This window comes from Crassostrea angulata, chromosome 7 (assembly GCF_025612915.1).
Source record: "Crassostrea angulata isolate pt1a10 chromosome 7, ASM2561291v2, whole genome shotgun sequence".
In the NCBI taxonomy this organism is placed as follows: domain Eukaryota; kingdom Metazoa; phylum Mollusca; class Bivalvia; order Ostreida; family Ostreidae; genus Magallana; species Magallana angulata.
The window spans coordinates 30,478,046-30,543,451 of NC_069117.1; the positions used below are offsets into that span (position 1 = coordinate 30,478,046).

Sequence of the window (65,406 nt, forward strand, 5' to 3'; positions counted from 1 at the left end):
AGTGCATTTTGGAAACTTCATGACATATTGCATTCTCAAGTTCTACATCAAATGAGGGGTCTTGCTTTATTTGGGCCAGCCCTTTGTAATGCTCGTTCTAGGCGTGCCTGATGATATCAGAATCACGAACAATTTTACCATCAACACGAAGTTCATTTGATGTCCACGTTTTTTTATTGCACCTTTTTTAAAGAGCGATAACATAGCCCTAAGACCAGTTCAGCTGTTTCTTTGAGACGAATGAATTCTTCTAGTTCGAATTGTCTTTGTGCTCGTTTCAGAGCATTTGCGAACTCACGTTTGGCCCGCTTATAATCTCTGATTGACGCATACAGTTGTGGCTTCTTCTTTTCACCAGTTTAGTCGTTCGTAAAGACTGCACGGGGTGATATCGCAATTTGAAAGAGAACAAAAACTGTGATTTCTATTGTATTTCGTTTTACAATAATTTATCGTATCTTTCAATTTTTTTCCCCTATTTTCCCAATATTTTGCGAATTTATAAATAATTGCCTAAATATTGTAGAACTTCTCATGATATATCTGTTAGCCACTGTAATGGTTAAGTTTAAGTAAGTTTTGTTTTGCTTAAAACTAGCATATTTGTCTTGTCTTGTTGAGAGGCGATGAGTTAACTGCATACAACACCAAAAAAAAATAATTTTACACTACACTTTTTATAAATATACTAGCATTTTGTTGAAGAAACATGTAATTTTTAAACAATCATTATTCTTAAGGTGGTATGGGACACCTGTCGATATATTATGGATAAAAGTACATTATAATCGAAATACTTTCATCGGTTTAGACTTTTAACATTTCACAAAATTTGACCAAAAATTGAGTTTAAAATTTTTTTGGAAAGACAAAAATTATAAACGTTCCAGTGGAATTTGACTTCATCACTTACATATCAGTAAGAAACGCTCTATATCTCATTGTGCTTCGGTGTAACTTATTTCGAAAAGAAAGAAATATTTAAAATGATGATTGATTTTGTTATTCACTTCGTTAGGAACTACGTCACAAGATGAAGGTGTCCCATACCCTCTTAAATCATTGTTTTTCTTGTATTTAAAATAATCAAAATAATTTTATTTAAAAATCAGATTTAATATTTCTATCAAATAATTAGTTTCTTTTTGCAACTTGACAACAAAATGAATTCAAACAAGATCAATTCAAAACAGGAAATGATGTAAACGCAGTGGTTATGACGGTGTATACGATGGTGGTTATGACTGTGTATATGGTGGTGGTTACGGCGGTGGTTATGGCGATGGATACGGCGATGGTTATGAAGATGGATACGGCGGTGGTTATGGCGATAGATACGGCGATGGTTATGACGGTAGATACGGCGGTGGTAATGACTGTGTATATGGTGGTGGTTATGGCGATGGATGCGGCGATGGTTATGACGGTAGATACGGCGGTGGTAATGACTGTGTATGTAGTGGTGGTTACGGCGGTAGATACAGCGGTGGTTATGACGGTGGATACGGCGGTGGTTATGACAGTGTATATGGTGGTGGTTACGGCTGTATATATGGCGGTGGTTATGGCGATGGATACAGCGGTGGTTATGGCGGTAGATACAGTTGTGGTTACGGCGTTGGATACGGCGGTTTGTATGATGGCTTTGATTGAAGATTTATAAATTCATAATATTGGAACGATCGTTTTAAGTTTACAGGACAATTATATTTAGTTCCAGTAAAAGTGAAAATTTTCATAGGTCATTTCCATTACCATTATATGATTTTGCACAAAATATCTGTCACATTAAAATTCATCATTGTATATATTTAGTTTCGTATTTTAACTTAACCACATATCCCGTGGTGAGCCCCTTAGTGTTTTAGTCTTACGTTTGTAAATACCCATATTGAACCTCAGTTCACCGGGCCTTAAACCCGCCAGTCCGTGCAGTATCAGTTTGGACGCGGCAGTCCAGAGGGAAGGACGCACTTATACTTCTCTCGTGCATACCATCCAGTCACTATGCATTTTGTTAATTTAAATAGCTGTGTGCTAACTCTGAAGTTAACCTGGTACTGGCTTTTTCTGAGGTCCCTTGTTCCATCTTTTGTGTAAACAACTTTCATCGATGGTGGCCGAGTATTGGTGACGTCTTGTGTAGACCAAGTGGCCAGTAGAGAACATTGTCCCTTGGAGGACCTCACCAATCCATTCTTGTCAAGACCAAGTGGCAATAGACAACAGTGGAGGACCTTACCAGTTCCCATACTAGGACAATTACTTTCAATGTGTATCAATTCAAACTATATTAAATATGTAAAAACAATGTAAAAATATTGTCTTAGTCTTTGTCTTACAGTAAATATAAATTTTAGTTAATTCCGCTCGAAAATCTGTGACAATATCCACCTATTGCATTCATGGTTATTGCACTAAAAAATCAAGATCAAATTTTCTACATATGCTCTTTTGTGAACATGGTTGGCAAGTCCATGGTGAGTGTTTATCTTCCTGTGCAGTGTATAGTAGGTGTTTACATTACGTATTAGTATTATACCTTTATTTTATGTAAAACTTCGAAGAAATGACCTATTTGATCCAGACAGTGTATACCGTAAAGTAGTTTCTGAATGTTTGCATGCAATAAAATCTTATCAAAACTTTCACCGGCACTATTCGATTTCCTCCAGGTTTTATCTCAATATATTTCTGGTAAAACCCAGTCGTAATGTAAAATTGAAAGACTGTAAATTTGAACTTTAATTGTTTACTAAAACAGTCTCTGCAGCTTAATGATCACATGTATGCATGTCACAAAGAATTTAATAAACAATACATAAATAGTGTGCCTGATAAAATCAGATTTTGAACAAGCCAAAGCTTTTAAGACAACGTATCTATTTTAAAAAATCACTTTTTTTGTTTTGTATTGTATGTTAATGTCATTGATTTGCATAAATTTTAAAAAGAAGTTTTAAAATTTACTCATATTCACGCAAGGGCGTGTTTGCTACAGACATTAACTGTTCAATGATGATGCATCTATTTTTAATATTCTTTATGACTTATGACCCCCCCGCGCTAACATTTGTCTCAACGACCTATATTAATATAAGTTTTACAACTTATTTATCAATCGTTGTAAAATAAATGAGTTCAGCAAATTGAGTAAATACAATTGAGTGTCAAATTATAAACATTTCTTGACCTGGCACATACAAGTATAGAACAATGCCTTTTTTAATCAGCTACAGACTGTATTTTAACATTTAAAACCATAAAAAGAAGATAGAGAAAGGAATTTTTATCATCACGTTCACTTAACGTCATCTTAAATGAAAAATGACAATAACAAACTGTCAATATGATATAATGGTTTTGATCGTAGAACGCAAATTAAAGCGAAATAATTATTTACATTGACTTTACTTTTGAATGAACCCTTGCTGCATTTCATTTTAATGGTTTTTATCGCTGTGTTGTTTTTTTAAGGAGGGGGGGGGGGTTGGAAAAGAAAATTTTTAATCATAATGCATGTGAGGAACAAAGTTTATTTGCATTGAATGAAAAAATTCTGACACCAAGTAAAATTCATTTACATTATAAAACATTTTGCCTTTACAATATGAATGAACATTTTTGATTCATGTTGTCGATAAACGGTTAGCAACACTTTCTCGACAACATGAATCTAAAATTAATGAATTAATAATTTTTACAATATTTAAAAAATTAAAAATATCATAAAAGTATTTTGTTAATCAGAAAGTTTTTGCAATATTCATAGCAACAAACGGACAGCTATTTAATTTGTAGAAATTTTTATTTACACAAATAGTGATCTTAAGATCTTATCATACTTTTTAAATAAAACAGTACAATTATCGTTGAATACTAAATTCCCAACTACAAAAGGGGATTTTTAATTGTAGTTATCATTTTTCAATATGCCTCATAAAATTTTATGATATTGAATATGATTTCAATCATGATTAGAAAAGTTTATTGTGTGACCAATTAAGTAAGCTTTAATCAAATCCACAATTTTGTTAATAGTAAGAAAAATGAGAGAGAGAGAGAGAGAGAGAGACACACACACACACAGAGACAGAGACAGATAGAAGCAGAGAGAACAGAGAACAAGAGGCCCATGGGGCCACATCGCTCACCTGAGAAACAATGGGTGTTCAACAGATATTGTGCCATACAGTCCCTCGGTAGAATAACAAAAAATAAATATTGTAAAGTATTCGAATTTTACACTTATTTTTGCATACACGTAATCTTTGACATTGTATCTTCATGAAATACTATTTTTACCCAGAATAAGGAAATCCTACGCAAGATATAAAACTAAACATTTGGTAGGGATACACTGTTAACTTCCATTTACCTATTAATATTTTCGTTCTGCCTCCCCCCCCCCAACCCCCACTTTGTAAAACGATCAAAATATATGAGAGCATATAGGTATATTTTTTTTCCTCAACTACTTACTAGTTATTTTATTTTTGTAACAAAATATAATAGTTATTGTATTTTAATTAAAAAGTTCTACATGTATAGATGTGAAGAAGAAATTTGTAGTCAATGCGCTCCTTAAATTAAAAACATTCAAAAATATAATTTTTCTTCTCCATTATAATTAAATGACTGTTATTTACCTCGTGTAAACTCGTGTGACTTTTATAACTTTACTCACACTTGATTGATGAATATACTGGAATGAAAAATGTTGTCACGTGTCATGTAAAAGAGCTATAAAAATAGATTTTACAGTATTGAAAGGCACATCACTCTACTTTACTATGGCCCACCCATTATTTTCATCTTTATTCAAAAATAATAAATGGCTACAAACCAGGATAATTTTCCGCTGTAATATTTTCTTAGGAATAGCGATGATTCCTTTTTCCCCTCAACAGAAATGTGTCAGAACAATGGAAACTGTTTTAAAGATGTCGTTTTTATTAACTCATGTCTGAAAAACTATCAAAATTGATGTAGATTTCACACTTATTTATTGTATAAAGAGGGGGCCCCAGAGAGTAGGTATATACAGAATATCATTCTTTAATATTTTTGTACAAGTATTTACCATACTCTAATTCATATAGAATTTTAATGATCAACCAAAATTTCAGCGTCAATCGTAGAATTATAAGCAAGATACAGAGCTCACAGTTCTGCAAGGTTTAAGTCATATCGTTCACATGAGTTTATTACATTCAGCTTAAGATTTTTAACTTGGTATTTCAGCATTTAAAATGGAAAAAAAAGAATTGCCAAAGATTTTCAATTCTTTTATTCACTCAAGACCAGTTCAGTGGTATTTGAGGATCAAAATCAGTATATACAAATGTACACAAACACAGTCAAGGATCACATGTACAGTAGGAGTGATAATGTCGAAAAAAGGTTAAGTTTACAATACAAAAGGTTGTTAAAGTTGGTTTCTGGAAGAACAGACTTTGACAATTTTCTCAATAAATATTGACAAGTTTTTTAGTTTTTTAATCTTTAGTTTTTAAGATATGTGTACAAACATAGAATTGTGAGCAAATCTCTGTATCTTGCTTATGATTTGAAGCTTAACACTCAAATATGGTTAGTAAATAGAAATTGTAAACAATTTAACACAAGAAACATGCACTATAACAAATAAAAAACACAATTTATTTTTTCGAAATACAGGCGATAGTTCCCAGGTTATAAAGCATAAATAATGAAAACGAAACGAAAATCAGAACAAGCTAACACCACCGTCATATGTGAAAACTGTCAACGCTTTGAAATATTCAGTCTCAATTTACTTCACAAAATTGGCACCAATGTATTTTGCATGTTTCAAAGATTCCCTTCGTACGCGAACTGTTGCACAACAAACAAATTCATCATTGTCAGATCGACCCGTTTATCGTATAATGTCATGGCTGGTTTAAACAAGACGAGTTTTGGTAAAATGGGTAAGCATATCCGGTCGTGGAAAAATAAAAGCCGGGGCAGATCGGCAATCGTCAATTCCAAATACGCATTATTTTGCAGCAATATTTACAGCGAATACAAATATACTGGTCCGTCAAATATCCTGAAATTTGAACGAGATTGGCAGATTAATAACTGCAAATCTTTTGTTTTGCCCAGGCCCAGTCTTGCCTACCCATTTACCAAGACTCACGGATGCCGAACCCGAAGCTATAAACTGATTGAAACACGCCTTTCCGTTATTATTTTTTTTGTAATAACTCAGATTTGAAACAGAATTAGCCCATATTTTCAATTTATATTTTCCTTTCCATAAGGATTATTTATGCTAACTTACATTGAATTGGACTCAGTAGTTCTTGAGAAGAAGATTTTTAAAAATGCACCCCCCTTTTTCTACAGTTTCGAAGTTTTCTCCGCTTTGAATAAAGATCGGTGTTTTATTTCTGCAATTTATATTCACCTTCCCATAAGGATGCTTTGTGCAAAATTTGGTTGAAATTGGCGAAGCAGTTTTAGAGAAGAGGTTCAAAATGTGAAAATGTTTACAGACGGACAGGCGGACGACGGACAAAATGTGATCAGAATAGCTCACTTGAGCTTTCAGCTCAGGTGAGCTAAAAAGTTATCAGTCAAATATATATTTGTTTATTTTTTGAAATTCATGCACTTTGAAACCTTGAATTACAGCATATCTTTCAACAATATATTTTACCATTAAAGAAGAAAACCAATCAGTGTTGACACTTACTGAACATCAGACAAGAAAATAAGTATTGTTTCATAGATAAAGCAATGAAATTATTAATTTTCTTATGACATTTTAATGGAAGCTCACCACATATCAAATATTTAACACATTAAATACAATCCTTTCAGAAGTCTTTCTGTGAATATGAAGACTAAGTTCACTTCACACAGCATGAATTTTATAACAAGAAAAAAATCAGCATCAATCTTTAAATATTTAAAATTATTATCTATAATTAGCAAATAAAAGTGGTTGATTACCATTTCTACAGGGTGTCGTTTAGAATTAAAGGTAGACCATCCAGTCTTAAGATAAAACCAGTAGTGACGTACACTAGACTTCTTTACTTGTTTGCTTCTTTCCACAAATATTTCGATTACTGATACATAATGCAACGTGAAGTTTGATTGCATTAATTAATTCTTTTTAGAAATATTACACAATATGATTCTTATGGTGTTTTCTCTATATCGAAGTTTTTGTCGGAAGAAAATGGAGAAACCAGTAGGTGTGTTTCTCATTCCTTTACTTGTGTTTTTGTGAGTTTGTGTCCTCCCAATTTGCAGCAGTCCAGTACGTCACCTTCAGTGCCATAATCTTTGTTTTTAGAGTATTTTGTGTTATGGTGATAGATAAAGAAACCACAAAAAGATAAGGATTTTTGGAATAAATAGAAGTTGCTCGTGTTTGTTAACTATAAGAGGATTTCTTATTTAAAAACTAACTAGCATACAGTGGAGGAACCTTATTATCCTTGCATTTACCGGGAAGAAAATCAGTTTCAGCAACGGCGAAATTAAAGACCCGTCTCCCTCATGATAATGCTTTATCACATACACCCGAAATTGCAAAGTAATTTTTTGGAGATGAAGAAGATAACCGTTAAGCCACACCCACCATATTCTTCTTTTCCTTTTTTCAATATCATAAACATTCTCATCTGGTCGTCGTTAGAGGTCCCGAAAAGCCCTTGGTTTCCTTGGACATCAGTCTCCGAGATCAACCTAATTTAGCGAACCCATTACGGAAATCGATTCAGAGATTAAAACTATGTATTTCAGCCGCGGATAATACTTTGAAGGAATATAATGTCCATTTCACTATTTGAGTCGAATGCTTTTAAGATATTGTACAGTACACATTACATATCGAACAACCCTCGTTGTGTTGATGATCATGTTGATGATCATATCGTTATTCTGTGTGACATTCAATTTCTCTGTGTATTCTGAGATGCATTGAGTCATATATATACAACGATTTGAATCTAATACTGAATTGAGATATTACAACTATTATACTAGAAAAGATTATCCAATATCATTGAACTTAGTTTCGTCTAATTAATGAATGCATGTCCAGCGGATTGTCATTTCAAACTAGATAAATCAATAGGATATACAAGTATTTGAACTTCTATTGCACCTATTAATTATAATTTTAATCAAGGATATAACGATGTATCTATAGATAAAGGCTAACCTCAGGGTAAAGGCTGTGACAAGTACACTAGAGGATGCGATAATCCGGTATCACTACAAATTTCTTTCATTTACTATACAGCTCGCTAATATGTATATAGCATAACAATATAATTGTAATGATAATAAAGATAGCTATGGGAAAGTTTATTTTTAAAAACTGCATTAATGATAAAAATTCTTTAAATCAAAGATTTATTAATGATAATTGTAACATGAAGAGTGACATTATTATGTAAATACAGATGTTATTTTGTTATCTAGAATCAATCAGCTTTGTGCAGTGAATATGACACTTTAATTTCATTAATTAAGCCTTTGTAAAAAATTATGATTTTTCTATCGTAAGATATCTGAATATTAGAAACAATATGAAGTTTCATTTTATAACGGAATGTCATGCTTGAATGGGGAAAGAAAACAATTTATTTTTAGAAATCTCATACCGAAAATAATCAGTTAATTAGGCCTTACTTTTCATTGAGTGTGCAATTAATGATCCAAATGATTGGGAAAATATTGACATGATAAAACTCAGACTTAAGTGACAAAAAAATTGCTGAGTTAAACTACAAATTGTTTTACATGCTTCTCTGCAGCAATGCGTTGCATTTCTGAGCAAGTGGGGGAAAGGGTTTATGAACACTGTACTCAGAGCAATACAATTGAAGATGTAAAACATTTATCAATTGGGTGTATTAAAGATGTAAATACATGTATTTAGAAAATAATCAACTGATCATATTTTTATCAACTGATAATAAGTAAAGACAATTCGTTAATCTTAAATTTAAGATTTTCCAACGAAGAGAGGGGGTGCGCAATACCTAAGACCTTTGATTTCTAATGTCAATTTGTTAATTTCTCTTCAAGTCTAAAAAAATAACTTTAAAAAAGGTTTAATCTTTGAACTTACCCAATTCTATAAAAGCATATACATCTGTACATAACACGTGTTCTATGTGTAGAATTGAACCTATGTAAAGAGAATAAAACAGATGAGTTAAAAATCTACAGAAAGAATCTACCCAAAAACAGATGTGTTTAGAACAAAACCGGATTTTATTAATGCTGCTGATGCAATTAATCAATGAAAGAGTTCTTTGAAACTATTTTATATTAATGAAGGGAAAATCGTATACATTTAGTTTTGATGTGTTATTATCAAACCTCCGTCATTATGTGAGAATGGTTTCTGGTAGGATTGTTCACAGGTTATAGTAGTGTTGAGACTATGAGCTTTATTTCTCCCTTTGTTGCAATTTAAAAATAATTCATGTAGTTCGTATGTGGTATCGAATAAGTTCACAATATATTATTGTAAATGTATGCATAAGCTCTTATTTTTATTCAGCTAAGTTAAACAATATCCAAACAATATAATTGTTGCCTTTTAGCACCAAGACTGTGAAAGAAATGAAACTCTGTGTGTTTGTATAAAGTATTTTCTACCCAGCAAGCACAAAGCGTTAGTTAAACATGAACTATTAGTTTAAGTAATACGTTGATAAACCAAAATTCAATTTTCATTCAACGTTGACTTGTCATCGTTGATAATATAATATTTATTAAAATTGACTTGAAATAACAAATTAAAAATCGATAAGACGTCGAATATTTGATAAGCAGAGAACCTGCTTGCATGTACATCTACATTTTTTCAGAGCCACAAAAATACTTTTGTTTGTATGTGTTTTTTGTTTTTTGTGGTTAATTTTTTGTTTTGTTTTGCACGTTGCAAGCAGTGACAATGCATCTAATATTCTAATATATAAGATTATGCATAACAGAAAATTCATATTTTTAAAATTATGAAATATACTTTTCTACAGATACAAATTGCATTAGATAAATGATTTCTTAAGAGAAGCTGAAGAACAATTGTAGAAAACTACACAAAATATGGCTTTTAAATGTTACCTCAGAGCCAACCTAAGCGAGACTTAAATGAAACTAAAACAAATGAAGCACACTACTTTTGCAAAAGCTTTTTGAAAACAATTATTGAGCTTAAAAACACCAAATAAATAATCCTTTTAAAAATAGGGTACCTTTAGATAAAAAACAAAGATATCGCACATAGCCGATTGTTTGATTGCATACAAAAAAAAAAGATGTTAATGATCCTGATTTTAATATGCGCAATACAGTATACATTATCTATGTACAGCCTCACATGCAGACCATTAAATGTAGAAATATTCAAATCTGTAGATATATGTACAAAAAAATGTGTGGATAAAATACTAATATTATGGAGAAAAATAAATATCAGAATAATATACTAATAACTAAATTTCACTTCAACTCAGCTTATGTCTAATTTATTAAACGTTTGTCTAGAGGATTGTCAATACAAAGTGTTCAGATCAATAGGATATATGCAAGGATTTAGGACTGAGACACCTCTATAGAGAGATGTATATGAAATAAATGACCCCTCGTGTGCAGGATTGGATCAGAAGGTGTAATGAATCCGGTATAACAACAAAGTGCTCACACTGGATCCGTTGTGTGATCTTTACTGCTCATTTCACATTAGAAAATCAAGAGAAGAGTATTCTATCCTATAATGATGTTCCTAGTTCGTATCGTTTTTCTTTTACATGTAGTAGTATTTCAAGTGTCAGGTAAGTATACGTTCTACATTGTATTTATAGATAAATTATACAAGAGTACATACTTCAAAACTTTTAATTTGTTTGTTTTTTAAATTTAATTTAATTCAGTTGCACTGCTTGATTAGTATATTTGTTCTATCTTAATATATTTTACCCATTAAACCTCGATGCAAAACAAAAATATCTAGATAAAATACTAACGAAAAACCAAAAGTGTTACTTCTTGAGCATATAAAACAAATACGGCTAAATCAAATGTAGTTTTTGTCTTCTGCGTATATATGTATATGGTTGAACATTTAGGTTTCATATTTTTTTGTGTTCATATTTAAATTGATAAATAGATGAAAAATAGATAATGACCAACGAGAACAATGATTAAAATAAAACCAAGTCCTTCATCGAGAACCAATTTGTACGCAATTGGAGCGAATATAATCCAAGTTAAAATAAATCGGGTGAGATTAATATGGGGCGAGCAAAAGATCGAACGAAGATTCGAAATGCAGACGGTATTAAAACTAATTCAGTTGTTTACGTTGTTACCGGAATATTTCATCAAAGTTAATTTAAACATTATATAAAGGAAATTCCTTGTTTTACGTGAGTTCTTAGTTCTGCAGTTCTACTGTTTTGTATGAAATCGCAAGAATTTAAAATTGCAATTACCAATTTTTTGTTATAGTAATTTTGTATAATTTGAAAATTTTAAACTATGAAAATAAAATCGATACTTAAAAGAAAAATTCTCTCCTTCAGAATTTAAAACCTTGGAATTGAGCAGTGAATGAAAATGCAGTTAAGGAAATAAAACAAGAGACATAGGCCATTGTTTTTACTAATGCACTAATGAAAATGGATTTTTATTTTCTTGCAGTTTCTTACAACATTTCGATTACTGGCATTGAAGATCTAGGAGAAGGCGACAATGCGACCATTACCTGCACTTTATCTGGCTTGTTGTATGAACCGAGTCTTACACGGTTTGTTCTTTTTTCAACGACTGGCGGTAACGAGGCCGCAAAGGCACTTATCTCCAATACGACCCTGTATACAAAGGCGACGATTTATAATAACGTTTCCAAGACTTATGTTTCCAGCATTGTATCTCCACCCATTCCCATTGTCCGACATATCAATGGCAATGGTTTATTATGTACGAGCATTGTGAATACCACAACAATCAACAAAATTGAAGTATTAAATGTTAATTGTAAGTATTAACTGAACTCAGAACATATATAATTTATGTATTATATAATATTTCAGAAGTATAATTAAATTTTTTATTGATGCTACTACATGAAGCATAAGTAATCGTAATAATCGAATTTATTATTAAATACACTTGGTTACACAAAATAGCCCCAGCAATTTTTATAAGTATAAAATCTGAGGAATAAATAAATTTCACAACAATTACAACGTTTTTTTTCACGTTAATTTCCCCAACATGATCCTTTTTTTAAGATTTCAGTAACTAATGCAGTTATATACGATAAAATGTATATCTTTCCTTTTATTACTTTTTAAAGTGAAATGATCCGTCGTTTATTCTGTTTTCCATAATAATATTCCACTCTCTGTATAATCGTTACATACTTATTATTGCTTATCTCAAAACAAACCGTTTTAATTTGCTTTATAAAAGCACGCACCAAACTGGGTAACTAGATAACATATATATATATATATATATATATATATATATATATATATCTATATTTATTGTGTTATAGATGCACCAAATATTGGAAACTTGAACCTTTGGGGCACGAATTTAGCGCTATCTGAAGGAAGAACAGGAACGTGGACCTGCTCCGTCACTCATTCCAACCCTGCTTCGACCCTTATTTGGCGAAATGACACTGAAACCTTTATGCCATCCTCACCTGCTGTTGTTACAAAAGCATCAGTAAAGTCATTATTGCTCTTTTATACTCATATAGAAAATATATGATTTGATCAAGTTTTACAACTCCTGTTTGGCAAAACCCGTCTTATGTTTTGCAACAATTCATGTATGTCCAAAGATAAATTATTGGTTTGAGAGCTATAATCAGTTTTAATGTGTGTCATCCTTTATTTAATTTTCAAATAAAACATTTTGTGAAAAAAATCCTTCTTGGGGAGATAATTATATATTGTCTTTACGATTAAGAGAAAATCCTATGGCACTTCCTTGAAATCAAGAGGGGATGATAAGTTTCAAAGGATTTTACTAATTCGTGTTTTGATTCATATTTTAAAACAGTATAAGTTTCAACCCTATATGGTAGCTCATATAAAGTTTATTTGAAATAACTTTAATTTCTTATGTTTTAACACTATCCAAAGGGGGAAATAAGTGACAAGACTTTTAATCAAATGAATTCACACCAATGCTTAAAACAGTGCGAATTGGGATAATTAAAATAAAAAAATGAGAAAACCCAAGATTTTGAAACGTTTGATTTGCATGAATCTTCAGTGTTTCCCTGTGTCAGGAACGATCGTTTAAAATCTACATTATATCGTTGACTCTGAAGCATGACTTATATGAAATAAATTTAGCTTTTGTATTTTTTTTTTTACAGAATTCTTATGAAACACGACAAGAGTGGTCCTTCACATACCATCGAGATCTGTCATTTACTAACTTCACTTGCATCGCCGTCGGCTACAGAAACCAGACCGTGTCAAAGACTATGCAGTTTGGAGATATATATTGTAAGTGTCCCATCATAGAGTCGGAACATTATTCAAATTTTTGCGCTTTGATTTCATAATTTGTTAACATTTTGTTTTGTGTGTGTTTCCTGCATATGATTTTTTTTCGTTACCTTTTGTTTAAAACTTTTTTTGAAAAAAAAAAATTGAAGCTTTTGCTATGGAATAAATAATTCTTTTAGGGGTTCTGCTTTGCTGAACAGTCCGTCCGTCCGACTGTCCTTTCGTCCGCATGATATCTCTTGTCCTATGCATATCTTTTTTCCTCTTCTTTACTTGGTCCAACCTGGTTCATACTTCACCAACAGGGTGCCCTTGTAAAAAAATATGCAGTTATTTTGAATGGACCTTGAACCATGTTTCTTTGTCTGGGGGTATAGTGTGAATTATATGAAACATTCTTGTCCGGGTCATATCTTCTCTACATTGGCCCATTCTGGCTCATACTTACAGACTGTCTATGGTCAAAAGGGTGTGCAGTGACCTTGAATGATATTTATAGGTTAAGGTTATAACAGACAACGCTATAATTCTGTTTGGAGTATATTTACTTCCGCCTAACCTTTTTCAGCTAACACGTCACATAAACTGAGCTTTTGAGTGGATTGTATGCAGTGACCTTAAACCAAGTTTCATATAAAGAACATAGAACAATTAATCATATGAAAAATCCTTTTTCTAGGAAGTCCTCTCTCCCCTCGGTCCAACCTGGCTCATACTTAACCGACAGGAATCCTTTAGTCAAAGTCAAATATAAAGAACATAGCACAATTAATTACATAAAAAATCCTTTTTCTTAGCAATCCTATCTCCCCCGGTCCAACCTGGCTCATACTTCACCGACAGGAATCCTTTAGTCAAAAAATTTACAGTGATCTTTGATGGCTTGTAGGTCAAGTGTCAAAGTCGCATCGTACCACACCAAAATCCTTTTTTTAGAGTTTATATGTACTCTCTGTTTCGCCTAATTTGACTAATACTTCATAAACAGAGCTTTTAAGTTAATTGTGTGCAATTACTTTAAATCAAGTCAATGTTATTGGCCTAACAAATCCCTTCATAATTTTTTTAGATAATAGATTATTTCCCATTTGCTCAATTTTGCTTAGATTGGACAAAAATGCCTGTATGTAAGAAGAAATGAGATGGAATAAAAATTTGAAAAGGTCTATGCCAGCTGTAAAATTTCTGAGTTATAGGTCAAGTTCAAAGCAAGATTCTCTGAAATGCTTTTCATCCTATTGTTCATTGTTTGAGCGGAGTCATTCGAAATGGGCACGATCTCAACAATTTCTACTTCTTACCATTTAAATCTATCTTATATCTGTTATTTCTGTGCTGTAGGCATTTAAGTTTGCATCAGCAATTAGATAAGCAATATACACCTTTTTTAAACTAGATGTCCCAGAGTTGGTAATACGAGGAAAAACAGTTCTAGAGGAAGGGGAAACTCTAAACTTGACATGCCAGGTGGTGGCAGCTAATCCAATGGCAAACGCAACATGGACTGGGACAGGTATCTATTACTAGTATTCATTTCTCGTTGGGAAGTTATATTTTGAGCATTGGCTTAACTGTGTCAACTAGTCATATTGCAGTCTTTAAAGCGGGCTTAGACATAGAATAATACACTACTACGTTTATTCCAAGTGTGATAATGTTGCCACGATAATTAATCATTACCTCTAACAAAAAACATTAGAAAATATTTACTTTTTACGGACATGATCTTGTTAATGATTCCAAAGTGTCATTTGGTGTTTGAACCATTGTGACGTCATAATTTACTTGATAGATATTTTGCCGTGCTTTACTTTTCTTTTGTAGAAAAGAAACAGTTTCTGGACATTCTATATTAGCCCATAAGAAAAAAATCCCGAAATCTATATTCAATTTGACATCATTTAATAGACATAATGGACAAAAAAGATTTGTAACTTATTTCCTGCATATTTCATTGAAAATGACAGTTAAATATGATTGTTCCGTGTGTTTAACGAAGAGTTAATTTCCAGTACACCTTATGAAACAAAGCTATTATTATGAAGCATCATTTTACAAAAAAATATCTTGAATTTAATAAACCTGTAGGCACTTTTAATTTACTAGATCTTGACCGTTATTATGCTGCATGATTACAAACCGAGACTGTTGTACCCCTAAATCTAAGATGATTATTTAAATTGTGTAGCTAGCGGGGTTAAGGAGATATCAAACATTCAGAAAAAACAAGACGGAGAGGAACTAACTTGTGAAGCAACAAACAGTGCCGGATCATCAAGAAAAGCTGCACGAGTAACTGTGCATTGTATGTATTTAACTGTCCGTCTTCCTTTTTCCTTTTTTCTCACTCGATCTCTCTTTCTATATTATGATTATTTAGCAAAATGATCTTTAACAAACCTAAAGTTTGTTTTCATAAATTGAGAGTAAACATTTTAGTATAAAAACTAAACCTTAACAAAAAGGATGCACTCTTATCAACACATTATGACTAACATCTCTATATCAACAAAACTTTCGTTACTTCGATAATACCGTAAAACACACATATAACGAAGTGCCAGAGACGGGCGATTTTACTTCGTTATAAGTGTAATTCGTTATATCCATCGAGTTAAGTCACGGGGAATGAAAATCACTTCGTTGTAAGCGTCAATTCATTATAAGCGTGTTCGTTATAACCGTGTTCTACTGTACATGTATATACTTTGATATAGATGTAATTATCATTTTTTGACTCGAGAGATGATCTAATAAAAAGTTATCAACTTGTTTTTAAATACGAGTAAAGAACCTAAAATATGTTGTTAGTTATACAATACTAGTATTACAGATTTACATCCACAAATATATCACTTACCATACTTATTTCTTACGCAAAATTGATTGTTATTCATAGATCTGTAAAAACCGAAAGAATGAAATTATTTTATCAAAACCTTCATTGACAAAAAAAATAATAGACTGCAAGAAATAATCGAGTATATGTCAGACCTAAATTTCATTTTCAGAAGACGTAACGCGGATTATGCATTTTTTTTGTAATGACGTCACCTTCATATACCGCATGAATCACGAAAGGATACAATTTATTATTTAAATACCCTGCTTTTGTTTTTCAGACGGTCCATATTTCTCCCTCGCTTCAAACGTTTTGGGACGAGAAGGAACCAGTGTTTCAATTGTGGCGACTGTGTCTGCGAATCCAGCTCCTACAAGACTGAACTGGAAAAAGGCTGGAAACGATACCGTATTGTCTACTAGCAGAGTACTTCTCATTGAAAATGCTACAAAAGAAGATGCGGGGGACTATATATTGGAAGCAACAAGGGTCAGGCAACGAGAAAACAACATTACGGAAGACGTCACGAAGAATGTATCTGTACACCTAGAAATCAGACGTGAGTTTACCATAATAATGGGATTTCCTTATTTACTAGTATATCAATGTTCGTGCATTTGGAAAGAAAACACTGTTTTATTAGTTCATGTATTCGTTGCCAGTGATCCTATCAATGTTATACGGTATGTTGTTTGAAATTGCACTTGAGTGACAATTTGATTTTATTGGTCAACTCTTAAAAGAAATCAACAAAAATTGGAATTAAAAAATATGGGGAAAACATTATACATGATTAGAGAGTACCTTTACTTTTATCTATTGCGGCCGTTCACATTATTATATGACATGTTAAAATATAAAAACATGTATTATAAAAACAACAAAATTAATTATTAAATCCTGTCATGCACGTTAAAAGAAGAACACTTGTACAAATTTGATTAAAAATATCAACAAATTAGTTTAGTTATATTTCTTGGTAGTTGTATTGTTTACTCAGAAAATATTTTGGCTAATACAAAACTTTAAAAGATTTTGAGGCGCGTTTTGTTTCAGGGGCGCAGCATTAACTGATACCATTTTGTGAAGACATTGAAGTAAATCCTAAGCGGAATATGAAGTAAATAAGTTAACAATACCTATTAGCAATGCATTTTATGAATAACTAGTCTAACATCATTAAAACTATTTGGACGAATATGATGACAATAAGTGGAGAAAAAAACCCCTACCGATAGAAATGGACGTCAAATTGCTGAATGACACATTTCGATAGGATGGACGTTAGAAAACAAGGAATAAAGGGCAAGTTTTGAGTGAGAAGATAGTTTGTACTTAGGAAATATTTAGAAAAAATCAAAGTATTGAAGTACTGACGGGAGTTTATTCTGTCGATTATTATTTTATATTTTAGAATGAAAGCTATGTTATGTTTCATGGCAAGTAGTTTCTTATATGCATTAGAATTGCGCACATTTTTTATAATATGAATACTCGGACTTTTCCGATAAGAATTTCGAGGATCTAAGTGTTTGTTCAGTAATCGATATATTTCTGAGAAATTGTATGGATCAAAGCAATATTGAACTCTAGTTGACTCTTCAACCAGACCCTCGACTGTCTCCGATAATCTCCGACAAGCAAGAGAGATTCTCTGATTAATTATCGCCGAATTACGGGGCAGTCGGGCGTCTGGTTGAACAAGACTATATTGAACTCTGGCGTAGGAATACATACAGTACCGTCAACGCGGATCCCGTATTTGACCGCGCTCCCCCCGCGGTTATTTAATCCTTTCCGCGTTACACCATCGCGGTTAATTCATCGCGGTCCTCGCTGCAGCCATGTTTAAACCGCGGCGGTGTGGCCTACCGTTGTACAAGGTGATCGGAGATTTTTACCTGTATGCTATTAGACAATTAGACGGCCACCTAACACTGAGAGTCATTCTATACTAGCCATGTCTGATGTATCGTTTTCATTTCACACATTAAAATTATTACGTATTTTAAATGCACGTTTTCAAAACTCCTTATCGATTATTTTAGAGATATTTAATTAAAGAATCATCTGCACCCGTAATAATTTTCATGTAACTGTTGATATACCTATTATTTCAAAAATATTTAGTCATTTTTATAATGTAAGCTACATGACGGAGAGGGTTAGAACTATAAAACATTATTTTTCGATTTTTTAATGATTTTAAACATTTCCGACTACAAAAATGTTTTAATCCATATCAGTTTGTAGCTCGTTTTACGGCACTCTCTCGATGCTCAAGACAATTAATCTAGTCCGTGACAGGCACATGCTACACGGAGAACGTTTACCTACGGTCAACGGCATGATATGAAAATTTTACTCAACCCTTAAAATACTAAATTATATTGACATAATTTTATGTGAGTTCAATATGAAGCTACAACACAAATGTACATGTAGTATCAGCTGCGAATACCGTTTTTTGTAACCGCCCCTCCACCTCTTCAACGTTTTAATGACTGTGAAAGTACATGTTAATTGTACTTGACTTTAGTCCCAATTGTTTAACATAAAGGTGTGAAACCATCGCATTGACGGGAAATCACTCTACGCTTATATGCACAGAATACACTGGTACATTTACATATGAGACAGGTGGATAATCCATGTAACGAGTGACCATCAGGAATTTCATTTGTTTTTCAAACAATTTTACTAACAGTAATAACAAGAGAGAGAGAGAGAGAGAGAGAGAGAGAGAGAGAGAGAGAGAGAGAGGCTGTCGAGACTCAAGACAATTAACCTAGTCCTTGACAAGCACACGCTACGCGGTGTACGTATACCATACGATCAACGGCAAAATATGAAAATTTTACTTTACCCTTAAAATATAAAAAGATATTGATATCATTTGATGTGTGTTGAATATGAAGCTACTACACATATGTGGTATCTGTAGCGAATTATAACGTTTTTTGTACCCCCTTTCCAACGTTTAATGACTGTCAAAGTTAACTGTATTTGTCTCAATTGTTTTACACAAAGGTGTGAAACCATCGCACTGACAGGAAATCACTCTTCGCTTGAACGCACAGAATACACGGGTATGAGGCAGGTGGATATTCCTTGCAACAAGTGACATCCAGGAATTCTACCCGTATATCAAACAATTTATTTAACAGTGACAATAAATAATTGTTTCATTTTACTGCCTTCTTAAACTGTAAAAGGTGTTTAACATGTCTCTTCCCCCGAAAAGAGAGAGAGAGAGAATTAGTTTTCTTTTTAACAGTGTTTAAATAACGTTGTATACGAACTAAACTTCACAAACAGTGTCAAGCATTAAATTAAACACCATAAACAGTATACAATTATTTAATGCTTGAGCAGTCAATAGACCAGAATATTTTTCCCGAGGTGCAGGGAACAGCTCAGTATGATCTATTGCCCGAGGCCAACGGCCGAGGGCAATTGATCATACTGAGCTGTTCCCTGCACCAAGGGAACAAAATTCTGGTCTATTGACTGTTCTAGCATTAAATAATTGTTTTATTACCTAATTCCTTTTTTAGTTTTCGGGGTTTACAATTTGCATATTGCAGATGGTTTTCGTGCCATTATGCAATATACCCAGATTTTTTTTTCATCTTTTACATGCACAAAACCTGTTGCATGCATTACAACATCTCGGTTTGTACGACTACAAATATATCTATCTAAATTGTTCGTACCATTTAAAATCTTGCTATTTTCAAGGTATTTATAAATACATGTAATTTTCCTTGAAAGACAATTCTTCAGAATACAATACATCGAATTTATCAATCATTTTTAAGAACTAAGTAGGAGGGAATTGATGGATCAGGGTATCGCCCACCTCCTCGCACTACAAACTACACTCCATGCATCCCCCTCTTCGAAAATAAAGCTTGAAAAGCAAGCATATAGTGCACATAACTTTTAATTTCTGCGTACCTTTTAAATTCTGCCTCAAATTCAAGCGAAGATAAGCATAGGCATCGGAACCGAGAAGAGGAGGGGCTCAACCCCCCTTTTTTGCAAAGTTAGACCTAACCGTTGGGCACATAGCATCGGACCACCCACCCCCAACCCCCAACCCCCCACACACTCTTTCAATTTGATTCCGACGGCGATGATAAGCTTGCAGATAGCTAGGACATTGTTCTTGTAGACCGTCCATTATTAGTTAATCAGTTAAAGTCCGAGGACTTTAGATTTTCCTGCAATTATTCCTATGTAAAAATCAACTCCACTGAGCCCCCCTGTAACCCCTTAAGAATTTTGAAAAAGAACATAGATTCAATTAGCAATAAGTTATTGTTTCAAATAAATGGAATAATTATGACGTTATTATGATATTATAATGTTGTTCATATATATTCCACCGATGTCTCGCACTTGTAAAGCTTTATAGGTAAGCTCACTCAATCGTGAAATGGAATAAATTTTTATCACCATGACTTTAAAGTCCATCTGTATTTTCAATGGTTTCCTACTACATAGATGGACCAGCCGCTGCACGCATTTCTCCCAACATAACGATGTTAGAGCTTGACATTGGATCATCTGTTCCCCACATCGTATGTACCGCAGACTGTTTTCCAACTTGTGACTTCAAATGGACACAACACTATAGAAACACTCAGAGACATAGATCCGTAACTGCAAACCTGGACCTTGGCAAGGCTACTACAGAAGTCATTGGTGACCACACATGTGAAGCTTACAACTACATTGGAGGACAGAAATACTCAGCTACGGTCACATTTCAGCTGCGAGTAAAATGTAAGAATTATTGTAACAATTAGATGATACAAAATGAACTGTAATCGAACATTTACTGATGATTTTTCTCTTCATACGCACTTCGAAAAATATAATATTGTATGCAAACTTTGTCTTTTTAAATACCTCTTTTACGTGTATCAACTGGGTTTTTTTTATAATTTAATTCAAATTATTTTCATTCATATTATTATAATAATTTTTAAAAATTAAAAGGTTTAATTGTAAAATGATCATCTGTTTCTGTTGAAAAGGCATCATAAAGAGTAGTAAAATTAAATTTTGAAGCATATTTAGGTTATATGTACAAACATCATGATGATATCTAAAATGATATAACTATTTTAAAAATGTTGTTCAATTCTAAAGGCAATTCTCTTTTAGTATGCTATGTAACTTGATTTTTAATTTGTTTGGGTTTTTTGAAGATGCTCCAACAATACAGACAGTGTCCATCAATGGATTATCAAACACCCCATTCAATGAGAGTGGCGTCATTAGGATCACCGCCGTAGTAAGAGCTTTTCCCGCACCATCGGCGGTGACATGGGGCATCAAGAACGATCGATTTACCGACCCGTTTAAGCCATTAACTGGTAAGTGTTAAGCGTATATGTACATACATTAAGTATTTATTTGGTAGCCATTTAAGATATGCAAGGATTCATGATTTTTTTCCTGGTTTTATACATCAGTGTTTTTATCTTTCAAAGAACTTTTTTGTAAACAACAGATGTAGAATTTTTTGGAATTACAAATTTATTATATTTTTTCTTAATTTAACGTAATTGTTTATTTATTGATCATTAGCAGTAGCAATTGTATCTTAACATGATCTGCGTTGCCTAAAATCTTTGTTAATTGATAGATGATTCCAGATACTACGGTAACAGAACTAATGACTGCTCTTATGACTGTGAAAGCACGGAAGTTCTCATCCTTAATCCCCCGTCTTGCACCGACACAGGAAACAAATATTCGGTATATGCAGCGAACGAGAAAGGAAACTCAAGTGTAAAGACAACACTGAACAGAGTTACTATCACATGTGAGATTTAATATGCTTCTACTCTTATTGATAAGATACATGAACCTGTTACCTACACTCGCTCTGTGGATAAAATTAAAACGTTTTGGATCTTTAATTAAATAAAGGGGAATGTTGATGAAAACCGCGAATTTTAAACCATTAAGGGTTTAAACACTTTTCTAATAAATCATTGATAAAAAAAAATAAAGACATCCTTTTAATAAAAGTATTTTTAAGATGGAATTAAGGCACATTCATACCTAAAATTTGCAACTTAGAACAGTAATTGATCAATATTTGAAAAACAACGCCATGTAGCTTAACCTATAAATCCATACTTGTCATGTTTACAGAATGAAAGCACAATTCGACTACACTATAAACAATGCATATAAGCCAAAAATATTAATCTTTTAACTTGAAATTAAAAATTGCTTATTTTTTTTTTGTCTAAGTGGGGGATATTTAACGCCATGTACGCCCATAGCTGACCTTTTTCACACAAATTCTTGTCATACATCCGATAGGCCACGAATGTAGTTTGAACAGAATTTCCTCTTAATTTTAATAGATCTTGGATCACATAAATTACTTCCATAAACACTTTTAGACTTCCGTTTTGAACCTTGACCCATATCTCTCCTTTTCATTAGTATATATTAATATAGAGAATAATGTTGCACCGCACCTCCATAAAAATCCGAATTTCTTGAACAAATTAACGTCTGATAATTTACGTCATATTGTGTCTCCCCTTTGAAAGGGGAGACATATTGTTTTTGTCGACTTTCTTATTCTTCTTCATCCAAATTTGCCCAGGCCGTAAATTGAATACCCTTTGACATTAAGACCTCAAACTTGGAATATATGTAGATGGTATTGAGAAGGAGTGCATGCCAGCAAAATTTTTGACCTTGGCCTTTTTTGTTCTTCAAAGTCAAGATTTTCATTAAAAAAATTGTCCGGACCATAACACAAGACTCCTTTAACATACAGACTTTTAACCTTTATCATAGATAGATGGTATATAACCTAGTTGAACCTTATCAAAATTTTTGATATTGACCTAGAATTTTTATTTCAAGGTCATATTAGAAATAGTCATCATTGTTCAACTTCTGAATATATGTTTGACAGAAGGACTTCAAATTTTAAACAAAGAACAATAATAATATACTTAGGTGTACTATTGAATAATATTTGACCTTGACCTTGTTTTACTCAAACAATACCCACTAGTTTCCTTTCTCCTTGCAAGTCTAGAATATGTAATAGAACATATGAAGAGAAATCTTCGTCATGAAGAATGGGCGGAGCGAAGCGAAGAGTAGCCCATTCTTCATGATAAAGATTTCTCTTCATATGATTTTACTGTCTTAGAACAAAACCTAGTTCAATGAAATCAAAGATCTGAGGAAAATACACTGCAAATATTGCCGTGCCTTAATTGACATATCTGGAGCCCGGTGTTTTTATTTAAGTGAAAATTAAATAAACTTTTATATTTTTAACGTGGACTTCCAATCAAGTCATGTTATAATGAATATGATGAAAAGGATATTGGTTTTGATTAAATATTGATATCGTGTTAAGGTGTTAAATCTATACAGATGATTTAAAATATAACTTACATTTGTACAAGGTGAGTAAATACAAGTTTTCACTAAACTTTTTAACACTATTTCGTTATTTATCTATCCATTACGTAAGTCAACGCGTATGAATTTTCAAAACAATAATAATGATAATAATATTAATATCATTTTTTTGTAAAAATGGGTGGATGAGATAGATAGATAGATAGATAGATAGATAGATAGATAGATGGATAGATAAATGGAGTAACTGGCATCAATGATCTGTTACTTTTAGGTATTCCTCGTCGGGTGTATTACAGTTTCACACACTTTAAATGTGAAGGCGAGGAACTAAATATGACCGCTTCATTTGTCTCAGTTCCCGGACCCTTTATAACATGGTACAAACAGCCAGACAATAAAAATCACGTCTACTATGAAGATTTCCGAGGGAATTGGAATACCCTATATTACACATCGCGATATCACGTCCAGTTTGTTACTTCTCAAACGTTCGGGACATACATGGTTGTAGCCGAGAATAGCAGAGGGGTTTCAAACGGGAGGGTTCTTGTTCAAGTGAACAGGAAACCTAATTGCACAGGTAATGGTAAATCGATGTCACTACACTATATATATATATATATATATATATATATATATATATATATATATATATATATATATATATATATATATATATATATATATTTGCTTTGATCATTTTTGTTTGTGTAATAAAAAAAAGATTACTATTTTAATCTATATGAGATGTAAAAATAAGGTTGTAATATTATTAATACCACTAGATTAAACATTGAGTGTTTTAAAATAGTAAACTTTTCCTTCTTCTGGAAGCGTGAATATACTCATTTTTAGCTTCTGGAATGCTTTGTAGAAGGAAGTACTACAACAACAACAAGCAGTACCACAGACAGAAGTGATGCGTCTACCCTCATATACAATGGGGAAATTATGACTAGAATAATTCTGTATGTTGTCGCGTGCAAAGTTGTTATCAAGGTGAGCTTGAAATAAACATCATAATAATCTTTTCTTTGGCATGTCAAACGTTGCAATATTCGATCTTTTCCATTTGTTATATATATATATATATATATATATATATATATATATATATATATATATATATATATATATATATATTCATTTGTATTGCATAATTTTCCATTTGTATTATATAATTTTTTCCATTTGTATAATACAATTTTTTATCTGTATTGTATATTTTTCTATTTGTACTCTAAAATTTTCCTTTTGTCTTCAATAATTCTCAGTTCTTATTCTGTAATATTCTATTTGAATTGTATAATTTTCAATTCGTATTCTATTACCTCCATTTGTATTATTTTGATATTAATTTGTATCGTATGATATTCTTTAATTTTGATGTGTATTCTATAATTTCCATTTGTATGGTATAATTTTCGTATGTATTTTTATGATTTTCCATTTGCATTGTATAGATATTCATTTGTATTGTATAATTTTCAATTTGTATTGTATAATTTTATTTGTATTGTATAAATATTTATTTGTATTTTATGGTTTTCTATTTGTATTCTATAATTTTTCATTTGTATTGTATAACTTTCAATTTGTATTCTATTATTATACATCACGAGTAAAAAGTCATACAATACCAATTGAAAGTTATAGAATACAAATGAAAAGTTATAGAATACAAATGGAGATTGGTACAAAACAAATAAAAATTATACAATACAAATGAAATTCATACAAAACAACTGGGAAATTAAATGGGAAATCAAACAATACAAACAGAAAGTAATACAATACAAACAGAAAATAATACAATGCAAATGAAATTCATACAATGCAAATAGAAAAATATACAATACAAATGGAAAATCATACAATACAAATGGAAAATCAGAGAATACAAATGCAAAAATCATACAATATAAAAAGAACATTTTACAATACAAAAGAAAAATATACAATTCAAAAGGAAAAATATTCAATACAAATGGAAAATTATTAAATATAAATGAATATTTTTACAATACAGTTGGAAAATTATACAATACAAATAGTAAATTATAGAATACAAATAAAAAATCATACAATACAAATGAATATTTATACAATATTAATGGAAAATTTTATAATACAAATGAAAATTATAAAATACAAATAAAAAATTATACACTAAAAATGAATATTTATACAATACAAATAGAAAAGATCCAGTATTGCAATGTTTGACATGCTGTAATTTTCTAACATTTTTCAGCCTGTTGTCGAAAAAGATATATGGAGACTTTTTACTAAACTAGGTCAATATTAATATTTATACTAAAAAATCTTATGTATTGAAGATAGGCCTTAGCTTTCACGTCTAGATCATTTTTTCAACTTTAATAATGTGTACGAATATTGTACATTTACATCAATATGCAATTTGACAATGCATTACCTGTACCTGTATTTGTGATTAGAATTTATTGCTTATTTGGTACGGAAATATTATGATACTTAGTGGGAAAAGCTTGTAATCAGAAATTTAAAAACATCCCGATGCACTAAATGTTTTACAGTATAACCACATCTTCTGTTTTAAAAATACTAACACCTGCGTATAACTTAATTTATTCAATGTTTAGTAAATAGTAACGGATTCTTATTAAGCGAAATTGTATTAGGCCTTCGTTCTAATGTCGGTTTAAAACTAAATGTTCAACTCTATTATTTCAGGCAAAGTACTAAACAACACAGCACAATTAGAAAAGGATGAAGAATTTTTTTATGCATTTTGTAAAAAATATGGAACGGATTTTGTGAGCTTAACAATATTGCGTGTTTTGTTGTGATTTTTTAAGGTCTATAAGAACTGCATGCTGTAATAAGGATAAGAATGTTTGATATAAAATACATGCACGTATTTGCAATACAGTTCAACATTTTACAGAATAATATCAATGAAGAAAAAAATATGATACTAAATGGAAGAATGATTAAGGAAAAAACTAATATTTTTATGACATTTAATAATTATAATTGTTTTTTTGGTGTGGTAAAACATGCCTGTTTAAGGACGAATAAGATACTGAATAATTAAAAAAACAATTAATCTGATTTATTGATTATAAAAATAAATGAAATAAATCATCATAAATAGATAATAAATAATTTTATTTATTTACAAAAAATCATTGAAAACAATATATATTTAACATAACATAGATTTATGAAATATGTTAAATACTTTGAATATTTTGATTTAAAGCAATATGAGCTTTATTTTTAATAATTTTATGATAAGTCTGCATGTTACTTAAACTTTTATGGTGAATGAAATTTGAAAAATTCATCAATTTTTTTCAGAAGAAAGATTGCTCTGATAAGGAATAAACAGCAATTTGGTTTTTGTACAGGACGACAATAATTCAATTTTGCTCCAATTAAGGCTTCTTAACGGCTTTTCCCACCAAAATACAGCTTACAGAATTTTAAAACCATGATTTGTTTAGGTCATTTTAGAAGAAAAACACATTTTCGTATAAAGAAATTTCAACATGAAAATCGCAGCTCATTTTGCTTTAAAATGGAGTATATGTATCAAAACCTCCCAAAATGTCAATTTAGTACCTCAGTGATTTTTATTTTCTTTTATAGCTGTCCATCATTCTTTTGTCATAGTCTATATAAGGTCTATTAAAAAACAAACCGATTTCAATCAACAAAATTGTGGAGTGTGACCAACTTTAAATTAAAATTTCATTTTGTATTTCAAAAATTGAACGAGTATTGTAATGCTTAATAATAAATATGTGGTTTTTTCAAATTTTTAAATCGTATTTGTCGTATCCTACGTGAAAAATTCCAGTAACTGCATGGCAAGTGATTCATTCTATTTAAAGTTGTAAACCGTTGAAGTGAAGGGGGTGTGATGTCGTGTTTTTATCAAAACAATGATTTTATAACTTAATTGTTACTACAAATAATGATATATATATTTCACAAGTAAAAATACACAAACTAAAGATACTTTAACAAAGTTTGTTCCTCATTTGTGAGTAGTAGAATATTTTTTTTATATGTGAAAAAAAGCTTCACGGAATTAAAATTGGAAGCCTCTTCGGATTTCTCGAAATCCCGGATAGCTCGACATTTGTTGAAGTTAGTGATACCGATGTTTACGTGAATTAACATCATTCTCCATTCAATGAATTTTTGGAATACACATTGCATAGATATATATATATAGATATATATAGATATATATATATATATATATATATATATATATATATAGATATATATATATATATATATATATATATATATATATATATATATATATATATATATATATATATATATATGCATATTAACTATGATGTATGTATATCTAAACCCTTCACTTTGGGCAGGTATATTCTTTACATAAAGGATTTTTTAGATGATATTGGTACATATAAATGTTTTTTATGTTTATCCTGAATGAATCAAAGTGGGTTTATGAATACGGAACCTTAATCTCATTTATTTTAAAAACCTCTGGTAAAAAATATAACACTTCTAATGTAAAATATTTAGATATAAAAAACGATTTGAAATTTCAGTTTATAAAGTTTCATGGTTGAATAAGATGATTTCCCGTTTTACTAGGCCATAGATTTTTTAATATTGAATTTGCATCAAAAAATCCTTGCAATTTGGAAAACCTTTTTATTGCAGTTTGTCTTGTGACAATAAATGTGATTTATAAAATTATAAATATTGGACAAAACATTTTAAGATGTAAATTTGGTACAATTTTAAATATTGTAATAAGTTTGGAACTCAAATACTAAATAAAACACAACCAAAATGTAAGCATATGTCTTGATTATAACGATTTTGCATTGAGCGAATTTCTTTGACACCATAAAGATAATGTGCACTAAAACCTGGATATGAAAGATTAACAATTTAACAGTGGTAAGTTATGAGGATGTTTAAAGATTTTTTGCTGCATTTAAGAAGATTGTAAAATTTAAAAAAAAAGTTATGATCTAATTGTTTTGTGACAAAATTAATCAGTATTGGTGAATATTTTTGGATCTTCCGATATGCGCAGACAGAGAATGCTCTCATGCCAATACTAGTATTTGTGAAACGGCACAACTTATCTTTACCAAAGAGAACATTAGGTTTAAAGCATGTGAATTGTCTATGTTGAACAAATGCAGCATCCGTTAGGGAAATACTAGACTTTGACCCGTGCGTACGGGTTGACATTGCAGGCTTAAAGCATCGGGGGGAGGGGGGGCACTGTTTTGAACAACAAAGATTTTTCTTAAATTTAGATACAAAAAAATGAATTAACATGGAGTTGGCGCCCACTTTTATGGGACTATGTAAAATTTATTTAATAATATGGAAATAAACAGTGAAATTGAAGTTTAAGGTATACATAAACTTCCCCATTTTTGCCTTTTCTTTTTTTGTGCCTGCATTGCATATGATATCGGACATTTACGAAATAGATACATCGACACAGCGTATTGTTGACATTCACATAACAAAGCTTTAAGCCTAAAATGTACTACACTCTGCTTGGTTAGAATAATCTAACTATGTCGCGGGACAGGTTTCACCACAGTAAAAATGTCTCCCATATACCTGTAATATAGCAAAAAATTGCAGAATCGCTTGGAAACGGTTTCGGAGAAAATTAATGAAGTTGCTTAAAAAATTAAAGTCATTCATAACAAACCATTTCGAGGCTGTAAATACCTTTCATCTAAAAATTTAATTCATATTAATTAAAAGTTCAACACTTTTTCACCAACGTTTACTTGCTTCAGATTTACACACCAGGTTGACATTCAGAACTCTCGGGATTTTTCAAATTAAATGCACTGAATTAGAGTTATCAGCCCTATTTTCCTTGATGAACAGAATATACATGAATAGCAAATTTTCATTGAAAATTTACACATATTTGTATTATCGTTTCTGAGTTTATCCATGCAAATTTGATATTGTGAAAACATAAACTATAGAGCCTGAATGTGAGCGTGAATGTTATGCGCAAGATTGTAAAATCCAAAAAATCCTGATGATTTTCGGACTTTTTAAAGGAATTATCGTTGATTATTCATTAGCGAAGCTTCATTGAGAAGTAAAAAAAAACAAATTGGTAATCTTCAAGTACAAATTATATTTAAAATATATAACACGAAAGGCATCACTTTTCTGATTTACCGGTATTGAAGATAGATATGCACGAAACTATATATGAATTGATGCGAGACCCGGAGGAAAAGGATGATGATGGTCGTAAAAATAACTGTAATAGATTTACTTTTATACCTAATTACTGTGCTATAGTTTGAATTATTTTGATTTCTTTCCCGACATAAATGACATTTATACTTCAAATTTGTAGACGTCTTCTGAAACACAAGTTACCAGTAGCCATTTAAACGTTTAAAGCATCAACCTGATATAACAAACTGCATGTTTAAATATAAACCGAAGAAGGATGAATTGATCACTGCGATCCAATGAAAATACTAGATTCCTGCATTCAGGTGTCGTTGGCTCGTAGATGTAGAAATAATCAAAGATGTAGATTTCTCCAACACAATTCAATGCTTCATTAATTAAATTCCAGTTTAGGTAGCTAAATAATATATAACCATAAATGATTAAATTTCACTTCAACTTAGCTTAGGTCTTAATTATGAAATGTTTGTCTAGAGATTGTCAATACAAATTGAAGAAATCAGTAGGATATATGCAAGGATTTATGACCGAGTTACCTTTATAAAGTTATCTATTTGAAATCAATGACCCCTTGGGTGCAGAGTTGGTTCAGAAGGTGAAATGAATCCGCTATAGCAACAAAGTGCTCACATTGGATCCGTTATGTGATCTTCAATGCTCATTTTGAATAGAAAATTTGCGTTTTATAAAGATGTTTCTAGTTTGCAGCGCTTTTATTTTACATTTATTAGTATTCCAAGCCTCAGGTAAGAATCCCTTTCCATTTTTATAAATTATGCCTGAGTACATCCTTAAAATTCTGTATTTTTTGTGTGGTTACATTGAAAATTTAATTCAGTTGTAAAGCTTGATTGATATATTTGTTCTATTTAAAACGTTTTGCCAATTATACCACAATGCAAACAATAACAAACTTCAAAATACTAGTATTTAGATAAATACTAGACAAAAAAAAGTTTTCTTACTTACGCAGAAAAAGATAGGGCTACTCTTGAAAAAATGTAGTTTATGTCCCTTGTGTATATTTGTATGTGTTTAAACATTTAGGTTTCATATAATTTTTTTCGTTGATGTTCATATTTAATTAAATTGTAGCCACATCCTTTGTGAAAGTGATTGCATCAGTGCCGATTATGAATGGAAACACTCGGCAAGCGTCTTTAATGGTCAAAGAGGGAGATATTTTGAATATCACCTGTCAGAGTGACCTTCATTCACTTACATTAGAGTATGACTTTGTTGTCCACCGACAAACTCACAATGACAATGGAACTTATACAGTCAAATTCTCCAAAACAGCAGATAAGGATGACGAATACAAATTGGTGATATGTAAAGCAACCAACGCTACAGGCCAGCAGATGGAAGACTCTGCTTATGTCCGAGTTTCCGGTAAGTGAACCAGCCGAAATTCTTTTTTTTACCGTAATATTTGTGTAAAAGGGTCGTCGAAAACACACGCATATATAGTTTTGTGATTAAATGGAAATCTAGAGTCAGTGGAGTAGATTTATATATTATAATCATTCGGAAAAAAGATTGCATGGTACCAAATCGCCCGAAAAATATACCAAGATTTAGATTAAAACACATCTCTCTTCGCGAACCGATGTTTTGGTCATTATCAAAATATGCAGTCTTTTGCGTCAGTATCAATTAAAGGGGAAAATAATGTTCTGGGGAATATATACAGTACCATTGGATTTAAGAAACTTACACTTTTATTGCTGAACAAAATAATTGACAATTTTACTGCTTAAAGTATAAAAAAAATATTATTTGTTATAAGATTTCAGTGAATTTATGCTGTCATTAAATTTTTCCAACGTCTGTAACCTACAATATCTTCAAAATATTGATGTTTTATTCCAAAATTCACCATTAATTTTCAAAACAAAATTCATATTTTAATTTTTGCTATGCTCCTTAACAAGTTCTCTTTTAAAAACAATGAATTTGATGAGATATATGCTTGTACAAAAAAATTTTGTCATTGGTGTTACAAGCCAAATTATATAAAAAATATCATAAAATACATCAAGTAAATAATATTGTACTACAGTTGGAATCCCCCAGATCATAGTGACATCATTCCCTGTTACTTAAAAGATAATTGTATCAGTGATGACATCATTGTGATAGAAAATATGGCAGAAAATATTACTATGCTCAGAAAAATACAATGTAAACTGTGTCAGTGGGATAACGTGCTATTTAAGGTTTTCTATAATAAAAGAACAAAAAAGTTTTTCACATAAAAGATGAATGTTTATCACATTATAACAGGCTATGCAGCTTTGTGTAGTATCTGTTCTCTTGGGTCATACTGCTATTTACTATGGATACATCAGTGGTATAACGGTCAGTGGTGTAACCAAAAATTGTTGTTACACCACTGACAAAACTGTTACACCACATGACATTATTTAATTATTTTACTTTTTCTTCTATTTTATTTATATTCTGAGCATTTTGAACAATTGTTATTTATCAATTTTACAAGTTAAACACTGTCACATTTAAGAAAGCTTGACTATTTAATTGCAATTGTGTTTTCCTAATCTGGAAAATGAGACCCATTACACTATTGACGTTATTTGTTACACCATTGACATTTAGTATGCTTTAATTATGTTTTACCCATTTGAATACTTGATTAAAAGATCAAAGTAACAACAAATTTATTCTAATAAAGCAATGAAATTATCTACATTTTATTTTTATAAAAAAACAAATTTTTTAATGACTTATAGTGTATTATAAGATATGTTATTCAACTGACATTTCACATTCCCTATTATGTTTTGCTAAAATCTTTCAAATGCTTAAAGATAACAAATGCTAGCTGAGCTTCAACAAACATATTGACAAAGAGGAAGTGTATATGTGTTGTATGCATAGATTTGGGAGAAAATTGGAGAAATTTCAATTTTATTGTCCAAAATGTATGATTGATATGAGCTGGTATAGTATTGACGATGTTGTTTGTGAGATTGATGAGCCAAAGAAAGTTTGAACTCGGTACAAGGTGGATAAAAGGATGTGGATGCCAATAGTAAAAATATAACATCAAAGAATGAGTGAATTCATGTAAAAAACATCTACATGCCATTTTTTCTGTCAGTGGTGTAACATTGATTATAAGTGGTGTAACAGTATGTGTATCTTCAGATAATGAAAGAATGAGGTGCGAAAACTTTTATTAAAGATCAAATTTATCATGTTTTAAATGCAATAAAAAATAGAAATTAGTTTATTTTACAAAATTTAACACACTTATCTCTTATTTATTATCGCTAGGTCAGTGGTGTAACTTTTATGTCAGTGGTAAAACATAATAATCAGTGGTGTAACATGTACATTTTTCTCCAAATAAAATTAACTGACAATAATATATGTATATTTGAAAACACCAGTGCATTTATAGTAACGTCTTTTTTATGTTCCGTTAATAGAAAAATCCAGTTGTGTTCTTTTTAATGCTCAAATCAAAAATTTGTTGAGTAACATCAAGAATTTGTCTCAATTGTTATGTTGGTGACTATGTAAATGTGTCAAATATTTTCTGTTATCTAATTCTGATAACTTTAAATGAAGTTTGTTGATATAAACTTTATGTCCATCATTTTAAAAGAATTATTTTATTTTATATGTTTGCAAATTTTAAGATGTTATACTTCATTGCTTGTTAAATGTGTTTTTTGCAATGAAAGTAATTTTTTCAGCAATTATTTTCTCATGTTTTACATTTTTCAAAAGTCTGTATATTTTGATAATGACCCGTTTACACTATCGAGGCGAATACAATCCGGGTTAAATTATATCAGGGAGGAGGGGGGGGGGTAAATGCAGGGAGAGTAAAATCATTTAGACCCGCAAAGGGTACAGAATTGTCATTAAATTAATTGTTTACAGTATGCGTGGAATGTTTCATCAAAGAGCATTCAATCATTATATCCTAGTAACCATTTATAAAAATGATACCGATAATATGACATATATTTGTATATTTAAAACAGAATCATGTTGTAGAGATAAACCTTGTCAGATCCTTACGATTGCTAAATGTATAAATTGCATCTCTACTTTAAAATCTTGAATGTCGTATTTTGAATATCTTTTTGCGAATATCGTATGAAATTTCTAGGCTATCGTAGTGAGTGGTTATCATTACACATAAAAGGAGTTCCTAAACTTGCAAAAACAAAGTTACATTTTTAAGATTCCGATATTACACATGGATCCGACTAAGACTAGAGTTAATAGAAAACCAAATATAAATGCAAATTGAAAATGTTGATTTTCTTTCAATGTTGCTTCAAAAGAGCAGAAATATTTTTCGAGATGTAAGGGGATAGAACAGGGGTAGATACCTCCTTCCCATCTTCCCCTCAGAATTATAATATACATATAGAGCAGTGAATAATCATGTAGTTAACGAAATTAAACAAATGACATTCAGTTTTTAATGGGCTAAATGGTCAACAAATTAACCAACAGATCTTGCTAAAATTTAGAGATATGATTTCCTCAGCTTTTACTGTAATGATGTAAAAAAAGATACATTTATTTTACCTTTTAAATTACGAAATTTTCTATTACTTTCATATGAAAATCTTCTTAATAAGGAATTCAATACAGTTTAAAAATGGCCACAACCATCGGACCCTCTTAAATTAGTTAATATCAATAGATTTCGGATTCCTTGCAGTTCCTTACAACATTTCGATTACTGGCGTTGAAGATCTAGGAGAAGGCGACAATGCGACCATTACCTGCACTTTGTCTGGCCTGTTGTATGAGCCCAGTATTACACGGTTTATCCTATATTCGATTTATGGAGGCATCGAAACAGCACAGGCACTTATCCACAACGTGACCCTGTACAAAAAGATGACGAGTTATGATAACGTTTCCAAGACTTATAATGCCAGTATTGTATCTCCACCCATTCCCTTGGACCGACTGAACAATGGAAATGGTTTATTATGTGTTAGCACCGTAAATACCACATATTTCCACAAAGGATTATCTTTAAATGTTTATTGTAAGTATTGAATATTAATTCAGAATGTATATTTGCTCTAATGATAAAGATCTCTTGCATCAAAAACTATGATTAATTATTTCGGATTTTGTTTGTTTTGTTTGTAATTTTTGTCAGTCGCGAATATATGATTAAATACACTCGCAATTTTAATGGATTTTATATTTGAACGAGTTACATGAAGCACGAGTAATCTTGATTTCCAGATTATACATGTACAGGTTTTTTTTTTACATTTGAGTAATTGATGCTGACTAAATTAATTTTAGAACAATTATAACACTTATGCACATTAGATTCCCCAAAATGATCTTTTTTGAAATTTCAGTAACCAGTTCAGACACGTACGATAAAACTTTTTTCCTGTTTCATTAAACAGTTATGAAACTAACGAACCCTCCTGAGTTTGATTTGTAATTCATCATACATGGACCTCTATAATTACAATTATCCTTTTTATTTTTATACAATGCGTTTTAATTTGTCTTACACATGCACATATCGGGTAACTCGATTGCATTTTCAAAAAAAAATGTGTTATAGATGGACCAAATGTTGGAAACTTGAACTTTGGGGGCTCGGATGTAGCGCTACAAGAAGGTAGAAGTGGAACGTGGTCCTGCTCAGTTTATCGTACCAACCCTGCTTCGACCCTTATTTGGCAAAATGACACCCACACTTTTATGCCATCCTCTCCTGCTGTTGTTAAAAAAGTATCGGTATGGTCATTTTTATCATCTTTGATAATCATATAGAAAATATATCATACATGTAAGTTAATCAACTTTCAACACCATTTGCCTTACAGTTTTTCAACTGTCTCCGTACGTTATAAAAAATTACTGTTTACAGATTTTATTATCAGTTATGCCTTACATCACCCATAATTCTGTACATTTCATCGGGATATAGAATATTTGTGATAAATATACTTTAAAAGAGGAAAATTATTTCTCTGTATACACTGTAGCAATTTCTAAAATTTAGTTAGAAGGGAAATTTCTTCAGAAATTTTTGGATCACGTTAGCACAATTAATTTACACATTACAGTAAACATTGAAACATTTTATAAAAGCCCAAGTGACATATTGAATGACTTAGGAATACCTTGAACTCCTAATGGATCATCAATAGAGAATCTTCATTTTAAAAACTTAAGTACACATTTAACGTCAGGAACATTTTAAATTTATATTATCTAATTAACTCTGGAGCACGACTTGTATAGAATGTATTTATGTCATTTAATTTACCTTTTTTCTTTCCTTTTGTACAGTTTTCTTATCAAACACGACAAGAGTGGTCCTTCACATACCACAGAGATCTTTCATTTACTAACATCACTTGCACCGCTGTGGGCTACAAAAACCAAACCGTGTCAAAGACAAGGCAATTTGGAGATATATATTGTAAGTGTCCCAACATAGATTTAAAACACTACACCATTTTTTCTATGCTTTGATATCTTTTCGTTTTATTTTTGAGTATGTGCATAAGGTTTTGTTTATCTATTTCATCAGCCAATTTAAAGATAGAGAAAATTGAAGCATCTGCGATGCATAAAGCAAGCTCTTTTTATTAGGGCCCTGCTCTGCTCTGCTGATTAGTCCCTACGTCAGTCCGACCATCTGTGAAATTTATCTTCTCTCCCCTTTGCCTGATCCTGCTCATGCTTTACACACATAGTGCCTTTAGGTTAAGAGAATGCAATGACCCTGAACTGTGTTTTTGGGTGCAAGGGAATGGTCAAAGTAGAATTACAATGTATACGGAAAATCCTTGGCAGGAACATATCTTCTCTAGCTGACACAATCTGGCTCATTTTTCATCTTCAGATTGCTTATTGTCAAAGAGTGTGTACTGACCTTGAATGGTGTTTATAGGTCATATTGGACCACGCAAAATCCTTTTTTTAAGAGTATATATACTCTCCATTTCGCCATATATGGCTCATACTTCACATAAATAGAGCTTTAGAGTAGATGGTATGCAATGACCCTAACCATGTTTAAAGGTTAAAAGTAATGACCATAGCAGAATTACATTAAAAATCTTTGTCCAGAGCATATCTTTTCTCCCCTTAGGCTAACATGGCTAATAATTCACCGACAAGATTACGTTGGTCTGGGAATGTGCAGTGCATGTGATCTTGAATGATGTTTGAAGGTCAAGGTCACATAAAAAAACCCCCTAAAAATCCTTTTGGTAAATACTTCATAAACATTAACATAAAGATTAATGGTTTGTAGATACTTTGAACAAAGTCAATATGAAGATCATACCATATCTTTTTTTTGATTTTTTTTTACCATATATTATTTCCCATTTCCTTAATTTTGCTCAGATTGGAAAAAATGCCAGCATGTGAGTAGTGATGTGAGAAATTAAGACGTTTTTGCCAGCTGGAAAATTTCTAAGTTATAAGTCAAGTTTAGACGAAATTCTATGAAATGCCTTTCTTCCTATTGTTTATAGTATAAGCAGGGTCATACGAGACGGTCACGATCTCAATGATGTCCACTTATTGCCATTTAAATCTATCTTATATCTGTGTTCCTGTGATTTCTGTGATGTTAGGATTTAAGTACGCATCAGCAACTAGATAACCAATCTGCTTCTTTTATAACCAAGATGCCCCAGAGTTGGTTATACGAGGAATAACAGTTCTAGAGGAAGGGGAGACTCTAAACTTGACGTGCCAGGTGGTGGCAGCTAATCCAATGGCAAACGCAACATGGACCGGAACGGGTACTTATGAATTTTTTTTTCGCGGGGAAGTTTTACTTAAGCAATGCCTCAACGAAGTCAAATCTACATACCCTAATCTATGAAACGGGCTGAGATATAGACAACTAACTACGTTTATTAAAAATATTACAATTGTGCTGCGATTGTCTTTGATTACATCTGACAAAATTAAAAAAGATTTTACTTTTAAACTATGTTGCATAATTACAATCCGAGACTGTTTTACCCATGAATCTAATATAAATAAATAAATTGTACAGCTAGTGGGGTTATGGAGATATCAAACATTCAGAGGAGACAAGATGGAGAGGAATTTACATGTAGTGCCACGAACAATGTCGGATCATCAAGAAAAGCTGTACGAATAACTGTGCATTGTATGTATTTGACTCTCTTGTACATGTCTTCCTTTTTTCCACTCGATCTTTCTTTCTATTTTATGATCATTTTGCAAAATATTATTTTACAATCGTAAAGTTTGTTATCATCAAATTCACACTGAAGCAAACAACGGGACGGAGAAAATTTTTTAAGTATAAAAGAATCTTTTTTACTCTAGAGATGATTAAATGAAAAGTTACCGACTTCTTTTAAAACACGGATCAAGATCCCGAAATCTGTTGTTCGTTATATGATATAACATATTTAAATCACAAGGTATGATTAACCATATTTATTTCTTACGGGAATTGATTGTTATTCATAGCTCTGTAGAAACTGACAGGACTAAAATCTACACGCCCCGTTTATCAATTAATCAAAACCTTCATCGATCGAAGAAAAGTCATGGATTGCTCAAATTAATCAAGATGATATCAGACTAAAGTTTTCTTTTCAGAGGATATAACGTCAGTTATGTATTTTTTTTCTATAATGTCGCCACATTCATGAACTGCATTCATCACCAAAGCAAGCATTTTATCGTTTTACATGAAATACCCTGCTTTTGTGTCTCAGACGGTCCATATTTTTCCCTCGCTTCAAACGTTTTGGGAAGAGAAGGAACCAGTGTATCAATTGTGGCGACTGTGTCGGCGAATCCAGCTCCCACAAGACTGAACTGGAAAAAGGCTGGAAACGATACCGTATTGTCTACTAACAGAATACTTCTAATTGAAAATGCTACAAAAGAGGATGCTGGGGATTATATATTGGAAGCAACTAGGGTCAGGCAACGAGCAAACAACATCACGGAAGACATCACGAAGAATGTATCTGTACATCTAGAAATCAGATGTGAGTTCATTATAATACTGTGATTTCTTTAATATTTGTTGGCATAAATTGTTATGGATTAAGAAAAATTTACTGTTTTAATACACTGGGGCCATATCATCCACCTGAGCAATACAGCCCTTCACTCTGATCAATATATATATATATATATATATATATATATATATATATATATATATATATATATATATATATATATATATATATATATATATATATATGTATATATATATATATATATAACAGCGCACTGTAAAAGGACGCAATGTTTTATATCCTTGTAACAGAAATCAGAGCAACTTGACATATCTTAAACAGAAATATGCCTCAGTTACCGCCTAGGAAAAACAAAGATTAAAAATCATTACCGGTATATTTAGTGTCCAAACACTTTGAAACCTGAAATTCCGCAGCAGTTGCGACGCAAAAAAACTAAATGGTCGACTCCTTTTAACAAGTATAAGTGTTAATTTGCAAATTTTAAAGAATCTTTTTCAATGCAATTACCTAAATTGATTTGCTTGTGAGCTTGAAGCTGGACCTGAAAATTTTAAATCGCTATTTTCAATGGCTATTGTTATGCATACAAATGATACTAACTACACAAAACGAAACTTCCGTTTCGGTTCACACATTTTTTTTTTACATTTATCTGTGCTAAAATTGAGCTAATCTTTTTTCAGTTTTGAGAACATTTACATCTAATCTTTGAAAAATATCAACCTCTTAAGCGAATTATATAGATACAGCAACTAAACAATCTGTGAAAATTTTCGAGAGTAGAAAAAGGTCCAATATCTTTTACTTCAACACACTAGGAACTGACAAAATAGAATTGCATGGTAGAACAACGGTCACTTCAAATCAAATCTTGTTTATCAGTTTTACAACCAGTAGATATACATGTCAATTTTATGTCCTGTGTGATAACATCAATTGAAGTTAATGACCATCTGCTGCCCCTTTGTGTTTTTTTTTACTCTCAATGCGGCCATGGATTTATTTTTTAGTGAGAAATAGTATTGGTCAAAAAATTCTCATTATAATAAAAAAAAATTGTAATAAGATAATTTTTGCAACTAAATTAGAGTCAATTTGTGTGCATCAAGCTTTTCAAATTTTTTTGAAATTTTTTTGAGGGGGGGGGGTGTCGATGATAATCTGCTGCCTTTATTTGCCCTCAATGTGGCCATATTTTTTTTTTTAGTGAGAAATGGTATTGGCCAAATTATTCTTATAATAATAAAAAATAAAAATTCTGTTGTATTTTAAATTCTAATAATGCTGAAGTAATTAACTGTTAATATAAGTTTAAGCTAAGAACTTTGATGACAAATCTCATTTGATATTGAATGCATGTTGCAAAATAAATTTTTTATTGGTCATTTTATACATTTCTTTATGATTTATTAAGTGCAAAGAAAGATGGGTAACTCATCACATCACAGCTCATTAAAGAACCCTCAATGCCATGCTCATATTTTCACATATTGCTCAGTACACACTATTATATGAAATATGTAAATTTAAAAAAATCAATTGGGTTGTTTTTGGGGGGTCAGGTGTCCTTGGCTACCTTAATGTCTGCTGCTCTCGATGATTTGTGGTCATTGCTCTTGGCCACGTGGGCAGCGAGGTCAACCGTGCAGTGAGCGTTTATTATGGGCATAAACTATTCATCATTTGATCCAATGAATTTTAGACTGAACTGGTGTTAAACATAACAAAGTAAAAAGCAACATAAACTGTTATTAATTCAAAGAGGTAAATGCCTGTAATTAGGATAACACTGCTTAGAGTTCCGGTTGCAAGGTTTTTTGATAATTTTTTAAAAAAGATTTACCCGCATTTATTCCTATGTAAAAATTCAATAGCATTGAACCCCACCCTAACCCGCTAAGTATTCTAAAAAAAAATTAACATCAATTAGCAACAGGCTTATTGTTTCAAATTAATGTAATAATCAAAATTCAAATGTTATTGATACATAATTTTCACTCAAACATCGCACTTGTTAATATATATAAGAAACTCTCGTTATATCGTGAAGTGGAATGAATTTTTATCACTAACACCAATTTAACTCCGAGGACTATTTTTATTTTTAATGTTTATTTTCATTGGTTTCCTACTACATAGATGGACCAGCTTCTGCACGCATTTCTCCCAACATAACGATGTTAGAGCTTGACATTGGATCATCTGTTCCCCACATCGTATTTACTGCAGACTGTATTCCAACTTGTGATTTTAAATGGACACAACACTATAGAAACACACAGAGACATAGATCCGTAACTGCGAACCTGGACCTTGGCAAGGCTACTACAGAAGTCATTGGTGACCACACATGTGAAGCTTACAACTACATAGGAGGACAGAACTACTCGGCCACAGTCACCTTTCAGTTACGAGTACAATGTAAGAACTATAAATTTAGACATTCTTCCCTTTACAACAAATGCGTTGAAATAGAAAATGAGGCATTGACTATTTACGAATGATTCTTCCATACGCACTTCGAAATATATACGCATACTTCTCATGCTCTTACTGATACTTCTAATAACATCAGAGATAATCATAATTAAATTCATGCAGTTTTTCTTCTTACCTTTCTTGTAAAAAAAAAAGAATAAGGGTTATTAGAAATGGGGATCAACTATTTATATTAAAATGGCATCGTACATAGTGAACTTTTTCAGGAACACCTACATGTATAAACATCATGCTGTTACATGTAAATAATTTCACCAATCTTAACTATTGCTTATGATTGCTTGAATAGTAAATGTGTTGAATATCTTTTTCGAAAATGTTTTGTAACGTGATTTTTTGTAATTTGTTTTGGTTTTTGAAGATGCTCCCATGGTACAGGCAGTATCAATCAAACAGCTTTCAAACATCCCATTCGATGAAATTGGCATTATTAGAATCACCGCCGTAATAAGAGCTTATCCCGCGACAACGGCGGTGACATGGGGCATCAAGAACGATCGATTTACCAACCCGTTTAAGCCATTAACTGGTAGGTGTTTAGCTTATTTATACGTTTAAGTATTCATTTGGTATCCGTTTGAGTTATTCCAGAATTCGTAATGTTTAATGTTACGTTCATTTTTAAATACTTATTTTTGAAACAAAAATGTAGATAATGCATTATTTATTCTTTGTATATATAGATTTATTAAGGTAATCTTTTTTTTTTTGTTCATAAAACATTTGTAATTGCATTGCAACCTTATCATTGTCTGCGTTGCCTAAAATCTTTGTTTGTTGATAGATGATTCCCGATACTACGGTAACAGAACTAATGACTGCTCTTATGACTGTGAAAGTACGGAAGTTCTCATCCTTAATCCCCCGTCTTGCACTGACACAGGAAACAAATATTCAATATATGCAGCAAACGAGAAAGGAAACTCAAGTGTAAAGACAACACTGAACAGAGTTACTATCACATGTGAGCTTTGATGTGTTTCTACTTTTATTACCAAGTTACCTATCATACTACCTCTGATGATTTAAATTTAAAATGTTTTGGATCAAGTTTTAGTTTATGTGCATGAAAGTATATGTCAAGCCTTATGAATTAATACTATATGTAAACAATATTTTATCGAATTATAAAAGGCATCAATGATCTGTTACTTTCAGGTATTCCTCGTCGGGTGTATTATAGTTTCACACATCTGAAATGTGAAGGCGAGGAACTAGATATGACCGCTTCATTTGTCTCAGTTCCCGGACCATTTATAACATGGTACAAACAGCCAGACATTAAAAATTACGTCTATTATGAAGATTTCCGAGGAAATTGGAATACCTCATATTACACATCACGATACCACGTTCAGATTGTTACTTCTTCAACGTTCGGAACATACATGGTTGGAGCTGAGAATAGCAAAGGTGTTTCAAACTTGATGGTTCTTGTCCAAATTAACAGGAAACCTAATTGCACAGGTAATGGAAAATCAATATCACTACTCTATATACTAATATATATACATTCACTTTGTCTTGATTATTTTTGTTGAAAATAATATTTTTTTAAGTCATTGATACCTTCACAAAGACAGGTAATTTTTTTAAAAAGATCATTATTTTGATCTATAAGAGATGTATTATTAAGGTTGTAATACTATTGATACAAATAGATTTATCATTGAGTGTTTTTTAAGTAAACATTCCCTTCTTCTTGAAGCGTGAATATACAAATTTCTTAACTTCTGAAATGTTTTGTAGAGATAAGTAGTAGTACTTCTACAACAAGTAGTACAACAATTGCTTTAAGAAGTGACGCGTCTAACCTCAGACTATCATACAGGGGGAAAATTGTGACAAGAATTTTACTGTATGTTGTTACATGCATGGTTTTAGTACAGGTAGGCCTTATACGTCATTATCATGTATGAACTTTTCACAAACATTTAATGCATGCTGTCGAAAGAGAAATATTGAAATGTTTAATTTTGCAACGTTGAAGATGACAATTTAAAGAACAATCGTTGGCCACACTGCAAATCTTAGATATTAAATAGGTCTAAGCTTTCACGTCTTAATGATTTTTTTTTAAGTTCCATGTGCAGTTTGATTAGTCAATACTTGTAAATGTAGTTGTAATTAGATTTTATTGCTTTTTGTAGGGAAATATATCAGACTATTGAGTTCCTTTGCAGAAAAAGCTTGTAATAAGGAATTCAAAGACATCCTGATATAAAATAATGTTTTCCAATAAAAACGCATTTTCCTTTTGAAAATACATGTACTTACACTTTTTAAACTTTCAGTTAATTCAATGATAAGCAGATAATAACTAATTATCATCAAGCGAAATTTAAATTTCAATTTAATTAAGTCTTGAACTTGTTTGAATTCCTATTTCAATTTTCAATTCTAATTTTTATTTTAGGTATGGTACTAGACAATTCGGCACAATCAGAGAACTTAGAAGGAACAAATGAAGAATAATTGATGCATTTTGTAAAAAATTTAGAATGATTTTTGTGAGTTTAAAATTAAATGTGTTTCGCTTTCAGATTAAAATTCAATACACGTCACAATCATAGATGAACATTGAATGAAAGTAAAGAAATTACCAAATGGTCAACGAGTACCTATAATAGTAATAAAAAAATTTCCCATTCATCACTTGAATTTTTGAACTTGAGAAATCATATTTTAATTCGTAAAAGATATAATTCTTATATTAAAAAAAAATTTCAAAAGGCCCAAGCTTTTTATATTTTCCTACGCCTTTAAATGATGTCACAGCTTAATTCTTAACTTCATTGACTAGTTTAAATACTTTTAAGTCATACTTCACAATTACAGAATTTTAGTAATATTCATCTCAGTTTCATAGATATTAATGCAAATATCGTCTTAATCTATAATAAGTCACCTGACATAACTTCTTCCTTATGTGAAATAGAATAATACCATCTATACTACTATATTAAAAAAATATAATCGAATTTTTTGGGCTTTGATAGAGTGCTGTCTTTTGTCTTATATTTCTTAAACATCATTGATACTTAAAGATTACCAATTTGTTTTTATTTTTTCTCAGTCAAGCTTTGCTTATTAATGATGAACGAATTTTTTTTTTTAAAAATCCTGAAATCATCTGAATTTTTTGGATTTTACAATCTTGTGCATGCACATTACATTCACTCTAAATCACGGGAGGATCTCAGTTCATGTTTCCACAATATCAGATTTGAATGAATAAACTCAGAAACTCAGAAACGACAATACAAGTACGTATAGATTTTCATTGAGAATTCTGTTCATCAAAGAAAATACGGGAGATAACTCTAACTCAGTGCATTTACTATGAAAAATCCCGAGAGTTCCGAATGTCAATATGGCGTAAAATTAAAATGTTGGTGAAAAAGTGTTGAGTTCTTCCAGTCCATGCTTCTTCATTAATATGAATTTAATTATTTGGTGAAAGGTATTATCTGCCTCAAAATGGTTTGTTTTAAATAATTTGACTGTTATTTTCAATGCAGCTTCATAAATTTTCTCCAAAATCGTTTCGGAGTGATTCTGCAATTTTTAGCTATATTACGGGTATATGAGAGGCATTTTACCTGTGGTGAAGGCCTGTGCCGAGACACAGTTAGATTATTCTAACTATGCAGAGTGTAGTGAATTTAATAGCTTACAGCTTGGTTATGTAAATGTCAACAATACGGTGTCTCGATGTATCTATTTCGTAAATGTCCTATATCATATGCAATGTCAACCCGTGTACGCACGGGTAAAAGTCTAGTCTCTGTTTATAAGGAAACACGAGTATTTTATGAAATGTAAACCCACATGTATGGTCAAAACTTTTTTAAAAATAAAGCATTATTTCAATATGTTCCGTCTCTCGTTATATAAAAGCGCCGCTCATAGCTTTAACCTTGATAGACCATATAATTTGATAGAATTCCATAAGGACATATTCTTATATACTCATGAGAAAATGACAGGTAAAATGTTTTGTTATTATGAAATGGTAATGATCATTACATAAATTTCCTTCTCAGAGTAGAGGACGTAAATGAATTCAATGTTTTCGTTAAAGTAACACTCTTCTTACACAAAAAGAATCATTTGATATTCGTTGCAACCTTGGCATAAGATTCACATGATGCTTTAACAGATTGAATACAGTTCAAATTATAATAAATTGTACATCACTCACCTACTGTCGTTATTTTAATGATTTGTTTGGAAGTGTATGGTAAGTCCATTAAGGAAAGTTACTTTTGGTTGATATTTCTATATATTCATATATAAATATACATATTATATTTTCACTTTTTTATGAGGAAAAGTGGGCATTATTTTAAGTATGCGGTGATATTTGGAGTAGACTTTTACATTTTTTTTTTTATACTTTTACTATTCTCCTTTTTGGTAAGTATATAAAAACAAAGCTTTGAATCGTTTGTTATGTTTAAGGAAGTAATGAAATGTGTTAAGCAAATATTTCATTTATTAAGTAAAGGCACTAATTTGTTTCAGCACGAAATTTAGCATTTGTATATAATTTCAAGTCATTCATGTCTACACTTTTCGAGGTAACGTAAAACGATTTGCTTTTGTGATTGCATTGTAAAGTGTATCTAATAAGATAATTTTTATAAAGTTAAATTATATTTCCTGTTTCAAATATAGTCCCTTAACGGTCATTATTTTCATTCACAAGGTTCAGAAAATGATAAAAGAATGCTGTAATGAAAGTGGTGCAGATCATTAAGATATTCAGTTGAAAAATAAATATGTTTTATAGGCATTCTTATTTTCATGACATCGTGTTTTAAATCCCGATAAAGATATGCATACTGTAAGTTAAAGTGTGTGATGTAAGCAATTTAACACTTTTAAATTGACCGTTTGAAACGCCATGAATTGTTAAGAACAATTAATTACTACAAATGATCACATTTCCGTTATTCAATATATTTGTCTTTAAAACTTTTCGTATATTGTTTGCATAATGATTTACATAAATGCATTTGCGGAAGCTTCTAAACTTCAAAATGAATATGAATGATATTATATTCAGGGGCATATGTCGTACAAACGAAAATGCAACTTCATTGATGGAAAATTTGTCGTCAAATTCTTATCCTCGATCAGTCGTGAAACGTTTTATTTTGTTTGAACTTCTTATGATAATGTTAAGTGTTCATTTGTACGGTTCATCAATATTTATTTAATGCTAATTTCCGTGGATGTAGTTGTTGAGTTGTTCCACTAAGTTTTATGTCCATTGAATCGCAGTTTCTTACAACATATTGTATTGATAGGTCATTGGCCACGAACATATATGCACGGATAGTTAAACTGTGATTTTCACTAAAACCACGAAAACTGATGCCCACGAATGTTAATAAAACTATAGTATTTTATAAGCACAAAATTTCAATGTTAAAAATGTGTTGCATTCCATTTTTATTGTATCAGGTTCAATGACTTCAACACTACCATAATGAGCCATCAAAATTACGGATTGATTTCAATAGATACCGGATATTTTGGTAAGAGTTTTGGTAAAACTAATGATGATGATTCTATTTTAGTAAACTGGAGAAATCGGTCATCAGCATTTATTGGTCTCTTTACATTTTCTGTTGAAAAATGACAAGTACCTTATGTTGAAATAGGCTAGATAAACTCCAGCGTTGTTTTTTTTTATCTCTTATCTCCTAGTCTCGGTATATAGTACGTAATCCATACGTTTATAGATATTATATATATGAACAAAGCGTTCATGACAGAATACCAAGTTCTGTGTCATCATTTCTATCAGGCAAGTCGCTGAAAGAAAGTCAGGTAGAACATCAACATTCATTTCATTATCGTTGTATATCAATAGGCATATGTACATTTATGATTCCTCATCTCAAAAAATTAAAAACGTAAAAATTTCCCAAATTTGTTAACACTGAATTAGAACGATTTATGTATATGTAACACAACTAATAAGACTACCAAAAACACAGGAAAACAAAAATATTTTTAAAAAATACCCTTTTGAGAGGCATTAAGCATCATTAAGATGTCCTCTTTAATATAGCCATGGGTTATATATTATGAGATAAACAACTTGACGTCCGCAATCATTAATACCTATTTGAATGTATTCTATAATTATATAACTGTTTTGTGATTAACAAAATTCACGTGATAAGCGTTATCTGTCCCTTTAATACTTCGCTGATTTGAAAGAGTAACGGGATATATCAACAGAAGAATCTGATTGTCTGCTCTGTTACATGTATACCACTTTTTCTATAAAACTAGAAAAAACTTCCTTGATATCAATACGTTCTTAGTAAAATTTGGTTACATTCTAAATACCGAGGAAATTTTTACAGTTCCACTGCAGAGAATCGATGTACAAGACTTAGTGTCAATCAACGGGCTTATTGCCAGTGTAAAGTCAGACTTGCATTACATAAGCGACAAAGATGAAAATACTGAAACAGTGTTCGTTTTTCCGCTGGATTCGGATGCAGCGGTTTACGAATTCGAGGCGGAAATAGACGGAAAAACAATTGTAGCAGAGGTCCAGGAGAAATCACAGGTACTCCATGGAATATAGAGAGGATTAGCAATCCAATGTGTATATCGTAATGCACATATTTCCGCGAGATATTATCTTCGATACGTACATGTAGATTTTTGCCTACACGTTGATTTTTCTAATCCTCTTTTAAGTTGGATTGTTTAACTTCTGAATATTTTAAAAATGTAATGGTTCTACTGCTTCGTGTCAATATGTAGTACAAGTAATGCAATAAAATCAAGTGAAATACTGATACTTGTTAACAACAGTATATAGCCTATTTTTTCATCAATAGGCAAAGGAGACTTATCAAGATGCCGTTGCATCGGGCTACACTGCTGTATACATGTCTGAAGCCGATAACGCTGGCGATATCTTCCGTTTGAAGTTGGGAAACCTTCCCGCAAAGGCTGCCGCCAGATTGACGCTTCGTTACGTCCAGGAGGTAGATGTCAGTTCCGACAAAATAGGAACATTCATGCTTCCCAGGGCTCTGAATCCCCGATACGTACCGAAGTGTTAGTATATTTTACTGAAGTCGAAAAAAAAATGTATGGACAGTCATTTTTCACATTGCAAGAAAAATTAACGTGAATTTTACGGGAACTTTTCTTAAAAATGTTTTTGTTAAAACTCATATCTTTCTTACTTTCTTATATGCGTTGTGTGCTATTATTTAAAAGTTTTTCTTTGCATTTAAACATGAAATAAACTTAATGTGATTTTAAAAAAAATTGATGTAACAGCTTAAGTCAAATCACATTAACTTTAATTACTGTGACATTCGTGGGCATAAATCTGATTCAAATATTGAATGAAAATGCTGGTTTCAACGAATGTAAATCGCGGACAATAATCCTATTAATGCAGTAAGTTATAAAAATTTCTTAATAAACGAAATCCACAAAAATAAGTTTTCAACGAATATTATTGAAACAACAATAGGTGGATGATTACACGTGGCATTAATATGAGATAGACAAAAGAAGTTAGTTTGCCTAAATACTTAACTGATATAATTTTGTAAATTCAAAGCATCACAAAACAGTCCGTCGGACGCGTCATTTAGAATCCATACCATCCAGTCCGGAGTAACATACTGTCCGGACTTTACAATGAATTTGAACGCTGTCATTGCTGGAGGTACAAGAATGGTTGATTTAACAACTAAATGGGAGTTTGATGTATTAGCCGAGAAGATGGATGAAATGGTATATCTTGTCAAACTCTAAATTTAAGTAATTTGTTCAATTTAGAGGTAGATAACATTAAGACAATTTTCTGATTCTTCTTCTTTAAAATCTTAATACATTGTAGATTTCATCATCAAAACAATTAGATAATGGTATCGATTTTTCAATCGTTTTGCATTACAAGGGCTTTGAACAACCAGGAGTTGTGCTGGAGACTGGAAGCGCGGACAAAAACAGTAACTTTGAAATAAAAGTCAAAACAGTTTATATAATTGATATGTTCACATTAGATAACGTATAATAGTATTGGTGATATAAATGTTGTAATATGCTTCATTGTTATTTCATTTTTTAGATCCATTTTTATCAACTGACGTATTGATGGTCAATTTTTCACCGAATTTTGAGAATTTGGAAAACCAAGTGCCTTGTGAATTTGTGATCATTATCGATTGCTCTGGTAAAAATTGATTTGTTTGGGAAGTATCCATTTCCTTTTGAAGAACTTTCACAAAATATAAGATTTATTTTATTGTTTTAAATTGTGTTAAATCTTTTATGAAAGGGAAGTATTAAAATGGGGAGGGGGGTGTTTCAAAAAAAATGATCAACATGAAGGAATTGTGTAATCATTTTAATGCGTGCAAAATACAAACATAAAATGAACCGCATCTCCCAATATAATTTAAATTATTTACATATATGACAAATTTGTCTTTTGTTACAAATATTTTACATGTTATACTTGTATACATCTGGAAAAAATAGTCTTTTGTTACTAATATGGAGGCTCATATTTGCGTAAATATAGATTTCATTAAATAAAAGTAAGTTAATGTGCAGAAGTTTCGGATTTTTCACACAGTGACCCGAGGATCAAAGAGGGACCACATTTGTCACAATTGATAAGGGGGTTCATTTTAAATGTAAGCTATTATCACTAGATGCAAACCATATCGCCAGTATTCAAAGAAGAGCCACGCTCTTGGAAATGTAATTAAAATAGGTTTTCTGCATCTTCGGGGGACAAGGTTTTCAATACACCCCCTTTCCCCCTTATAGGAGGTGTATCGAAAACCCTTCGGCTAGCAAAGATATAAAACTTGCGTATACCATACGCGACAATATCATGACGACGAATTCATATACATGTTTTATCTTAGGATACCAGACCGACCGTAAACAAAACGTATCAATTAATATTAGCAACAAACATTTTTAAGAACGTTTAGGCCATATTTTTTTAACATTTTTTTTCGGCTTTCAGGACTTTTCGAATATTATGATTATGAGCTAATTCAGTCATAATTATCTAATGATTAAAGTTACTCCGAGTTACAATGTATCAATGAGAAGAATATATATATATCTTAAAATATTATACGTAAAAGAAACGATTGTTTTATCATTTTAATATGAATTTGAATATGATTTTCCAAGTATTATAAAAAGCATCTTTTTATTATTGAATTTATCGATTTATGCTAAATTTTAATAAATAATCATTGAACATTCCTGTTTTTATGTAGGATCAATGATGGGATCACGCATGGAGAAAGCCAAGGAAACCCTGTTGCTGATTTTGAAAAGCCTACCTGTGAATTGTAAATTCAACATCATTAGATTTGGGTCAAGGTTTTCTTCATTATTTTTAGAGTAAGAATATTAATTTATCATTTGTACCTGTGACGTTTTTTTTTCTTTTTAGAAAATTTAGAAATATGTATGGAGTTAAGTCTATTACAAATTTGTTAGCAAAATGTTAAAGGATTTAAAAACGCTATAAAATATTTTAATATTCAGAAGTTCAAAATATGACGAGAATTCCTTAAAAGTAGCTATGCAGCTCCAGAAAAACTTACAAGCAGACATGGGAGGCACAGAAATATTCAGACCTTTGGAAAGCGTTTTCAAAAATAGACTTTCGGGATGCCATAGAAGACAGGTGATTAAATCCTATATTCATAATTATCGAAATATCAGTTTTAAACGGCGGTGTTAAAGAGCCAAATGAAAAAAATAGATATAGATATTTATCTGTTTGGACAAAAAAGCTATTTGTTAAGACAAATTACGTATCAATTTGTTCGGACGAATAAGCTTCTAGTAAGGACGAATAGCTTATTTGTTTTGACAAATTAAGATTTCTTCGGTCAAATGAGTTATCTGTTCAGACAAAATAGCATTTGTGTGGACGAATTAGGATTTGTTCAGGCGAATAAGCTTTTTTCGGAGAAAAAGGTAAAACATTTTCGGACGAATTAGTTATTTGTTCAAACGAAGTAGTTATTTTTTCGGAGGAAATAAGATTTGTTTGGACAATTAAGGATTTGTTCGGGAGAATATTAAGCATTTTGATCTGACAAATTATGTTCATTTTAATTGTTCACACAAGTACGTTTATATTACTCTAACGAGGACATTGTCAGAGAGAGAGAGAGAGAGAGAGAGAGAGAGAGAGAGAGAGGTGTATCAAATTCTGATGTGAAAAGTCTGTATTAGTTTATAAGATGCCTACCATAGGCAACGCCTTTATAGTAATTAAAGTCAATTATTTCATGCAATGCTAGAACAACTGATATAACTCCCACAATTAACGATTTCCAAATGTTTACAATTTTAAAACAATTGCAGGTACATGTATCTGTTTTTAATTTCAAGTAATGATTTAACTATTCCCCCTCGATGATTTCTGACAGTCTCTTAAAACGGTTACCTTTTTTTATAAATTTTATTGTCATTTTCAAAATTACTACAAGAATCAAAGAAAAAAAGGAAATATGTATTGGCACTCCCACACCCTTTTATACACTTGTACACTTAAATATCATAAACACATTCTAATTGATTACAGGAAAAATAAAGATCATTGTTTGTCAAATTTTAACATTTCATATGATTTAATTGATATACATGTAAGGTTAAAAAGGTTATATTGAGAAAGAATTTAATCATTTGATACGTTTTCTTCAATACATCAAAATACAAAATAATAAAGAGTTGTCTTTTGAAAGATATTTTTATTGACTGATGGAGCAGTCTACAATGTTCCTGAACTAGTTCAGTTGGTGAGGAAACAGAAAAACACAAGGTATATACAGTGTAACATGATGATAATGTCTGTTATTGATGTAAGACAAAGAGAAATAAGATACATAGAAAAGACGGATAGAGTTGTTTTTTCTGTTATAAAAGTTAATATATTTATTTTAACCTGCCCATCACAGATTGATTGATTGTTTTTATTGTTAATTTTGATAATTTTCTTCTTCTTTCTTCACAGAGTGTTTACCTTTGGAATGGGAGACGGTTGTTCAACTGAACTGATTCGGGACGTTGCCAAGGCTGGCAATGGAAAGGCAACGTTTGTCAAAGATAGTGACAGATTGCAGTCAAAGGTGATTAAATCTCTGTTGTGTATATTGTATAATGTTATGACGTCAAGGGCGGGTTTTGCTTAAACAACAAAGTGCATTCAATATAATTTTAAATGTATAAAATAAGAGAAAACACATTGTAATAAATTAAAATAACAAAACATCGTTCATTATTAATCAGATATATACATACAGGTGAAAAAGTTCACTAGTGTACACCTAAATTAAAATCTGTTCACATGAAAAAGGATGTTTTACTTCACAATATATAAACAATCATTTGATGTGCAATTGTGTGCATATTGCTTAATATCATGAATAAAACATCAATATTCAAGGTATAGGATAAAAAAATGACATACAGAAGGCGTTATTTGTTTTCTACAGAGTCAATCCGACGTCGTTTGCTAATTCGTTACACGATTATGAACTGTTTGCAGGTCATGTCTGTATTAAAAGCAAGCATCCAGAGTGGGATAACTGATGTGACCTTGACATGGTCTCTTCCTACTGGTTGTACCGCTATTAATGTCCCAGAAAACGTCCCAGCTATTTTCGATGGTGAAATGTTTATTTTGTACTGTATTATCTCGGGAAATGTGGAAGAGGTGCGTGACAACTCAAAAACATTTAGCAATCTACTTGTATATCTCTCAGCAACATGAATAACTATCTAATGTGTGCTCTTCAAATAACATAAAAATAGTCTTTAGTCAAATAGTTATTTTATCAAATTACATTTTGCCAAATTTGTTGATAACTCAATCACCATAGGTATAATTTTATCTCTTCATTTTCTCTGAATGCATGAAAAGATTATGAATCATAGCTTATTTTTTTAAATGAGTAAACTTTTTTTTATCAGTTTTACAATTAAGAAGTTTTGTTGCATTAAAACGTTTAAATGACTAGATTTTGAAATGCTTTTAAATGTATTTTAAAATAAATTTCTTGCTAAAGAGTTTGTTCGGAAAGTCATCGGTGGTGTTGACGGGTCACGCAGGGGATAAAACACTGGATTACAAAATGAACTTTGTGTTAGGGTCAAAAAAGCAAACTGATGCTGACAATTTATACCCAATTCATAGGCTTGCCGCAAAAGCCAGCCTGACAGAAATGGAAATCTCTAACGTAAAAGGTTAATTATATATTAGCTAAGATCTTCATCTACATTTATTTTAAACCCACTCGAACTTCATACACATAAATATTTTTAAATTGTGGATATTAAAGTGTTATTTTTGTTTTTCTTTAGAAAGTTTAATGGTGTCGCTGAGTACGACAACCAATATCACCTGTAAATACACGGCTTTTGTTGGTGTCGATAAGCACAGCAAAGAGATAGTGGCAAAAGTTATCTACCTATTCGATATTCAAATTCAGGAGTTTGAAGGAACAAAATTTTTAGAATTACAAATCAGGAAATTAAAAACGGGTATTTGATCTAAAAAAAATTAAAGATGACTTGCTGCAATTAAATTTACGTCCTTTGCCCCCATATGAAATATTTTTTTTATATTTTGAACACCTGAAAAAGTTGTTTGATCCATGAGTAGTATGATGGGGGAATTGGGTATGAATCTTCAATCCATGGACACCATTCCCAAGAATTTAAACAAAAGCTAGCCATAAACGTTTAATGCCATTTTAGAAATTTTCTTTAATTTAACGTCTAGAGAGCATATCAAAATCAATATGTCGTTATCACTTAAAATTATTGTTTTGTATATTTCATTATAAGAAAAGTTATATTCATTTGAAGTATCTTATCAGAAAGATTTCTTTAATGATCAAATTTAATCATTATTTGCTTTGAAGTATTATAATGAACATGTAGACTAATTTATTTTAAATACATGCACATGCATGTTATACATGTACAACATTACACATAAGAGGGCTCGGTGGCCAAATCGCCTATCTGAGCAACAATAGCCACATCTCTGATCGAACCATCTCTCTCGAGTCAATACCTAAGGAATGCTTCCACACAAGTTAAGCCACCATTCCCCATAAATCATAATTTGAAATAACACTGGATGCTTCCACAAGTTATAGGGGTACAGGTCAAGTAATTTTAAAAGAAGGACTTTAAAATATTTTTTCAATTTACATATATTCCTATGTTTAAAAAAAATCGTCCTATGCACAGGATGAAGCTCTGCCATTCAATCAACTGAATGATAACTGAAAGGTCTGGAAAGGTGACTGAATGGCACAGATATGCCATTCAGTCACCTTTCAGTCACCTTTCAATTGACTGAATGGCAGAGATTCATCATGTGATGGTTGTATCACCATACCCCTAGTTTATGATTAAAACAATTTAAACTACCTGGGGATGCTTCCAAACAAGTTTAACCATGTATGGTAAAATGATTTTTGATAAGATTTTTGATAAAATAACATTAAAATGATCAAAATCTCCTTCTAAAAGAGAGCTTAAAAGTTCATTTTAACAAACCTGAAACTCAAAGAATGCTTGAGCTAAGTTTGTATGAAATATATATAGCGATTCTGTATAAAAAGTAACAAATTTATCATGTTTGTAGACAGACAAAGAGATAGATGAAGGCTAAACAAATTGTGATCAGAAAATTTCACTTGAGTCATCAAAACTTCGGTTGTGATACAGTTCTTGTACTATCACCTACTAGATAGTATGTTTATCGACTTATGTATCCATAAATCGACAAAATGTGCATTTATCTTGTTCAATAACATTTTTAACCTGCATATCGTGTTTAATTGCAATTGTAATACAGGAACAGTTTAAAACCAGGATAAAGTTTTCATTAACACTATCGAAGCATTTACAATGTGTAGTATTGCCGACGACTAAATCTCTTTTCTTTGTCATCTTATGAGATTAATTTCAACGATCTTCATTCAAAATAGTTTTTGCAAGATTGTATTATTGAAAAAAAATATTAAAAAAAATATATATATATATATTCGTTATTTGTAACAAATGGGATATGTTGCAGGTTTTTCTGTTAAGAAACAAACAGAAAAGGGTGGTAAGTAGAGCTACAATAAAGTCACCTTTATGAATTTTATATCTAAAAACATGAAGCAATCCATGTATTCAAAAAATATTCATGTAACGGCAACTTTCTGTCTGCTTGTTAGCCATGATTTATTTATCAAATACAACTCCTCTTGAAGGTCTTGTTCGTAAAAAGTAACAAAAAGACTTAACTTTAGCGACCCTTTGAATCCAGATTGTACAACATTTTCAAGATTTATCACGATGAAGCCTTTTAGTTTCAGATGTTGCAAAACAACTACACCTTATTTCTATATTACCTTATGAGATTTGTTTTTACAAATTTGTCTTTAAAAATCGTGAATGTTAAGACTGAGTAGAAAGTGTGTTGAATGAAATATAAATTTATGTTTAGTTTTTAAAATTTGTTATTCACAGATTATATGGCTTATTTAGCTAAAAAATTGGCAATGCGTAAGAAACCCACAGAACGTTTTTATGGTGTTGAGGAGCGGACACAAACAAGTACTAGTGGTAATTTCATTTCAAGCAATATAATTCATGAAGCAAGTCAAAGCATTTTGCGCCAACTGTTTACTGTTTGCCCAAATGCCATATATGTATTTAATTACAATGTAAGGGATACTAAATTACTCTTTGAGTATGGTATTGAGGCTGTCATTATTTGGTCAGAGCTTGATAAATCCAATAGAATTCGAAGGACAAAATGAGAGATTACTTCACATCTCTACTATAATGATCAAAGAATGAATTCATATGATATGTGCTTCTAATTTTACGTATTCCAATTTCTTTGTGAAATTGATTTATCTGTATACGAGTATTTCTCAATGACGCAAATGAAACACTGTTGGGAAACAAGTGGGGTTTGTATACAAAATAAAGATAACTTAAAAATGTCAAATATAATAACTGCTAAAAAAAATATGATTACAAGTAAAAAGAAATCATTCTTTGAACATTAAAAGGAACACATTATGCTCGGGGCATGATCTGTAGCCATTTGATTCAATCATACTCGACCAGAATTGACATTTTTTGTTTTTTATATATTAATAACGTATAATTATTTAAACTCCGCTTTCCCCCCAAACAGAAGGCGTCATTCATTGAAATATTGGACTATACATTACAAATATCATTCGTGGTGTCCTCACAAAGACAGTAAAAAAATGTAAATATTAGTATACATAGATAATATTTCTACAAGCATAATAGTGATAGTATAGGCAGTGGGCAGAATGGAATAATCTTTAATTGAATTAACATTATACACTATATATAGATACGTGTCTCTCCTCAGTTATGATGCAGCTGATTGAAATACAGGCATTTGATGGATCCTGGCAATTGACTGACAATTTCTCAAAAATCTTAGGAAACACAATGGAACAGTTAAGGAGAGAGTCTCCCGTTGCCGTACGTGAAATGTTGAAATTACACATATATTTTTAAGTAAAATTTTGAAAAAGCACCTGTAGTAAAGAAGAATATTTTTGATGATTTACCATCCAATTTATTTGTTCTTCCACATATTGATAATTCTTTTGTTTCGGTAACTATTCAGGATATCGACATATGGGCAACAGCTCTAGCCGTTGCGTTCTTAAGAAAGAACTTTCTAGAACAAAGGGAAGAGTGGGAAATGGTGGAGGAAAAGGCTTTAAAATGGTTAAGCATCAAAACAAATGATGACAAAGATGTTCTGCAAGAAGCTTCGAAAATTTTATCTTCATCTATTAATGATTTTTGCTGATTGGACATAATCTGTAAAATATTAATTATGCTTCTTTGATTGTTTTGAGCTGAAACATACGCGAATATTGCAGTTTAGAATTGGAACTCAATACAATTACATGTAGACCAACTTATCACAATTCCTTTTTTATGCATTCACCTTTACATGATTTATTCTCTTTATATATTGATGAAATAAATGTTCTTTTTTCGCTTTGGTTATAATCAAATACAAGTACGATGCATTAATCAAATGATCATCTTCGAAATGGTTCAATTTGTTAGGTTACCCCCTCCCATTTAATTGCAATTAAAATGGAACTTTCATAAATTATAGTGTTATTTTGGATTGGTTTATGAAATTTTCTATTAAGTTTCCTATTTTATTAGGTCACCTGACTCAATCCGTCCTCATCGTACTTCGTGCGTCTGTGCTTCGTGCGTTAATATCTTAACATTTTCAGCTTCTTCTTGAAAACAACAAGTCTATGCAATTTGTTACCATTTTTTGTTTGAAGCAGCCTTATGATAAGATGATTGTGAACTCTAAATTTTTCATTGTGAAATTCATCACTTTATTATCCTTGGGGCCTCATGGGCGGGACCAAATATGTAAAGAAAAAAAGCAATATGTTCTTCTTTACTTCCACACGTGACAAAAAATGAATGTATGCTCTCATATATATTATAAAAACTAAATGCGCAGTTATGAAGCATTCTACGTATATTGAAACAATTTATGGCCCCTGGGTTCAGACTTTAGGGCGGGACCAATATGGCAAAATAGTGAAAATGTATTTAAATCTTTGAAAATCTTCTTCTCAATTCCCATTATTATTTGAGAAATACTAAATGCATGGCTATGAAGCCCTCTACCTTCTTTGTGAAATTCCCAGTCCCTGGGTCAGCGGTTCAGGCCACATGGGTAGGGCCAATATGGCAACAGTGAATATTATTAAAATTTTAAGAATTGTTATTATGTTCATAATTTCTTTTTTAATAGTGAAATTTGTTGCCCATGGGATAGGATGTGAGACTTTTTATTTTAAGAGGGGTGACATATACGCCTATATAGTGAAAATGTATAATTGTTTAAGTCACTTGAGACACTCGGGTAACCTTTTGCCGTTGTCTGTAAGCAATTTTACATTTTTAAGTTAAAAACTTCGAGGTAAATTGTTAATTGTCACTTGGCCTCGTTAAATCAAATATGTGTTCTATTTTCAAAATATGTTCATCATGAAAAATGCAGGTGTCTCCTATATGGATTGGTTATGTAGTATTTGTTCACATAGAATAAGTCCAGTTGATTTACACACAAAAATATGCATGTCATTTTTGAGCTTCAGTTAACATGATACTGATATGGGTCAATTGTAGGTCTTAAAACTGTGGAAAAAATCATGCTTAATTTGTGCAACTAATTAAAACAATATAACTAATCTGAGTTTTACTGTGTTATTTAAGATAGAGTAAAATTCAAAGATTCAACAAATAAGAAAACGTGAGTTCTATTATTTGTGAAAAAAATATATTTATACCTCGTAAGCAGAAAAACAGCATTAAAATGTTTCTGTAAAACTCATAAGAAGTTACACTGTCTATTTGAATTATGCAATAGGGTAAAAACAATATCTGATCCTATTAATTTTTTAACGTAACAATATCACTGAGAGCAGTTTTATCTAGTAGTGCGTAAAATTCCTATGTTAACCTCCTCTAAATTCAAAAACATTATTTATGAGTAACAAAATTAGCCCGAAAACCTAATTTTATGGTCCAAAACTATGCCACGGATTGATTAGTTATCAAACCAAATATCTGTACCATATTTGAGTAATCTGTGACTGAAACTGACAACAAACGTTTAGCACTATAGAAATTAACTAAAGATTAAAATAGCACTGTAAGTTCAACCATCAAAAAACTTTAGCCTACATGCATATCAGAAATAATTTGGCGTCTACTTTTCTTAAAAAAATACACCATACATGTTAATGTAAAAAACAGAGTATAGATTAATTAACGCGCAAGCGGAAGAGTCAATTTCAAATACGTTTTCAAAAAATGCTAATAAATATACATGCCTGTTGATAAGATAAACCCGACTGCATATGAAGAAATGGAAATTCAAATTAAAACTTTTGTCAGTGAGATATGGAAACTTACAATAATCAGAATACATATACATGTCTTAACACATCATTTTCAATATATACCGGTATAGTACCTGTATTCAAATTCAGATTTGATTTTGGCGTTTTATTTTTTATGTCAACAACATACGATCAAAAACATTGAATTTTAAGGATTCACAACTGCCTCAAAAAACCCATTCATTTCAACAAGATTTGATTTGCGCAATGAAATGATTGCAGATGATAAGAGCTTTCATCTAGTGACACAAATCACAGATATGGGAGAGTTTTTACAATACTTTTGAACATATCAGTCCCTTGGTTTTGAACGTAATTTGATGTTATTAAAAAATTATCATTGCATTTTCATTATCCTTAGTCTATCGTTATATTTAGATCAAAACAAATTTTGATATATTTCAGCTCATGGATCCTGAATGATATTTGGCATTAAGCAAAAGTAACTTTAATTTTCCATTTTCTACATCCTTACTGTGTTAATTATTTCAAATCAAAAACCAATTTTGATAAATTTTTGTCCATGGATGACTTTATATACTTGTAAATAACAATTACATTTCTTATATCCATTCCGTATTTCATTAATTTATGATCAGTTATCAAAAAAGTTACCGGCTGAAATCCGTTCGAGAAGGCGGTATGTTATTACACCTTCTGGCCATCATCCTGCTCCTTGAGTGGGATCTGACTCTCCTGGCTGTAGACATAGCGATCAGTCTGTTCGTCCGACCGTCTGTCTTTCTTTTAGAGAGGAGTACATTGTTTAGAATTCCTTAAAACTGCATTGCAACCATCTGTAAATCTTTTGAAGGCTTGGATTAAAATGTAGCTGAAGATGGAAGAAGTTTTGTAGATCTTATCGACATCGTCTACAAATTAGAAACTGAAGTGAAAAGGAGCATGCAAAGCACTTTTATGATTTTTTTTACTTTCTGCCAAAAGATATCTTAAAACTGACCACAAGGTCTTATATCTGATCTCCTATGTCAATTAAATCATTTTAAGGTGACAGACAGACTTTAGTTTACATTGCACATCGTTTAGGGCATTAAATCTAGAAAAATGTTGTGTCTTCATCCCATTTATAAAAATGTTTTGATGAAGGTTAATTTTTTTTTCTGCAATGCTAGCTACTTACACAGCCTGTATGAAACGTTAAAGAATACATTTCTTTAAAGTCTATATATACATCTCTCTTACTTTTTCTCCTATATTTACATACATGACTCAATTTATATGTAGACAGATCATGGATCATATATATTTCAGTTTAACCAGCTTCAGTATTAATTCAAGGCCAAATATTCATTTATTTAGGGAGTGAAGTGAGCGTTCTGTCCTCGTATCTTTATTATTTCATTTAAAATGACATAACAAGATGTATATTTTAATGCCAATTCTTACTTTCGTATGTACTGCCATGTTACCCGCTCGTTTTCATCCATTCGCTTTACGCCCGGATCACACCGCAATTCTCCCAGACAGCCAGGAAATCTAACGTTGCACTACCATAACTCTCTGATCACACTGTCACTGCCAAAAATATGTTGTTCTCATTGTACTAATAAATAAAGACACTATCTGAAAAAGCGTAAAATTGGTATCTTAATTTAAAATTGCCAATTATTAAATTAAATTAAATTTGGCATGGTTTCAACAGCGAAATTCAACAAAATTACACACTCGTACACACACACATACACACACACCTTTTTGCTAACAAATGCTCCCCTCTGCTATCCCTCCTTGACGTTCCCCGCTATCTTATACATATTTAAACTTTTATTTGAAAAGAATTACAAAAATTATTTAACAATAGTTGTACTTATAACATATATATTATACATTTGATATAAATATAAGCAGTTGATGGATCCTAGCACCTTAGTGGCGATTAATCAAGAATCTTTGAAAATAAATTGAATATATGAAAGTAAAGAAGTTATTGATTGCCTATTGGGGACTCATAAGTACTTAACACAAATTTTCCCAGTTTACACTTTAAGTTACAACCAAATAGTACATGCAACTTGACAAATCAAATTTACTACGTAAACTTAACAAATCTTAATAAACAGAAATTTCAGAACGCAAAATTTACTAGTTTTTACAACTTTTTCTTTGTTTTATACCTTCACCCTTACATTAGTTAATTTTTCATATATTATTCAAATTAATGTTCTTTTTTGTGCGGTAAAAAAGTTTAATTTGTTGGGCGTGGGCTATTTTTAAATTGCAATTAAAATGGAACTGTTATAAATTATAGTTTTAAGTTTGATTGGTTTATTACGGCGGCGTGGAAGGGCCAGATGAAAAAATAAAAAAATCTTATTTGTTCGGACAAATAAGTTATTTGTTCGGACGAATTACGATTTATTTGGACAAATAAGTTATTTGTTCGGACAAATAAGTTATTTGTTCGGACGAATTACGATTTGTTCGGACGAATGAGATATTTGTTCGGACGAATTAGGATTTGTTCGGACGAATTATGATTTGTTCGGACAAATAAGTTATTTGTTCGGACGAATTAGGATTTGTTCGGACGAATTAGATATTTGTTCGGACGAATTATGATTTGTTCGGACGAATTATGATTTGTTCGGACAAATAAGTTATTTGTTCGGACGATTTAGGATTTGTTCGGACGAATTAGGATTTGTTCGGACGAATTAGATATTTGTTCGGACAAATAACTTATTTGTTCGGACAAATAACTTATTTGTTCGGACGAATTAGGATTTGTTCAGACGAATAAGTTATTAATAGTGGTACATGTATGAGAGAGAGAGAGAGAGAGAGAGAGAGAGAGAGAGAGAGAGAGAGAGAGAGATGTCATAATCATGGATACATTAATGTGAAAAGTATAATCAGTTTACATGATCATGCGCGGATCCAGAAAAATTTACCGGGGTAGTGGTGGTGGTGGTGGGGGGGGGGGTCTGATAGATAGTTTTGTTTGCGGGGTGGGGGTGCAAGGCCCCCCGACCACCCCGGCTCTAGATCCGCGTATAGATGTATGCCAACTGTAGGCAGCGCAGGTTTTTTCTTTGCTAACTTTGCTAAAGTTTTATTTCGCGCAATGCCAGAAGAAATGATTCCAATAGTCATATTTATATGATTCCGCAGGTGGATTTCGATTGTCGATGTTTATATTGAAAATATAGTCATTCTCCTGTTTACTTAGGACACTGGACATACGCAATTATCTTTCGCCTTAACTTTATACCTAAACATGTATACGATCAAAGTTAACTGATATGCTTCGTGAAATTGTAATAATCGCACAGTTACTTAAGTGACTTATAAAACAAACTAGTTTTTACTTATACTTTATAATATAAAGACTACATGTATATTTAGACTACATGTATCTGCTCTGGTAATGATGTAGATGAAAGGGGGGGGGGGGTCAAGCCACCCCTTTCCTTCAAATGATAAATTGCTAATAATATAGACATAGGTGTTACATGTATACTATATGACTGACATGTATGCAATATCTGACATATTGTGCTGTCAAGCTCAATTTTCAAACTCTATCTATCTAAAGGATTGGAGTTATATTATTATGGTGCCATGGGTTTCCGATAGTCTAAAACTAATGTTAACCTTAATGGTTGTCTCATTAGTCAACTTTGAATCTATTTCATTTTTTTAAATCAGACATAGCATCAAAAATCGTCGATACAAAGTCAAAGTTAGTCGTCATCATATGCAGTTTTTATCTATAAATAACCTGGATGCCGCATTCGACCGATGAAAATCAGATGTTTACGATAGTATGATTCATAAACAATATTTTTCAATAATAGTTAAGAAAAATGAGATACAACCTTTTGAAAATATTGTATAAAATTGTCAATTGTTTTGTAAGCTTTTATTTCACCTTAAATCGTCCAATTATTTTAATTTTCCCCATAACTTGATTCAATCAGTTATGATTATTCAATCAGTTATGATTATTGATAATGTTTTTATTTCCGCTCCTAAGATTCCAAACATAGGAAAACTTTACAAAGCCATATGATAATTTTAACATGCAAATACGTCATCAGAGGTCTATTTGACGGACAATAAGTATTTTTATCATTAAATTCTATTTTTATTACTTTTTTGCATTATAGTTAGGATGTTGGGTTATTTTGCTGACTTTATAAAGTATAGGTAAAAATTAGTTTGTTTTATAAGTCACTTGAGTAACTGTGCGATTATTACAATTCCACGAAGCATATCAGTTAACTTTGATCCTATACATGTATATGTATAAAGTTAAGGCGAAAGATAATTTCGTATGTCCAGTGTCCCAAGTAAACAGGAGAATGACTATATTTTCAATATAAACATCGACAATCGAAATCCACCTGCGGAATCATATAATTATGACTATTGGAATCATTTCTTCTGGCATTGCGCGAAATTAAACTTATAGTTAGCAAAGAAAAAACCTGCGCTGCCTACAGTTGGCATACATCTATACGCGGATCTAGAGCCGGGGTGGTCGGGGGGCCTTGCACCCCCACCCCGCAAACAAAACTATCTATCAGACCCTCCCCCACCACCACCACCCCGGTAAATTTTTCTGGATCCGCGCATGATCATGTAAACTGATTTGACTTTTCACACTTATGTATCCATGATAATGACATCTCTCTCTCTCTCTTACATGTACCACTATTAATAACTTATTCGTCCGAACAAATCCTAATTCGTCCGAACAAATCCTAATTCGTCCGAACAAATAACTTATTTGTCCGAACAAATCCTAATTCGTCCGAACAAATAAGTTATTTGTCCGAACAAATAGCTAATTCGTCCGAACAAATAACTTATTTTTCCGAACAAATCATAATTCGTCCGAACAAATAACTTATTTGTCCGAACAAATCCTAGTTCGTCCGAACAAATCCTAGTACGTCCGAACAAATAACTTATTTGTCCGAACAAATAGCTAAATCGTCCGAACAAATCTTAATTCGTCCGAACAAATAATTTATTTGTCCAAACGAATCCTAATTCGTCCGAACAAATCCTAATTCGTCCGAACAAATAACTTATTCGTCCGAACAAATAGCTAATTCGTCCGAACGAATAAGATTAATTTTTTTTCTCAGCTGGCCCTTCCACGCCGCCGTAGCTTATGAATGTGTTTCTTTTTTCGTTTCCTTTTTTTTTTATTAGAATAGAACGTCAATATAAAAATCGAAAATTCTTACAAATAAGACATTCTAAGTTACTTACATGTCATTACCGCATAATCAATGTAAACATTTTTGCATTTGTAACATGCCATTTGCAAGCAATTTAAGAAAATTAACAAAAAGCGGAGCATCTTCACATCGCGACACAGAATTAAGAAAAGGAATCAAAAATTATCTTGAGAGCTGTAACCCAGCTGGTGAACAATTTTGGCTCATGTTTCATATTTCCCTGCCGATGCAATTAGTAGGATTCTGAATAATATTAGGAACTGCCTGTATTCAAGATTTGTATCAATACTTTGTGTTTGCGTTCAAATATGATGAATTCAACATATTGCTGTCAGTGATTGTAATTATGCCTCTTGGCTCCTATATATGTAGTTTCAATTGATTAAAATTGATATCAAACTGGAACTGAAGTTAGTATTAATTGTCATTTAGAATTCAATGACGTACAAGAATAGAATTCCTTGGTCCCCCGCCGGTCAAGCTGTCTAGTATCGAGTCCATCGACCAAGGCTGATTTAGGAACTTGACCAAGGTATTAGTGGTATAAACATTTAGTATAAATTTAATGAAAATCCG

General features: G+C 31.5%; 5 protein-coding genes across 5 annotated transcripts in view; all 5 read left to right on the forward strand.

Annotated features, from left to right (window-relative positions):
- Nucleotides 1-1,653, forward strand: part of LOC128191293 (keratin-associated protein 6-2-like) — a 2,522-nt gene extending 869 nt beyond the window's left edge. The window contains exon 2 of the mRNA XM_052863375.1: nucleotides 1,212-1,653. Coding sequence (XP_052719335.1) covers nucleotides 1,212-1,653 — 442 coding nt within the window. The remainder of the gene's footprint in view (nucleotides 1-1,211) is intronic.
- A 10,929-nt stretch (nucleotides 1,654-12,582) lies between these two features.
- LOC128155863 (hemicentin-2-like) lies at nucleotides 12,583-28,006 on the forward strand. The gene is made up of 11 exons (XM_052817741.1): nucleotides 12,583-12,738; nucleotides 13,400-13,532; nucleotides 14,932-15,048; nucleotides 15,724-15,840; nucleotides 16,658-16,936; nucleotides 20,887-21,168; nucleotides 21,597-21,764; nucleotides 22,037-22,216; nucleotides 24,071-24,379; nucleotides 24,674-24,798; nucleotides 26,515-28,006. The coding sequence occupies exons 1-11, from the start codon at nucleotides 12,703-12,705 to the stop codon at nucleotides 26,524-26,526; spliced, it is 1,758 nt and encodes a 585-aa protein (XP_052673701.1). The 5' UTR covers nucleotides 12,583-12,702; the 3' UTR covers nucleotides 26,527-28,006.
- Nucleotides 28,007-31,169: 3,163 nt separating this feature from the next.
- Nucleotides 31,170-41,572, forward strand: LOC128191294 (uncharacterized). Its single transcript, XM_052863376.1, has 6 exons — nucleotides 31,170-31,428; nucleotides 35,627-35,802; nucleotides 36,361-36,493; nucleotides 37,716-37,832; nucleotides 38,790-39,068; nucleotides 41,208-41,572. Exons 1-6 carry the CDS (start codon nucleotides 31,170-31,172, stop codon nucleotides 41,570-41,572), a joined length of 1,329 nt encoding a protein of 442 aa, XP_052719336.1.
- Nucleotides 41,573-41,936: 364 nt separating this feature from the next.
- LOC128156915 (uncharacterized) lies at nucleotides 41,937-44,659 on the forward strand. The gene is made up of 5 exons (XM_052819247.1): nucleotides 41,937-42,096; nucleotides 42,352-42,531; nucleotides 42,726-43,034; nucleotides 43,317-43,456; nucleotides 43,984-44,659. Exons 1-5 carry the CDS (start codon nucleotides 41,937-41,939, stop codon nucleotides 43,993-43,995), a joined length of 801 nt encoding a protein of 266 aa, XP_052675207.1. The 3' UTR covers nucleotides 43,996-44,659.
- A 208-nt stretch (nucleotides 44,660-44,867) lies between these two features.
- LOC128157473 (von Willebrand factor A domain-containing protein 5A-like) lies at nucleotides 44,868-58,427 on the forward strand. The gene is made up of 18 exons (XM_052820034.1): nucleotides 44,868-45,810; nucleotides 47,040-47,113; nucleotides 47,954-48,162; nucleotides 48,440-48,665; nucleotides 49,180-49,355; nucleotides 49,462-49,573; nucleotides 49,693-49,797; nucleotides 50,867-50,993; nucleotides 51,141-51,282; nucleotides 52,352-52,428; nucleotides 52,621-52,735; nucleotides 53,155-53,322; nucleotides 53,675-53,852; nucleotides 53,970-54,066; nucleotides 55,700-55,734; nucleotides 56,142-56,237; nucleotides 57,010-57,143; nucleotides 57,292-58,427. The coding sequence occupies exons 2-18, from the start codon at nucleotides 47,065-47,067 to the stop codon at nucleotides 57,478-57,480; spliced, it is 2,235 nt and encodes a 744-aa protein (XP_052675994.1). The 5' UTR covers nucleotides 44,868-45,810; nucleotides 47,040-47,064; the 3' UTR covers nucleotides 57,481-58,427.
- The last annotated feature ends 6,979 nt before the right edge of the window (nucleotides 58,428-65,406 follow it).

Excerpts from the sequence above, each read along its gene's own strand:
- LOC128155863 (XM_052817741.1), top strand. The coding sequence starts at position 12,703 with ATGCCATCCTCACCTGCTGTTGTTACAAAAGCATCA. Across the intron at positions 12,739-13,399 it reads CTGTTGTTACAAAAGCATCA|AATTCTTATGAAACACGACA; the intron begins GTAAAGTCATTA and ends TTTTTTTTACAG. Across the intron at positions 15,841-16,657 it reads TGCACGAGTAACTGTGCATT|ACGGTCCATATTTCTCCCTC; the intron begins GTATGTATTTAA and ends TTTGTTTTTCAG.
- LOC128191294 (XM_052863376.1), top strand. The coding sequence starts at position 31,170 with ATGAATGGAAACACTCGGCAAGCGTCTTTAATGGTCAAAGAGGGAGAT. Across the intron at positions 35,803-36,360 it reads CTGTTGTTAAAAAAGTATCG|TTTTCTTATCAAACACGACA; the intron begins GTATGGTCATTT and ends CCTTTTGTACAG. Across the intron at positions 37,833-38,789 it reads CGCAACATGGACCGGAACGG|ACGGTCCATATTTTTCCCTC; the intron begins GTACTTATGAAT and ends TTTGTGTCTCAG.
- LOC128156915 (XM_052819247.1), top strand. The coding sequence starts at position 41,937 with ATGGTACAGGCAGTATCAATCAAACAGCTTTCAAACATCCCATTCGAT. Across the intron at positions 42,532-42,725 it reads GAACAGAGTTACTATCACAT|GTATTCCTCGTCGGGTGTAT; the intron begins GTGAGCTTTGAT and ends TGTTACTTTCAG. Across the intron at positions 43,035-43,316 it reads CAGGAAACCTAATTGCACAG|AGATAAGTAGTAGTACTTCT; the intron begins GTAATGGAAAAT and ends AATGTTTTGTAG.
- LOC128157473 (XM_052820034.1), top strand. The coding sequence starts at position 47,065 with ATGAGCCATCAAAATTACGGATTGATTTCAATAGATACCGGATATTTT. Across the intron at positions 48,163-48,439 it reads AGGTCCAGGAGAAATCACAG|GCAAAGGAGACTTATCAAGA; the intron begins GTACTCCATGGA and ends TTTCATCAATAG. Across the intron at positions 48,666-49,179 it reads CCGATACGTACCGAAGTGTT|CATCACAAAACAGTCCGTCG; the intron begins AGTATATTTTAC and ends GTAAATTCAAAG.